Consider the following 72,089-nt stretch of genomic DNA (forward strand, 5'->3'; position numbering starts at 1 on the left):
AATTCGTCCGACTTCTGGCGAATAGTGTACAAGTCATCTGCAGAATGCAAGCAATCGGTCTGGAAAATGTGTTGAGAGACAAACAGTTTCCTCAGTTCCTCAAATGAGTCTACTGTCTCAGGTGGAAGATGGCAATACCAGTTTAAAGCTCCGCCAGAGAGGGTGGAGGGGAAGAGAAGACATTGTTCTTCGTCGGTGTGCATCCGATATGCCATGGTGGACTCAAAGAGGTTAAGGTGTTCAATTGGGTCTTCCCTTCCAATATAGAGTTGTAAACCAAGCTTTTGTTTTGTCTTTTCTTGAAGGGGGTGTTGAGGATCCTCCTTGTGAGAGGGCCAGGCCTGGGTTGGTTCCAGTCAGGTATCTCGGCCTGACGTTCGGCCTTCAACTTGTTTACTTCCTCGATGAGCTGTAGGACAGGGGGGTCCTGAGTGGTGTCATGTACCACTGGTATTTTCTTTCGTAAGTCTCCATCGCCTCTTGGAAGTAGTAAAGTTTGAGCAAAGGTGTGTGATTTTTCCTTGGACTCGCCGTACTGACTCCTAGGGCGAGTCTGTCGGAATACCTCAAAGTCCCTTGTACCTTCATGTTCCTCTAGGACCTGTCGTTCCTTCCCTAGATTGGCATCTAGCCTGGGTCGTGGAAGGGGACCGAGTCTTTCAAGAACCCTTGGGTCATTGATCTTCGAGCATATGTGGAGGGGATTCTCTGGACGTTACTTTAGGAAGACTCGGCAGTCACGATAAACGACTTTCGATCTTTCCAATCCTTCTGCAAGGAGGTGTCTTCCTCCACTTCTCCTGCTTCGGGTCGAAGCAGCTGGGTTGTGAGATGTCTCATGTTGATCAATGTTTTGATGATTAGGTCACTCTTCAACAAGGATACCCATGTCGAAGGAAGGTGACCCTCCATATTGGAGGGCACCCAGATGATGGTTGATGTCCACAAGGGCAACAAGCTCGTGTGTTTGAGTACGCCTTGTTTCATGGAGCGTCTCAAAGAGCTTCTCATACTGCTCTTGGAGGACCTCATTCTTCGTTATCTTGTTGTTCTGAGCTTCTAGCTCACCGACTTTAGCTTGAAGAGCAAACATTTTTCCTTCATTCTTTCGTTGCTTCGCACTAGGTGCAAGAGGGGTGTCATTCTGTGTGTTGTGGCTTCCTTCGCTCCCCATGTTGGAGAGGGATGTCTGGTCGAAAGAAAGTGTACGAATGGTGGAAACCAGCTTGACAAAGCTGAAGAGAGTGGGAATAAGTGTCGTTCCCACAGACGGTGCCAAATATTGATGCACAAAATCAATGAGGACTTTGGTACAACAGAAAGTGTTAAGTTTGTGACCTTCGCTAGATTGCTCCGGTCACTAGTGTGGATAAGTAAGTAAATGGATAGGGACAGGGAAGCAAACACAAGATGTACGTGGTTCACCCAGATTGGCTACGTCCACGGAGTAGAAGAGTTCTCATTAATTGTGAAGGGTTACACAAGTACATAGGTTCAAGCTCTCCTTTAGTGAGTACTAGTGAATGATGTAGTACAAATGACATTAGGAAATATTATGAGAGAATGATCTCTATTTATAGAAAAGAGTTTCTAGTTTCATTCTGACATTGACACGTGTCGTGTTGTGATTGGCTTCTGATGTTGACATGTGTCGCGCTATGATTGGCTTCTGATGTCGACACATGTCACGCTGTGATTGTCCTCCTAGTTGGAGGGAAACTCTTCTGGGTCCTTGACCGTATAACGTTGACCGGTGCTCAGTAGTTTCGGGATTGGTCAAGTATGGTACAAATAGATCCTACAACGATTAAGGAAGCAATATCATTGCCATATCTTCATATCTCTCAGAAATACATGAGTTTGGTTAAAACATGTGGCCATTAAAATTTGGAGGACAAGCAAACCACCTTCAGAAGCAACCACTCAAACTATCATGAATGGTATCAGATTACATCAATATAGTAATCAGTAGATTAAAGAATTCGAAATCAGGGGGAGATACTAATCAAGGGGAGCATCTAAAACATATCCAAGAGGGAGTGTCGTAATATAATATGTAGATGGCTCACATGAATAGTTCTTTACTATTCATCCAAAGAAAAATCAGATGGATTATTATTCATATGAAGAAAAACGGATAGGTTACTATACACAGTATTTCACTATTCATTTGAGGAAAGTTTGTAAAGTGAATAGTGTTGCTAAAAAGTAATCTTTTGCCTATAAGATGAGAGCATACGGAGGAAGGAAGAAGTGAGAGAAGAAGAAAGAGATGAGAGAAAAACATACAGTGGAAAGAATGAGGAGTTATGGAGGAAAAGGTAGAGAAGAGGAAAGAAGAGAGATGCGGAAGAAATTACCAGTGAGCCAAGCTAGAGAGAAAAGAGAAAATAGTGAGAGTTATTTTGTACTCCTATTATTTCAGATAATGAAAAAAATAATGAAAGAAAGTACTACTACTGCCCCGAAGACGTAGGCACACTTGCCGAACCTCGTAAATATTGTGTCTTATTTACTTTATTTCACTGCACACATATCGTCAACTTTACAACAACATTTGTTTTCTAATCTCTGTTGATTTTACAACCACCATAGTTCCCATATCGATTTGCCTCTGCTTATGAGTTATAAGCAAAAGGTCTAAAATTTTGTTCACATGAGTAAAGAGTTCAATAATTAATTACTATAATTTTGCCTACCGTATGACTTTGGCTAATTTTTTTTGTAAATTGTGTATCAAAACAAAAGCCTTTTCTTCTTTGACCAAAAACAATGGGAACGATTTTGTTCACAACCCTTAAGTGATGGTAATGTTCATCGTCCTATTTATCACTATTAGATGAGTTTGAATTTCGAGATTTGTATAATAAATAGAAACAAATCTCAAAATTTAAATTTATCCAATAATACTAAGTAAGGCGGTTATCATTGCCACCACTTGATAGGGTGGTGAGCATATGCACTCAAAAGCATTGCATTTTTTGTCACTTAGTACTACATTATAATGATATTCTTTTTTACTTGTAAGTGAGAGGTCTTAAGTTCGATTCTCGCAAAAAGTGAATTTGAATCACATTATTGCTAATATGTTGTGAGGCTTAAGTTTATTCTCTCTCCCTTTAATATTGATAATATTATTTGTTAAAATAATAACAAATAATAAAAAAATTAAAAAAAAATTGCCTTTTTAGTTTTAGTCTTTTGTACATGGCAACAAAGGTAAAGTGCGCGCTTGTATATATAAAAGGAATTTTAACGAAAAGTTCGTGGTACTATTCGCTTTAACGAAAAATCATATTTTTACTCTAAAAAGTCAAACCTGGTACTTTTCACTTTATCATTTATTTTATCCTTACCGTTAAAACTCAAAGTTTTCAAATCATTTTCATTAGTTTTCTGTATAAAAGGATGTTGGGAACTGTTAGGTGGCAAAAGTTGTAGAGCCTAGAGGGGCTAGTGGGGGCGGTGGAGTTGCCTTCTTGAAAGGTGAAGCCCAAGATCCGATCAGTAATGGCAGCCTCCACTGTCCTATTCACAATTATTCTGCTCTTCCTCGGTCTTTCAGGTTCCTACTCTTTTCCAATTGACCTACTTTCTTCCACCCTCATGTGTTTGGTTTCCCAGAAAGTGCAGGAAAATAAAGAAAACACAGAAAAGAAGATGGAAACTTTGAGCTAGAAGTCTCAGATTTTCTTTCTGGGTCCTCTTAAAAGAAAATTTTCTCAACTGGGTCTTATATATCTCCTTTTTGGCTTTCTTGAAAGAAAAAAGTAACTTCAAATTTGAAAATTTTCTTTTTCTCCCATCTAGTTTGCTCTGTTTTCTCACCAACCAAACATAATCCAATCTTCGGTTATGTGATCAATTTAGATTCACCATTCACTAATCTCCAGTGGGATTTTCTTGAATTCAAGTAAACATTTGACGTTAATTTCATCGAATTTGGGATCTGAATTTAATATCTGTTTTCACTTTTCAGATTCAAGTCTCCAAGTCCAGAGCCTGAGCTTCGGAATCAACTATGGACAAATAGCCAACAACCTCCCATCTCCGTCGCGAGTGGCCGTCCTCCTCCAGTCCCTCAACGTCAGCCGCGTCAAACTTTACGACGCAGATCCGAACGTCCTCCAAGCCTTCGCGAACTCCGAGGTTGATTTCATCATCGGCCTCGGCAACGAGTACTTGCAGAGCATGTCCACCGACCCTCTCAAAGCCCAATCCTGGATTCAGCAGCACGTGCAGCCCCATCTCCCCCAGACCAAAATCACGTGCATCAACGTCGGGAACGAAGTCCTCGGCGGCACCGACACCCAGCTGTGGTCGTACCTCCTCCCGGCAATGCAATCAGTCTACCGTGCCCTCGTCAACCTCGGCCTCTCCAAACAAGTAGCTGTCACGACCGCGCACTCGCTTACTATTTTAGGAAACTCCTACCCGCCGTCGTCGGGGAGTTTCCGACAAGATCTCGCTCAATATATCCAGCCGATCCTCAGCTTCCACTCGCAAGTTAATTCGCCCTTTTTGATAAATGCTTATCCGTACTTTGCTTACAAGGACAATCCAGGTGAAGTTTCGATAGAGTACGTGCTGTTCCAGCCTAATTCTGGTATGGTCGATTCAGTCACAAATCTCCACTACGACAACATGCTGGATGCCCAGATTGATGCCGTTTATTCCGCCATCAAGGTGATGGGCCATTCGGACATCGAGGTCCGAATATCCGAGACCGGCTGGCCTTCCAAGGGGGATGCCAACGAGGCCGGCGCCACGCCGGAGAATGCTGGTATTTACAATGGGAATCTGATGAGGAAAATTGAAGAGAAGAAAGGGACGCCGGCGAAGACTCAAGTTCCGATTGACATTTACGTTTTTGCACTGTTTAATGAGGATTTGAAGCCTGGTCCGGCATCGGAGAGGAACTATGGACTATATTATCCGAATGGTACTCAGGTTTATGATATTGGATCCCAGGGTTATCTTCCTCAGCTAACTTTTTCTGCAGACTCTAATATAAATGCAAGTAAATTTACCCTTTTGTTAATACCTCTTTTTATGATTTTGGGATGAGTTAATTTTCTTCATTTTTTAATACAAAGATATGTTTACTTTAATTTAGTATTGAAATGTCATTTGTGAGGGTCAGAAGTTCAGATAAATGTGAAGGGAAATACTACTAAGCGTTTGAAGTTAATTTTCTTGTTAATGATATCTAATGCCATATTTTTCTTTGTTTTTGCAGGCCATATCCATCTTCAATTTTCTGAGCCTTCTCATTGTGTACATATTATTATGTGCTTATTAGAGCTCATATATTCGGTGAACTTTTTGGGGGGAGTAAGACATGCAGACAGGAGCAACATGAAGAATTCCTGAAGATTTTTAAGAAGCAAAAGGAATTCTAATAGGTTATATTAAGGGAGTTTTAACAAAAACACTCTTGGTACTGTTCACTTTTAACAAAAAATCACATTTATACCATTCCCTGATACTATTCACTATACCTTTAACAATGGCTTTTCATTAAAAGGAAAGTTTTTTGAATTTTTCGTTAGTTTTCCTTTATATTATTAATAGATTTAGTTTTTCTTGTACTGTATATGGACCATCACATTTATTTTCAATCATTTTCTACGCTAGCCAATAATCTACCATAGCATTTCAATTTTACACAATATTGCTGAATAATGGAATAAAAGGGACACATTATTGTCATTGTATTTTTCCTTGAGATTCAGCATCCGACCTCTCGAGTTTGATTTGATTTTCTTTCTCGGCTATCGCTTGTTTGAAAGTAAAAGAATTGAGAATGATCTATCTGTAAATCGCTCTTGATATGCATGGTGGGAAATCAAATGGCATCTGTGACGTTGAGGCTGTCAAGTTCAGTCTAATTCACATATGTGCACCTAGTGGACTTTTGACGCATAAAAATAGTTTATGAAAAAATATCCAACTTTATGAATACAATGTCACCACATGGATAGTTTGTTTTTACTAGCAAGAGCAAATGGTAACGCGTCCCTTTCTTTCCTTATCATTCCCCTTGTAATTATGCATGTGAATCTTTCTGTATATAAAATTATGTGTGGCTTCTGCTTAGCAAAAGTCCAAATTGGCTTCCATCAACCTTTTTTTGACTCTTCCTTTGCCTTATCTATTTTATTTTTTAAATTTTAGTTTGGAGTGTATTGTTATTAAAAATGTGTTTTTATATCGAAGATATAATAAAATAATGTAGTTATTTTTGTTTATTTACGTAGAGACGATTTACTTTTAATATTATCAAAGTATTGTAATAAAGTAAAACTCAACAGCTAATAATAAATGAATCGTATGATGGTGGTGAGAAAAAGTTGAAATGCCTCACCTCCCTTCTATGAGTCTTCTCAACTTCCGAAATGATGGATGTTCATAGTAAAAACATCAGCTGGTCCTCTTTTCCTAGGAAAAACAAAACACAGCTAATAATAAGTGTTTAAGTTGATAGTATTAGTACTAAACCATAATGCGGCTTAGAGTTCGTCAATCTTTTCTAAACCTTATCAACTTTGCCTTTTGGTGTGAACTGTTATCTGAAAAATGGCTATAGTTCTTTGTCTGCAACACGGCTCTGCATTTGTCTTTTCTCTTTTTGCGGCCTTTAGCGACTAGGGAGTTTTGAGTTTACATGCATCAGGGTGACGAAGCTTTTACTTCACATACATTATACTGTCAAACTTTAACCAGATATTTTTTAAGCTTTGGTTTTGGATATTTCACATTATATCGAGTTTCAAACTTCAATCCAACTTCGGATCGACTGGCCAATGTTATTCACGTCTAATGGATTTCATTTTTATTTATAAGTAATAAGCTTGATTTGACTTTTATAAGTGACAAATTTTAACACAAAAAAACTTATAGTGCGAGTTAGGCTAAATTCTCACACTCCAATAGCATCGTATCAAAAACCTTGGATTGACTTGATTATAAATGGTCCAGTATATTTGGGGCTTCAAGTGATTTGCAAGTGTCTACGAAAGAATAAAGACCAATTTGGGCAACTTACAATTTGAGATGAGGAGTGCTAATTTTTTGGAGAAAAATTCTTGTGCAACTAATAAATTGTGTCAACTGTCTCATTGGTGCAATGGATGATTATCACCTGTTTATACAGTGCACAACTCGCTTAATAGATACTTATCACATGGTGTTATAGATTACAAGATATTTTCCTCCGCTCAATTACCCCGTTAATTTCTCCATACCTGACATTTCTTATTATTCTTAACCAAGTGATAACGATGTTAAAAAACAAATGTATTTATAATATAATTTATAACAAAATAGAGGCATTTTCTGTACTACTTTGTGTTCAAAGTTTCGTCAAGAAAGCAGGCGGAGTGAATAATCTTCTAGACGAATTCAACTTAGGAATCATGCTTTATTGTTTAATTGGTGGATTAAAAATAATTAGTATTTAGAATTTTGTTATAAGAAATGGAAACGACATCAAGCAAAGCAATACAAAGTGGGGGTCGTTTTCAACTTGAATTAGGACCATTCTTTTGCCTTCTAGGATTCTCATCAGCATGGCCCCCCCAACCCAACTGCAAGTAGGAGAAGCTTTTGACAGATATAACCCATAACCCACTTGAATATAATATTAATTAGTATTCAGCGGATATTACTCTATGTGTCAATTGTGACTAGTTAATTAGACACTTTTGATAGACAAGTGTATTTAACCACCACAGATTTGATGAAGTGTGGATCAATATATTATTGTAGGTCATGTTGGGTTGCCAGTTGACAACTGGGTTTCAAGACAACTTGATCCAACCATGTCCTTTTATTAATGATGTAAATAAGAGGGTTTCATGTCATTGCTGTTAAGGAAACAGGATTTCATGTCATTGCTGTTAAGGAAACAGGAAGCCAAATTTAGTAGAATTCTTCTAAGGTGTTCCGCAGTGGATCGGAAAAAATGTGAATGATTCCTATTTGTAAGTTTGATAGTTTGAGTGCAATGAGAGTGATTCTTATTTGTGAGTTCAATATATTTAACTCATTAGTGTGATATCTATACATTAGATAACAAGAGAGAGAAAAGATGTGACGAAACAAAGAGGTTTTTCAAGGAAGTAGGATTCCAAATTCCCCTCTCCTCCCCTTCTCTTCTATTTGAACAGTCACAATTAAACCCCGTCAACATCTTGTGTTGACTTCTTTATATAGAGAGAAATACAAAGATGAAAGTGAGAGAGGAGGGGAGGGAAGGGGTGGGGATTTAGAGAGAGAATTCTACTCATTTTTCGAATACCGGGTATTCAAGCGGTACTCCACATGTCATTAATACAAGTGGAGGAAATGATATATTTTTCCATGTCCCTTTACTTATTTAAGACACGTGAAGTACCCGCTTAAATATTGAGCATTTTGAAAAATTTCTCGACCAATCATAAAATAAAGAAAAAAAAGTTGACGAGTACCACATTTAATATATAAAACTCACCCATATCAAACTCACACTGTTGTGACTAGGGGTGGGTTTGTTTCCGTTCCGTTAAATTTTTTGCCAAAATCAAACCAAAATTACTATTCAGTTAGGTACAGTTTCAATTCGGTTCCTTTTTTTTTTATAAAATAACATTTCAAATTTCAATATTAAAAAATTTTCAATGTTAACAATTCCAACATATTCATAATAAAATAAACATTCAAACTAGAATCGAAGACACTAAAAATAAACATTCATGTTCAAGTCTTCCAAAGTCTAAACTTCAAAGAATTATTCCACTTAAAATAAACATTCAAACTATAATCATAATTTCAAATAAACATTCAAAATTCCATGTTTTGCACTCTTCTTCAAGTCCTCAAGCTCAGTATCTAACTATTTCAAGTTTGAATGAGAGTTTGTTGCTAACGCTTAGGTTGCCTAGTAGCACTTTTTCTTAAGTTTCCACTTGCCATTTCTACATACAAATAAAAAAAAAAGAAATAACATCTAATTAAAATATTGTTTTAAAAAAATCTAACAAAAATGACAATAAATAAGATACCCTTCTCAACTTCTTCACAAAACTCAATCTCCTTAATGGTTAGCTCATGATGTAATGCAATATGGATAGACCTAAGCCAATTTTGGGTACATGTCAAATTCTCTACCATTTGTTTACTCAAAGAACTACGATATGGATCAATTATCCATCCACTTGTGCTAAAGGTGGATTCTGAAGCAATGGTTGATACATGAATAGCTAAAATCTCTTTTGCAACATGTTCCAGAATATGATATTTAGGTACTCCATTCACTCCACCAATTCAATATATCAACTTTGCCTCTTCTTCTCCTTCATTAGAATTAGGAAGATACATATCCACATCATTATCTACAACCCGGGCTCTCTTTGCTTTCATCATTTCGCTTTTTTCTTTCAACTTTATTTTGATTTTGGTCATGCTTGATGAAGAACTCCACTTGTCATTGCAGTTTAAGAACTACCACGACTACTTACACTTTGTTGTGTAACGAAAGACATATTTTCATGAATCTTGTAAAGATCAATCAACAATCTTTCACCATATTTGGGACAATTTCAACTTTTTGATCATCCTCACCACCCAGTATCTCAAAATAATCAACAACCTTATCCAATTTATGGTGAGGATCAAGCACAAGTGCAACAAAAATATATTGATTCATATCCACAATTGAACCCAAATAATTGTTATATTTTTCTTGCATCAACATGGAAATCACTACAAGAAAACATGGATTCTGTGATGAATGTGTTTTGTCATATATACACTAAAATTCGTCACATATAAGTATATGTGATGAATTTTCAATGTCACAAGATGCGTCACCTATAGTTTATTTGACGAATCTTTTGTTCGTCACCTAATAGTCTATATGTGACCCTATTTTCCTCACACATTCCTAGCTCAAATTCCATACTTGAAACAATATGTGACGCTCAAAGCGTCACTTATTCTTGAAATGCGTGATGACATGTTTTCTTCACATCCTGTATTGCTTTTTCTCATTTAATTATTTTCATAATTTTGCTTGAAAATGAATCTATAATTTAAACTTTAATTTTAGTGAACCAAGCTAATGAATAATATGAACTAAATCATAATGGAAATTTATATATCAATAGAAGTAATTTTTACATTAGTAACATGTTTAATAAACTAAACATGCACAAAGGGAACAAATATCGTTTCAAAATAATAAACTAATGAAGAAAAAAAAAACGCAAAAATCTAAACCCGGCTAGACCACGAAGACTCTTGTGCTTTTGCTACTGGTTGTTGGAGCTTGCAAGTAACATAGCCGACACAAATTTCTCATAAACCTGCGGAGATACAAGAGAAAAAAAAAAATAAGCATTATCAGACATCCAACAAATAGCAAAGAAAATATGTCAAAATTTAATTAAAAACTGAACTCGAACAAACTATTCCTAAAATAATAAGAGCATAATCCTCAATTTTCAAATAATGACTAGGTAATAAAGCAAAGCAACCAAAGTCATCAAGAAACTCAAAGACTAATTTCAACTAAAACTGAAATCAAGAATCCATTAAAACGAACAGCATACATCATCCAACTAATTTTTCATAGAAGCAAATAATAGAGAGAGAAGTTAGCCAACTAGCTATCGACCAATCACTGAAAATTAGTAGCAAAAAAAATGAAGAAATTCATTCAAGCTCATTGTAACTTTTGGCAACACAAGTTCCTCACTAACTTGCATACAAAAGAAAAAGAAATATCAAATATCAAACCACCAGTGAAAAATAGCATAAAAGCTCCATCCCTTATTTGTGAACCTCAGTTTAATTATATGATTAGATTGCATAATTCTAGTCCATTAGAGCATATCAATTTCGTGCCACATAAAGTAAGGTAAATAACATACAAGCATACCTTCCCTTGTGCGCAATGTAGAAGCTTTTAAAACTAAACACAAAGGATCCTTATACCACTCCTAAAAAACAATGAGACCTAAATTTTCAATTCCCAAATGACTAGGTAATATAGCAAAGCAACCGAACTCAGAAACAAACTCAAATGATGACTAGGTAACGGAAAGAAACTAAAATGATGACTAGGTAATACTAATCAGAAAAAGGGATAACCAACCAAATATCAACCAGTAACTGAAAACTAATAACAAATATGGATCAATCAAACATCCAAAATGCCCCAAATGCAGAAGCCCCAGAAACAGAACAACAAGAGTCGTTCTGTAATTACAACAAGTTAAATGACCATAACAAAATCCAAATTTTAAACTTAAATAAAATGATAGCTTAAGCAGTGTATAAGTTCAATCTCACAAGGAAACAGAATGTTGCAAGAAAAAAAGAAGAAATTCTTGCTAAAGTTATTGATTAATGTTCCTTCCTTCAGTTATTAATTTTGTTTGTAAATTTGTGAATGTAAACCTGCAAGTTCCAAAAACAAATAGAAAAAACCAGGGATATATATATTATTTATTTATATATAAATCTAAAAATTAAAAACCAAATTTTACCCAACTAGAGTCCTTGAAAGATGGATGAAGAGGTCGAGGGTGCTGACGTGCTTAATTTGGTGGCAATTACCTGCAGATCCAAAACCCTAAGTTAAAAAGAATGATAAAAATTGAATTCGTTAACCATTTGGCCGCATAGTAGTCTTGTAGGCGTGGAGAAATTTGGCATAGATTTATGTAGTTGGTGGAAAGGGTTTCTAGGGTTCTTGGGTTTTCAGTGGTGGAGCAAGAAACTAGAAGAAGGATGAGACATGACAGGGTGTGGATTTGGCTTGTTGGTTGAATTGGTCTAGGGTTTTTGGTTGTGGAGTGTGATACACAGCGAATAGATGAGATAGGGTTTGAGCGTTTGGCTTAGAAGATCCCGATAATGTCGCAGTAGATAGAGAAGAAGATTAAGAGATGCGTCGGTGGCTTGGGTCACAGTGATGAGAGACGGGAGAAGTTTGAGAGACAGATAAAGGGAAAGTGAATGAGAGCGGTTTTAGAATTAGATGGGCCTTCTCAAATTTGTTTAATACTTTACTATGTTTCTTTTTTCTTTTTCTTTTTTATTTACTATTGGAAGAGTGATGAATCACTGTCGTCACCGAGAATACACATACGTGACCCTTTTGAAATTCCAAAAATATCATACTTCGTTACGGCGCCATTGTTCCCCGCCATATATTTTAGTAAGGACTTCAAAAAATTTGTGTCACCACTTTTTCAGCTTAAAAGATATAAAATAATTTTAAGTGACGCTTATGATTTTCATCACTCCATTCCAAAATATGTGACGTATTTATCGTCACCTAAGTGCTCTCAAATTTCATACCTAAAAAGTATGCGTGACACTCTGAACAATTCGTCATGTATAGAAAAAATATGTGATGAATTTTTGGGTGCCACATAAAATTTGGTCACCTATTCCATGTTTTCTTGTAGTGAATCATAAACAGAAATTCATTATCTTTGTTTTGATGCAAGAAACTTTTGATCTTAAACAAATCACCAAAAGTAGTATGAATTGTTAGAGCATTGGAACAACATACTTTTAAAGTGACTTCATGAAAAAATCTAAAAAAAATTGCAAATATCGTTGCCTCACTCCAATCACCAGTCGAAGGTGGCCCCTCCTTTATATTACCATGATTGTTTTTAATAAAGAAAGGAAGGTAATAACCATCATCTACTTTTAATCTATAAAAAACCATCTAAACTTCAAAGTCAATTATAACATTAAAAATGTGGAATTTCACCTAGTGGCGGGCATCCAAAATTTCAAGCCCTTTATTATCTATTCTCACTTTCTCAACACACCTTTTAACGCTCTCCAACCTTTGAGGGGAAGATCTTACATACCTAACTGCATTATGAACGCTTTGTATCCGTATTCAACAATTTTTTATCTCATCATTCACAAATAAATTGAGGATATGAGCAAACACTTCATATGAAAATATCTTCCATCATGCAAATGTACATTAAGAAGCCCCCACCCATTTATTCGGTGCGCCAAGTCCCTTAAACAAGAATCATTTGCGAAAACATTGACAACCGTAATAGTTAACACCTTCTCTATACCCTACTTCACCAAACGTTCCTCCAAAAGTTGAGTAATGGATCTCCCTTATGATTTGGAATTCCACAAAAGTTCAAAAAAAAAAAAAAATGTAACATCCAATTATCATGAAAAAAAAAAGTGCGGTGAGAACCATGTAATTTGTTTGTTGAATAGAAGTCTATGTATCCGTTGTTAGATACACCTTGAATGTCTTCAATTTCTCTTTTTTAGAATAAAACAAGCCAAGTACATCATTGGCAATTGTCTTACGACTAGGCACTCTATACATAAGACCTGCTTACACAAAATTGGGGAAAACCTTTTCTCTGGACAAAAGAAAAAGGTAACTCATCTAGAATTATCATTTCAACACAAGCCTTGGTGACTTCATCTTGAGAAAAACCTATAGCTTCCAACTTATCTTTCTTGGTGGTCAAAGTTAAGATATTTTTTCTATAAAAGGGCCTTATTGTGTGGTGGTTGGTGTCGCTTTTATTAAACATAGTGACACTTAAGACATTATGACACCTACTTTACATGGTGTCGGAATTACTATCGCTTATAACCGACATAAACTGTTAATGTCGCTTACAACCGATATAGATTTTAATATTTTTTAATAGTGGTGTCGCATTAAAAAAAAACTGTGTCGCTTTTAACCAACATAATGTCAGCGTTAGTTAAAAGAAGACTGGTGTCTCTTTTTTCCGACACTAATAATAGTTTTTAAATATTTTCAAAGCCAGTGTCGGTTGTAGCTGACATAAGTTTTGATTTTTATTAAATATTTTGAAACCTGGTGTCACTTGTAATTGACATAAAGTTAGCGTCGGTTAAAAGAAGATTGGTGTCGCTTATACCTGAGACTAGAGAAAGTTTTTAAATATTTTCAAAGCCTGTGTTGCTTGTAGCTGACATAGATTTTAAATTTTTTTTTAAATATTTTGAAACCCGGTGCGGTTGTAGGCGACAAATTGGTGGCCTTTATATACCCTCTAGAATAGGCCTGGCAAACAGGTAGTGTCTGTCTTGTTCGTGTCGTTTTCCTGTAGCACCTATTATCTTAATGGGTCGTGTCATGTCACACCCGTTATCTTAACGGGTCACTTTACCCAACGGGTAAAGTGACCCGACCCGTTAAAAAAATATTTTTTTTCTTAAATTTTCACATACCACACACACATTGCCACATAAATATTACTACAAAATATTAAAACACATTTGTTATTTAAGTACTACATCTATACTCAAAAATAAGAGCCTAATAAACAAACATTCATACACTATTAGTCTATTACAAAATCTTAAATGTGCAAGGATATGCCAAATGAAAGAGTTTTTGTTTTCAAGGTTGTGAAGCCTTTCTCAAAAGTTTAAACCTTACCAATGGAACTCAAATCTTGCATGTTATTCCTTTTACAAAATCCTCAATTTTCATCGATCATCATGACATAAGATTTTGTGGTATCTATTTGTGTAAATATTTTAAATTGACGATCAAATTAGTTCATTGTATTCATATAGGATCAAGGAATGTAGCTGTAAAAAATCATCAAAATCGGAGTTAAAATAACCGTTAAATAGTGATTTTTCGTTTATAACCGTCGAAAAGTTTTGTCCCGTTATTTGATCTCTAAATGTTTTTTTTTTTTGCAATTTTTTATGTATGCGATCTTGAAGTATATACAAACATGTTTGATGTTTGCATCGTTGAAACTAGTTTTGTAGAATGCGTATCCCATCAAAACAATAGATTCACTAACACTTAAGAGTTTATTCATACTTTCATCAAGTATAACATAAGATTTTGTGGTATCTACTAGTGTAAATATTTTAAATTGAAGATCGAGTTCATTCATTGTATTCATATAGGGTCAAGAAGTGTAGCTGTAAAAAATCATCAAAATTGGATTTAAAATAACCGTTAAATCGTGATTTTTCGTTGATAACCGTTGAAAAGTTTTGTGCCGTTACTTAATCTCTTAATGTTTTTTTTTGCGAATTTTGTCGTATGCAATCTCGAAGCATATAAAAACAAGTTTGACGGTTGGATCATTGAAATTAGTTTCGTAGAATGTGTATCTCATCAAAACAATAGATTCACTAACACTTAAGAGTTTATTCATACTTTCATTAACTATGACATAAGATTTTGTGGTATCCACTGGTGTAAATATTTTAAATTGACGATCAAATTAGTTCATTGTATTCATATATGATCAAGGAGTGTAGCTGTAAAAAATCATCAAAATTGGAGTTAAAATAATCGTTAAATCATGATTTTTAGTTTATAACCGTCGAAAAGTTTTGTGCTGTTACTTGATCTCTGAATGTTTGTTTTTTTCAATTTTTGGCGTATACGACCTCGAAGTATATACAAACATGTTTGACGGTTGGATCGTTAAAACTAGTTTCGTAGAATGCGTATTCCATCAAAACAATAGATTCACTAACACTTAAGAGTTTATTCATACTTTCATCAAGTATAACATAAGATTTTGTGGTATCTACTAGTGTAAATATTTTAAATTGAAGATCGAGTTCATTCATTGTATTCATATAGGGTCAAGGAGTGTAGCTGTAAAAAATCATCAAAATTGGAGTTAAAATAATCGTTAAATCATGATTTTTAGTTTATAACCGTCGAAAAGTTTTGTGCTGTTACTTGATCTCTGAATGTTTGTTTTTTTCAATTTTTGGCGTATACGACCTCGAAGTATATACAAACATGTTTGACGGTTGGATCGTTAAAACTAGTTCCGTAGAATGCGTATCCCATCAAAACAATAGATTCACTAACACTTAAGAGTTCATTCATACTTTCATTAACTATGACATAAGATTTTTTGGTATCCACTTGTGTAAATATTTTAAATTGACGATCAAATTAGTTCAGTATATTCATATAGGATCATGGAGTGTAGTTGTAAAAAATCATCAAAATCGGAGTTAAAATAATTGTTTGATCGTGATTTTTCGTTTATAACCGTAAAAAAGTTTTGTCCTGTTACTTGATCTCTGAATGTTTGTTTTTTTGCGATTTTTGGCGTATGAGATCTCGAAGCATATACAAAAAAGTTTGACGGTTGGAACGTTGAAATTAGTTTCGTATGATGCGTATCCTATCAAAATGATAGATTCATTAACATTTAGAGTTTATTTATACTTTCATTAAGTATAACATAAGATTTTGTGGCATCCACTAGTGTAAATATTTTAAATTGACGGTCGGATTATTTGAAATACTTAGCCGAGAATTTCCTGCTTGTATCTCTTAATTCGACGTCATGTGAATAGTGTCAGTTGAAAGCGACATAAAGTGACTTGGGAAGAGAAATTCAATCAGTCATTTGGGAAGGGGACCGTCAATCCGCAGTCAAAGTGTCAGATGTGCTGTTTTTTTTAATCGACGTTGAATCCATTTAAACCGACGCTGCGTTGTATTTCAATAAAGTGTGTCAGAATCTAGTGTCGGTTATAACCAACACTAATTTTCATTAAACCGACGCCGCTTGTACTTCAATAAAGTTTGTCAGGCTTCATTTAATTCAACGTGGTTTGTTGGAAGTTGGTGTCGGCTTAATCGACACTAAGTTTTATTTATTTCGATGCTAGTGACTTTTATTTCGACGTCATGCAGTCAATGTCAGTTTTAACCAACGTCAACTCAGTATCCATATTTAAACCCCTTCTTCCCCATTTCATCCGTGCCTTCATTTCTGTCTTTCTCCTTCTCCATCCCCAACCCCTTCTTCCCCATTTTTCTCTGTGCCTTCATTTCTGTCTTTCTCCTTCTCCATCCCCATTTCATCCGTGCTCCATCTTCCCCGTGTGTCTCTTTCTTCCCCTGTTTCAGTTTGTCTCCTTCTCCTTCTAGAAACTTGTGCTATGGATCAACATTTTGAAGATCAACATTCTAAGGAACTCCAATTCGAAGAGGAAGAGTTAGAGGGTGGTTGATTTTTAAATTATTATGATTATTAATTTCTGTTTCTGCTTTGTAGTCTAACTAGTATTATGCTTAAATTGAAAATTTATTTTTTGTTTCTTGGGTTTTAACTGTTTTTTTCTGTATTTGTAAGGATCAACTCAACGAAGACACGGACCCTCAATTCCCAGTTGGAAAGAACAACCTTGTTCATTTGATTCATCTGGAGAATGCATTAGTGATAATTCTAGTGTTTTTTCTAGACATGTAGCGGCAGAGGTTAGAGATTACAAAAATATTCCAATGGTGAGAGATTGACGTTTGATCAAGGAAGAAGACAAGGAAGTGTTTTGGAATAGAATAAAGGTATAAATATTTTGTTTTACTTGAAGATTGTAGAATAAGTCAATGATTATAATAATAATTAATTAGCTTAGATTTTTTTGATGAATTTAGGACAATGTTATTTTTCAAGAAGAAGATATAGTAAAAATGCCGATGATCTGCCATATGACGCTTAAGATTGCAGAGCATGCACATAAAGAGTATAGAAATAAATTATACTGATAAACCAGTCGAGTTTGTTATGGCGGATGAGTTTTTGTATGTTATGTGTGATATAAAATGTTTGTTAGGGTAGATAATTGTTATTAATTTTTATTAATGTTTGCTTTGACCTAAAATATGTTGGGAATTATTTTTTATATGAATTATTATTATTATTATTATTTGGTGTCGCTTATGGACGACAACACAAGAAATATTTTATGTATCGAGATGTTAGGTAATGTCGGTTCGAACCGATAGTAGGTTTGATTAATTTATTATTTTAACTGTTGATGTCGATTAGGATCGACAATAGGTTTGATATTTTAATTCTTTAATTGTTGCTTGATGTCGCTTATAACAACCATCATGTCAAAACTTAACGTTGCTTTAAACCGACGTAATGTTGGATGTCGCCTTTAAGCGCCGTTGTTGTTCTTTTTTATTTTATATTCCTTTGCTTCTTGGTGGCGGATTAAAGGACTAACCGATGTCAATACCCTTTTGGTGATGGTAGCAATGGTGTCGTTTCATCTATCCTACATTGAACGACTTTATGTCGGATTTTTACCAAAAATCCGACTGTAATTGGGTTTTATTGTTGGTTTTTACACCACTAGTGATAGCGTAAAAATCCGACAGTAATTGGGTTTTATTGTCGGTTTTTACACAGCCAGTGATAGCCTCTTTTGTAGTAGTGTTTTGGCAGTGTTGATTCACCAATATGTCCATCTAAAATAAGAAAATCATTACAATTAATAATTATTAAAGAAATTTGAGTCATAAGAACTATCTTTTATGAACTAAAGTATAGAGAAAGTATAGAGATGACAACTTGAGCAACATACATAGATTTTGTAACAGTCACATTATTATCAACACTAAAAATCAAGGACAAAATTGGAGATTGTGTAAGTGCTAATTGAGCAGGATTCACCATGACTACCCTAATCCTCAAGAATCAACAACCAACACTAAATTCAACAATCAACTACTAATTTCAGCAATCAATCACCGGATTCAACTGTTAATCAACAGTTAATCAAGAAACCCCCAAATTCTAGGGTTTGCTGTTAACATGAGCACGAAATCACAGATCTACTAAAAAGCTGAGCACCGAATCAAATATAAGGAAGAGTAACCTTATAGACTTGATCGGAGAAAGAACATGAATAACAACAACCAGAATCAACTAGGAAATATGTCACTAAGATCAGCAATCAAGATTCAGACTGGCTCACAATTCGAAGATCCATCAGCAATGATCAACGAGTAACAAGCAACACAACAGTGAAAAAAAGCAAGCAAAAGTAGAAGGATCGTCAACCACAGGCATCGGCCATGCTCGGTGAAGATACCTTGATAACTCTGTAAATGTTCTATCAATAGGGTCGGTCTTGAGATTTTAGAGATCATGTGCGAAACTTTAATGGAGACCCTTAAATTGTATAGAATTTTCATTGCTATGTTTTCTTTTACATTTTAATTTTTATGATTATGTATGAATTGAGATTAAAAAAAAAAATTTAGGAGTGGTGTACCAGTGGTTAGGTATTTATTTGCATCCTATGTTTTTGAGTTTGAAACTCCTCATTTATAAATACAAAAAAAAAAAGAAATGAATAAAAACCCTTACAAGGTCCAACATTATAGTTGCTATGTCTTCTTATACATTTTTAATCATAAAAAATGATAATGTAAAAGAAAAAAAAAATTCTTGGTGTGGTAGCTAGGTACCTATTTGCCTCCCCTAAGTTTTTGGGTTCAAAACACTATGCTTTTAAATACCAAAAAAAATTAAACTAAAACACAAAACCTTTACATTTTAATTTTTATGATTATGTATGAATTGAGATAAAAAAAAAATTAGGAGTGGTGGACCGGTGGTTAGGTATTTATTTGCATCCTATGTTTTTGAGTTTGAAACTCCTCATTTATAAATACCAAAAAAATGAATAAAAACCCTTACAAGGTCTTGTTATAAAAATGTAAAAGTTATAGAAAGATAACCTTTATTCGGGATAGGAACGAAGGAGTTGCAGAGTATTATACCAATACAAGCTGTTGCAGAGGAAGTAATGTATATTATTATTATTAGATATTTTTCTCTTCCTTTTCTCTCTGCTCAGTTGAACGTTCGTAAAGCTCTATTTATAGAGCATCACCATGGAAACAAACAAAAACACTATTAAGCATATGATATGTCTACTGTATGCATGTGGGCATACATTATTATACTATTTACAACACTCCCCCTTGGATGCCCACATATCAACATCAGTTGCCTCATTAAAACCTTGCTTGGAAAAACCCTGTGGGAAAAAAAACCATAGCGAAGGAAAAAGAGTACAACTTTATCTGGATGGTATTGAGCATGCTTATGTTGCCTCGTTAAAACCTTGATAGGAAAAACCCAGTGGGAAAAATCCTAAGCGAAGGAAAAAGAGTACAACATGCATGTATCATGGATGCTCCCCCTGAATTGGATCTCCCCCTGATTCTGCATTCTTTAAATTTGAAAGCCGACGTAATCTGATTCCCTGCACCAGTTTCTGAAATATGCACTTTGGTAGAGACTTGGTGAACAAGTCTGCTAAATTTTCATTGGAACAGATTTGTCTGACTTCAATAACTTTAGCCTTCTGAAGCTCATGTGCGCTGAAAAATCTTGGAGATATGTGTTTAGTCTTATCACCTTTGATAAATCCTTCCTTCATCTGGGCGACACAGGCTGCATTATCTTCGTGGATGACAGTTGGAGTGTCTGTCTTTGAAGGTAGACCACATGAATTCCGGATGTGATGGATCATTGATCTTAACCAAGAACATTCACGACTTGCTTCATGTAGAGCAATTATTTCCGAATGATTGGAAGATGTTGCAACTAGCGTTTGCTTCGTTGATCGCCATGAAATTGCAGTATCTCCATTAGTGAACACATATCCATTTTGTAAGCGGGCTTTATGCGGATCAGAGAGAAAACCAGCATCGGCGTATCCAACAAGGATTTGTTCATTTGTGGGCTTGTCTGAGTAGAAGAGACCCATATCTGTTGTCCCACGAAGGTATCATAGAACATCTTTGACTCCCTTCCAATGACGAATTGTTGGAGCAGAGCTGTACCTGGCTAACAAGTTAACTGAAAAAGCTATATCTGGTCTAATACATTGTGCTAAATACAATAAAGCACCTATTACGCTCAAATATGGTACTTCTGGACCAAGGACCAGTTCATCATCTTCTTTTGGATGGAATGGATCTTTCTTAACGTCTAAAGAACGAACGATCATTGGGGTGCTAAGTGGATAAGCCTTGTCCATGCCAAATCGCTTCAGTATTTTTTCAATGTAAGCTGATTGATGGACTAAAATTCCACTAATACAATGCTCGATCTGCAGGCCTAGACAATATTTGGTTTTCCCAAGGTCTTTCATTTCAAATTCGCTTTTCAGATATTCAGCAGTTTTATGGAGCTCTTCAGGAGTCCCAACTGAGTTCATATCATCAACATATACTGCCACTATAGCAAATCCAGAGTTGGATTTCTTAATGAACACACAAGGGCAGATGACATTGTTGATATATCATTCTTTAATCAAATACTCACTAAGACGATTATACCACATTCGCCCAGATTGTTTCAGCCCATATAGTGATCGCCTTAATTTGATTGAGAACATACCCCGTGGTTTGTTTTTTGCTTCAGGCAACTTAAGTCCTTCTGGGACTTTCATATATATGTCAGTATCTAAATCTCCATATAGATACGCGGTGATGACATCCATAAGTTGCATGTCAAGTTTTTCTGAAATCACCAAACTTATTAAGTAACGGAACGTAATTATGTCCATTACAGGAGAGTATGTCTCCTCATAATCAATTCCAGGTCTTTGTGAAAAGCCTTATGCAACGAGTCGTGCTTTGTATCTAGCAATCTCGTTTTTCTCATTGCGTTTCCTTGTAAATACCCATTTGTAACCTACGGGGTTTACATCAGTTGGGGTTTGGACTACTGGTCCAAAAACACTTCGTCTTTCTAAGGAATTTAATTCTGCCTGGATTGCATCTTTCCACTTAGGCCAATCTTGTCTCTGTTTGCATTCATCAACAGAGCGGGGCTCAATATCATCACTTAATATGATTTTAGTGGCTACTGCGAATGCAAACATATCGTCAATGATTATTTCATTCCGATCCCACAATTCATTAGTACATGCATAATTTATGGAGATTTCTTTGCTTTCATGTACTTCTGTCTCTTCAGGGCCATTTTCTTCTTCTGGAAGTCCAGAGGCATGAATTGTGGATTTGTCATTGACTCTCTCTTCCTGAATGATTTCATTTGGATTCAGTTGTGCCCTCGTCTTTCTCTTCCGAGGGGCTGAATCTTTTGAACCTGGTGGTCTACCACGCTTCAGGCGTGCACCAAATGAATCATTCGCTGCCACTTTATTTTGTCCAACAGGGATATCAATTCTGGCAGGTGCATTTGCAGCTGGTATATGCGATTTTGTCACTTTCATAGGGTCATTAAATGCATTTGGCATTTGATTGGCAATGCTTTGAAGATGAACGATCCTTTTCACTTCATTTTCACATTGAAAGGTTCGAGGATTAAAATGAGACAAGGTGGGAACAACCCATGTCAGCTCTTTCCGTTCTTCTGGAACGGTCTTTTCTCCCCCTAACGATGGGAAGACTGTCTCATCAAAATGACAATCAGCAAAACGAGCTGTAAACATATCACCTGTCAAGGGTTCCAAATATCTAATAATAGATGGTGAATCAAAACCCACATAAATTCCCAGTCTACGCTGAGGTCCCATTTTAGTGCGTTGCGGGGGTGCAATAGGCACATAAACAGCACAACCAAAAACTCGTAAATGTGAAATGTTTGGCTGATGTCCAAACACGAGTTGTATTGAGGAGTATTGGTGGTTGGCTATAGGTCTCAATCGAACCAATGATGCAGCATGTAGAATGGCATGTCCCCATGCAGAAACTGGCAATTTGGTTTTCATAAGCAGAGTGCGGGCTATTAACTGAAACCGCTTGATCAATGCTTCTGCTAAACCATTTTGAGTATGGACATGAGGAACAGGGTGTTCAACATCAATGCCCAATGTCATGCAGTAATCATCAAAGGTTTGAGACGTAAATTCACCAGCGTTATCAAGTCGGATTGATTTAATGGGATAATCTGGGAATTGTGCTCGTAACTTAGTTATCTGAGCAAGAAGTCTCGCAAAAGCTACATTCCGAGTAGACAAGAGACAAACATGTGACCATCTAGTGGATGCATCAACCAAAACCATAAAATATCGAAATGGTCTACAAGATGGTTGAATAGGTCCACATATATCCCATTGAATTCTTTGTAGAAATGATGGGGATTCAGCATCAACCTTTAGTTGTGATGGTCTAATTACCAACTTCCCTTGAGAACAAGCCTTGCAAGGGTTATCATTTGAGATATCAATGTCTCTGCTCAATAATGGATGTCCATTAGAGTTGGTAATGATCCTACGCATCATGGTGGATCCTGGATGACCCAAACGGTCATGCCAAAGCATGTAAACCTTTGAATCAGTGAACTTCTGGTTCATGATAGTATGTGATTCAACTGTCCTTATGTATGTATAATATAATCCACTCGAAAAACCACGCAACTTCTCCAATATACGCTTCTGGGTATCATTGGAGGTAATGCATAGATACTCCACATTTTTTGCACTTTTCGTTTCAACGTGGTATCCATTTAGACGTATGTCTTTGAAACTCAACAAATTTCGAGTAGATCGAGTAGCATACAATGCATTTTGTATGGATAATATTGTTCCATTTGGTAACATAATCTGGGCTTTCCCTGAGCCTTCAATCACATCTGAAGGTCCTGATATTGTTGTTACCCCGATTTTTGTAAGCATTAAGCTTGAGAAATACTTTCGATCACGAAGTATTGTATGTGTGGTTGCACTGTCTGCAAGACAAATATCTCCGCCATTTCTTATGTTCTGAGAATAACCACAGTTTTTATCCATGCTTTCTGAGTAAATGGAATCACAGTTAACAAACAATTTATAACAGGAAATTTACATGCCATTTTTATTGAATCTGAAAAACTAGTTTTAGACAACAAGTTCAGCATAATAAAAGTACATCAAACATAAACGATTTAGTCGGACCGATATACTTCATTCCCCCTTTCCGTAATGAAGTATGAAACATCTAGGTGAGTTGCGTCAAATTGCCCTGATAAATCAAACACTGGATCAGGTATATCCATTGGTTTAGCCTGGTCGAGAAAATTGGTCTCGACACCCTTCTTCTTGATGGAGGCTTGATACAACTCCACCAGATGTTTTGGGGTACGACAAGTTCGCACCCAATGCCCATTGCCACCACACCTATGGCAAGCTCCTTCAGAGTTCCTGGGAGCATTGGTCATGTTAGCTTTGCCTTTGTGACGATTCACATTTTTGAAGCTCGGGCCAGAATTATGCCTCTGAACCTGGTTGTGAAACTGACCACCATGGTTCTTGCCTTTCTTATTCCATCGACCTCGTTTGTGGCCACGTCCTTGTTTATGATAATTACCACCAGAGGATGTGGCGTTCACTTCGAGGGAAGTATCATTTACTTCTGGGAATGGTGCAGATCCAGTAGGTCAGGAATTATGGTTTTTCATCAGGAGCTCATTGTTCTGTTCAGCTACCAGGAGCACAGATATCAGCTGGTTGTATTCAGTGTAGCCTCGCGCTCTATACTGCTGCTGCAGGAGCACGTTATTGGCATGAAATGTGCTGTAAGTCTTTTCCAGCAATATTTCATCAGTAATGGTATCCCCACAGAGCTTCATCTGAGAGGTAATCCTGAACAACGCAGAATTGTACTCCGCCACTGATTTGAAATCCTGAATTCTCAGGTGAGACCACTCATAGCGAGCTTTTGGAAGAATCACCGTTGTCTGGTGATTATATCTGCTTCGCAAGGCCTCCCAGAGAGCTAACGGATCTTCAACCGTTAAGTACTCACTCTTTAGTGCCTCATCAAGATGGCGGCGAATAAAGATCATAGCCTTCGCTCGATTTTGAGAAGATGAGCTGCTTTCTTCCCTGATGGTATCTCCAAGATTCCCTGCTTCCAGATGGATCTTGGTATCAAGTACCCAAGTAAGGTAATTCTTCCCGGTAATGTCCAGGGCAGCATATTCAAGCTTAGCCAAGTTCGTCATTTTCTTTTCTGAAAGAAAATGAGATGTGTAAGAACTTGCAGTAATATGTATTCCTAGAGGAATGTGATGTTAGAACTTCTGGTTCTTACAAATTTTTCATTTTGATCTTCAGGCCAAAATGATAAGCACTCGAAACTTCTGGCTCGAGATTTTCAGGGTGAATGAGAAGGGCGATTGTACCGCACCATTCTCATTGAAAGAATGTAACATGGAATGGGCGATTATTCCACACCACTCAAGTAGCAAGAAAATTGAAATACGCAGAGCAGGGTGGGCGATTATACTGCACCACCTAAAATTGCAATGAAATTAAACAACAAGTAAATTTAAATTTGGAGAACAAGGAGGGCGATTATACCGCACCACCTAAAATTGCAATGAAATTAAATAACAGGTAAATTTAAATTTGAAGAGCAAGGAGGGCGATTATACCGCTCCACCTGAAATTTGCAGTAAAATTAAATAACAGGTAAATTTAAATTTGAAGAGCAAGGAGGGCGATTATACCGCTCCACCTGAAATTTGCAGTAAAATTAAATAACAGGTAAATTTAAATTTGAAGAGCAAGGAGGGCGATTATACCGCTCCACCTGAAATTTCCAGTAAAAGTAGATCTGCAGTCCAAGATAGGCGATGATACCGCACCATCTTGGATCGCAGTAAGATGAAATTTGCAGTTCAAGATGGGCGATTGTACCGCACCATCTTGGATTGCAGTAAAATCAATATAAATATTATGTTAGTAATCAATATCCAAACCAAACAAGTAATCAAAGATGTATGTAACCGCTAGTTGGAGAACTACGAGCAGGCATGGAGCAAATAGTTCGTCGCGAGGATATACCACGCAGTTGAGGCAGATGAAGAAGATGAACAGGAAAAACCTTAGAGGAAACATTTTTTTTTTTCGTTCGGCGGAGAGAAATGAGAGAATGATTTCCTTTATTGTTTAGTGAATGTAAATGAGACATGGTTATACTTAGAGACTCGTGCTGATAACGTGTTATAAAAATGTAAAAGTTATAGAAAGATAACCTTTATTCGGGATAGGAACGAAGCAGTTGCAGAGTATTATATCAATACAAGCTGTTGCAGAGGAAGTAATGTATATTATTATTATTAGATATTTTTCTCTTCCTTTTCTCTCTGCTTAGTTGAACGTTCGTAAAGCTCTATTTATAGAGCATCACCATGGAAACAAACAAAAACCCTATTAAGCATATGATATGTCTACTGTATGCATGTGGGCATACATTATTATACTATTTACAACAGGTCTAACATTATAGTTGCTATGTCTTCTTTTACATTTTTAATCATAAAAAATGATAATATAAAAGAAAAAAAAAATCTTGGTGTGGTAGCTAGGTGCCTATTTGCCTCCCCTAAGTTTTTGGGTTCAAAACACCATGCTTTTAAATACCAAAAAATTTAAAATAAAACACAAAACCATGCTTTAGATACCAAAATAATTAAAAATAAAACACACAAAAAAATCACCACTGGGCAGACTTGAACCCAGTTCTTGGGTTACACATAATATACTCAAGACAATTGCACTAACAAAACAATTTAGTATATCATTGCACGTTTAAATTTATATATGAAATGTATAGGTAAAGTAAAATCGTAAATCGGGACCTTTCAAATTTGGGGGCCTTGTGTAGGGGCACCACTTGCTCATCGTCAGGGCCGGCACTGGTTCTTGAAGAAGAAGCGAATAAATAAGAAAGCAGCTATTGCAAGAGAGGGAAAGTTTGGTCCAACAAAAACTCAATCCTTTTCAAGTGATGATGTAATAATTATAACAATGAGTATTTATAGATTACAAGATAGGGTAATGTTAGGGAGATTAAATTTGTAAACAAAGTTTTGAAAACTAAAATACATGAAAGTTGATGATTGATTTATTACTTAAATGTTGATAAACATGTTCATTCCTATTGGTGACACATAATTTAGTTTGTAAATTTAGTCTCCAAATAAACCCCTCATCTAACTACCTTAAGACATAACCAATGACATAATGACACTTGTAGTAATCCTAGACACTCATCAACTCTCTCAATGATGACTACCTTTTCTACTACAATTTACAAAGGTGTTGGTGTTACCATACTACCATTCGGCTAAAGGCGCAGCCAGGTGTAATTTGAGTCAGATTTTTCCCTTTACAGCCGTATGGGGCCGTTTACAAATTCGAATCACAAAATGAATGTGGAAAATCATCTGCAACGAAATTTATAATTCAATCAAGAACAATGTGGAGATTGAGTGTCGCTAGAAGAAACGAAACGATAATGTATTGAAATGACAGAAAAAAAAACTTTTGAAAGAAAGAGAAGAAGGTGCAGCAAGGAGTATACAAATTAATCAGGCTAAATCAAGCAAAGGAATAGGCAGGAACAAGAAAGATTAAACAAACTAATCCTTTGTTTAATATTTACTAAGTTGTTTTAGGCTTCCACTAAATTATCGTTCAAATATTTAACCTTAACTCCAAAACGAGTAACCATGATCGTTTGATTTGGCACTATACGACTAATGGAAATTACTCGGTTCGTACGGGGAACAGGGTTGCGATGGACTTGCAGGCAAACGGAGACTTTGGAAGGCAAGGGATGGGAATGAGTAGTGGGGGTGCGGCAGTGGAGGGGTTATGGAAGCAAATTTGGCAGCTGACTGTGCCTAATAAAATGAAGTTCTTCGTTTGGAGGGGGTGTAATAGCTCGCTTGCGGTGAAACCGAACTTGATACGACGTGGCATGAATATTGAGAGAGCTTGCACGCTCTGTGGGTCTGCGGACGAAACAGAGGAACACCTTTTCTTTAGGAGTGAGTTTAGTCGCATGTTTTGGTTTGGTTCACCTCTACATGTTGATTCCCTTGCAATTGTGGGTAGCGACATTCGGGAGTGTTGGAAAAATGTATGTTCAAGGGTTCATGATATGGATGCCTAGGACGATCTTTTGCAAGAATTTGTTTTTGGTATTTGGCGAAGTTGGAAGGTTAGAAATGATGGTTTTTCGTGGGACGACTTAGAATCCAACGGAGGCTTTGGAATTGTGGAGAGGGCAGGTGAGTGAGTTCAGAGATGCTATGGTTAAGATTGATAACCAGGGGCCGTGTTATCCTGGAAGTGTTCCGACGGAAAGGGGCTTGCAGGGAGGTTGGAAGAAGCCGGAATTTGGAACCTTGAAATTTAATTGCGATGGTGCTTGGAACTCAAAGACGAGGTTAGGTGGTTATGGGTGGGTTTTAAGAGACTTTGCTGGGATTTTAAAGCGAGCTGGAAATTGATTTTTAGTTCTACCATTGCTGCTGAGGCTGCTGCCGTGAGGGCAGCATTGATGTTCTGCAGATACAGCAGCTGCAGTGGCAAAGCCAGAAATTCTCGAGGGGAGGGACGAAATTTAAAAAGTTTAGGGTCCCCAAAAAATATGAACATTCATTCAAGGTCTAAGTCTAGGATTTGCAAGAAGATTATTTGCACTACCCGTAATATTCATAGGAGAATTTGCACTAACCAAAATATTCAAATGAGGATTTGGACTACTCAAAATAGTCGAAGTAGGGTTTGAACAACAATATTATTTGAATGATGATTTAGCACCGTTTCTTGTTGTATTGTCCTATTACTTAACTGTATAATTAGCAAAGTTTTAAAAGATACTAAGCTATAGTCAGGTGGTGAACATGACTTTACACTTAGGCGAGGACCTAGGCAAATTTGAATAAATTTATTATATACCGTATAAATAATTGTCTATTTATTATATACCATATAATATCCGAAAAACATTGATTATAAAACATATAATATAAAAATATTGACAAATTTTCTTTATTACTTTGTTGAATTTGATGGTAAGAGAAAAAAAAACAAACAATTACGAGTTCATAATATTTTACAAATCATTTTTTGAAGCTCGTATAAATTTATAGTGAATTTTAAGATAAATAACAGTGTCAAACAAGTGGCTTAAAAAATATTGAAAGAATGGTCAAATTAATTGGACAATAATTAAAAAACAAAACAAATTCTAATATAAATAAGTAATAGCAAGTTAGGTGGCACAAATTGATTGGCCAATAGTTAAAAAAAAATTGTAATTGCATGTGGGTGGGATGGGGAGAGAGAAAGTCTCTCTCTTTTTCCTTTCTCTTCTTCTTCGTCAGATAGAAGCTCTCCATTTGTAGAAGCTATGAATTGCAGATCTTTGTTCCTCCCTTCTTTGGCCTAGGTTTTTTTTTTCTTGGAAAAAAGAGAGCTCGCGATCAGCCCGTGGTGCAATAGAGCAGGGAAATTAAAAACGCCAGAAACCACACGAAATTTCATCACTTTCGACGAGACCGGAGGGGCGGAACCACCGCTTTTGGGCTTGATTTCTGGCGAGGGGAGTGGCGACCGCCACTCCTCACCCTCATGTAGCTTCGCTACTAAGCGGCTATACAAAGGTGGAGGTGGAGTCTGACTCCCAATCTTTAATTCGTATGGTTAATAGACAAATGGAACGGGGTGCAATATTAGAAGGGGTGATTTTTGATGTTTGATTCTTTAGCTATGCATTTTGATTTTGTTAAGTTTGGGTTCGTTCCCCAGAAAAGTAACTTGGCTGCTCATGAGGTTGCTTCGTTTGCTACCAAGCATGGTGGCGGGTTCCTTTGGGATGAGATTGACCCGAATTTTTTATTTATTATTCTTGCAGCTGATGTAAACTTTGCCATTCGGTTTAATAAATTTCTATATTTTCGACAAAAAAAAAAAAAAAAAAAAAAAACACTCAGTTTTTGCATAAAAATGATCAATCAGTAGGATGTTTTCTGTTTCGAACACGTGAAGGCAAACGTACTAAAAAAAAGATTAGGAAGGGAGACCGAAATAGGAATTACAAAAAAGTTCGACAGTAGGATACTATTCTGAATGAATAATCTCAATTGCATATACCTCCACCTTATCTAACTCTTTAAATTTACCTAGAGCGTGTCTTCTTAAATTGGTGAATATATCAGTACACTGTAATATGGGTGTGAATGCCCGCATAAAACAATCATGTGGCTGAGTATGGACGATGGAAGAATAGAAGTAAAAGAATCCGGATCCTCTTTGTGAGGATTTCAGAAATCCGTGAATCGTGTCCGTACATCGTGAGGTTAGTTTTCGTCAGATACTATTTATGTTCGATTATAAGTAATAAAATTTAAAATAATTTCTAACCATATGATGTACGATGAACGGACATGATACACGAATTCTTGAGATCCTCACAAAGAGAATGAGGATCCTTATTCGAAGTAAAAAATGTATGGCTTAATAGTAGAAGTTTGATTTTTTTACCATTTTGGTGTGTAAGTTTTCTACATGCATTGAAAGAGGTGTCCAATGAGAAACTCGATATATATAGAGGTATGCTTGTATCATACCAATACAACAACAGAGATCAAAAGCAGAAAGTAATAATCCAGGTTTCCATCTCCTCTCCTCCTTCCTCATTCATTTACCTAGTCCGACACGAGTAAAGAAAATAAGTAGAGCGCCCGTTCCAATTCAATCTCTAGCAAAAATTCTCTCTCATTTTGCCTGTTTATAACACAACAATCAAATATACAATGGGAACAATTTTTACAATTCAAATGCATAAAGCTTGCCTAATGTACACTACAAATTCCCCACTAGCAAACACAAAACAATGTAATACGAAATTCTTTACAAACTAAATACTTACAAAGAGGAAGGCTAAATCAATTGTACGACACAAGAAATGGGATGACCATAGACATAAATTCGTCGTAACCAAAATTTGCTGAACCAGTATACCGCCGATCTTTCTCTTTGAACCTATCGGTCAAACCCTGAAATCAAAATAAGAACAATATTTATATGTTGTTAGCAAATTCCAGCAAAAAAATTCAGAACAAAAGATAGCTGTTTCTTTGTCAAATCGCACACTGCATTATCTGCTTAGAGAAACGCTTCAACCTAGCAATTTGCTCACCCTCACAATCATCCCGCATCTGCATATCAAACAAAACGCGATGTCAGAAGAAGCATAGCCACGAATTGATTCTCAGGGAGAACGAAACAAGTCATGTGAAATATCTAACGGTAATGTCAAACATTTAGACGTGATTTCACTTTAGCAGTGGTCCTAATTCACAGACTAGCAAAAGAAAGTTTCCACTACATTAGATTAGAAGACTTACTGCGCGAAACTGTCAAAGTTTAGTTCAACCCTGCGGCCACTTCCATCATCATACTTGGAAATCAAAAGTTGAAGAACAGAAGGTGGCATGGCAAGGCCTAGACCGTAGTAGAGTGCATCTCTGAGTTCCATCGAATCAATCTTTCCACTCCCATCTTTGTCATACCTCTCGAATATGGACTGCAATTTCAGGTTCAAACCATAATTCAGAGTGACAGTTTGTAGCAAAGAGAACATGGGATCGATTTTATAAAATCTAAACACATTTTCTTCAGACAAGCAGGAAGTCAGGTAGCATTCTGAGTCTCTGACTCCTAAAAATGGCATTGCAGATTGGCAGTGTATGACAAGACTCAATTGGGTTACCCAAACTTGATTATCAAACAACCATATGAAACATATTTAGTGGTTATTTGAACCAAATGGCATAGAGCTTCACCACTAGACGATTGAAACAGTTCTAGAGTAGGTTACATGAATTAAGAGTTGAACCATTGAACAAGTGCGCCTCAATCCGTGCAATAGTACCCGCTGCATGCTATATATTAACAAAAACCAAAGCATTCTTCAGGCTGCATGAACGGGACCGGAAGCACCCTAAACTCTAAGCCATTAACAAAATTATAAGGTGAGATTCATATGATAAAAGCGAGTAACCGATGATACTTATTCGCCATTGTCCAAGACAAGTCCAGAGCGCAGCAAATTCCTTGGGCCCTATATCGAAAAATTTAGGGCAAATTAATAAAGTGAGAAGAGTTAGATTATTGCTTTGATATAAAAGGGAAAGAAAACAATCTACAAGCTGAAAGGGGCAAACCATTTTTATCAGGTCAAATAAAACAGGATGCTGACCAATGACTAAAGATTTCACAATTGAAACATCAAAATTTCCTAATTTTTGCACTAATTTCTAATCAAATCAATCAAATTCTGAAGAACAGAGAAGCTATTGATTGGAAGACAAAAACTCACCAACTCTGAGAGAATCCGTGGGACTTTTGAAGAGAAAAATGAGCAGAATGGTCCTGAGGCTAAACCTCTGGTACCCAGAAGACAGAGCTTGCTGCAGCTCGTTCTCGTCGATGTATCCACTCCTGTCCCTATCCACCATCTCAAAGCTTCTAATCACAGCCGGGTCTGTCCCCGCTGGAAAACCCGACTGCCCATATGAAGAAAAAGAAGAAGACCACCCCTGTGGCTGCGGCTGCGGCTGTGGCTGCCCGTAACCATGGGAGTACTGGGAGTGCTGGGGACCGTAGGAATCGGGCAGGGATGGCGCAGAGGGCGCGTAAGGGTGAGAGCCGTATTTCCCATTGGAAGCCATTGAAGCAATTTGTTCCTGGGTTGCTGAAATTACAGAGACTTATTAGTTTCCTTTCTTTCGGTTGTGAGGGAGAAAACGTTGTGTTGTATAACCTCACGTAAGTTATTTATCTAGGACCGTCTGCATTGACTCTGAGATATGTACGTAAGAATAAAATGTTGAACCAACGCATGCAAGCGTGTGAGGTTTGTTGCGACGAAATGCGGTCGGGCGGTTTGCGTCGGGTGTTTGGTTTCAAATTTGAAGTGTTGGACTTTCAACCGACCAACCAGGAAAATTCTGGTATTCCATGCAGTTGCTAATTTTGAACTGTTCGGTGTAAAATGAGCTGGGAATTTTAGCAAAATGGTTCGGGCCCTTCTGAATCTTGGCTGCTTTTACCCTAAAGACGGGCTAGATGAATGAGCCGCGTAGGTAGACTATTATCACGTTGAAAAAAGAAATGAAAAATTTAGGATGGTGATTTTCACACTTCTTATTTTACTTCACAAACATAATATTCATTGTTTAATAGTTTTTTATTTTAATTTTTTTATGTAATTGTATACATGGTGGTGATTTTCACACATCTCAATTTATCTTACAAACACTCTAAATATTTATTAAACAGTTGAAAAGGTGTGTGTGTGATGTGAAATAGCGTGTGTGAAATCTACTACCCAATTTGTGACAAGCATAGAGGTAGGAGATGAATTCTTCAAGAATAAACGTTATCCATTGAAGAAAGTTGAGATTCAACTATAAAATTAAATTGCAATATGAAGAGTAGCCTAATTACTTATAAGAACATGCAAAGTTCTTTCTTTCCCCGATGTGGAGCAACACAAATAAGGTGACGTGGAGTATGTGTGACCGTTGGGCTTCAAACCTGGAATAGCTTGCTCTGATACATGAAGAAAGTTGAGATTCTACCATAGACCAATTCGTAATATGATGAGTAGCTCAATTACTAATTGTAAGCACATGCAATGTTCCTCCTTTCCCCAATGTGGGATTGATATACTCTCAACATCGGTTTCAATTTGAAAAGTCATTCTCCTTTATTTCAAAATATCTTGAATTTATAGAGTTATGTGTTCCAATCCAATTCTCTATACCAAACGAGGCCAAAGTTGTAGAATACGGCAACCAATGATCAATGCATCAAACTAATACTATAAACATATCTCATTTGTCTATAAGGTTGGGGGTCTGAATATGTTTTCATTTTGAATTTTCTTTTTCATTTTGGGCTGCTAATAGAGAAACCGCGAAACCACCAACGAAGCAACCAGTTTCTTTCTTGGGGCTCTCTCTCTCTCTCTCAAGGCCAGGTTTTTGTCACACTACAAATAATGACTTGGTTTTACTTGCATGTTAAGGAATTTATCTTTAGTGGCCAAAACATAAATCACAAGTTCCCCTTTTCCTCCCATAAACAAACTTCTTTGATTCGTTCTGATTACATGTTATGACACACCCGTACAAAAAGCTAACAGATTCGAGAAAAGCTTGCGAGAGGGCCATCACCACATATATATTGACTATCTTAGTGAAAATAATAAAAAACCATTTATAACACTGACAGTTTGACAGTAAGCTAAGCCTGTTCAATAAAGTCGAAGAAACTTAAATGTGAAGAAATTAAAAGTACTTAAATAAGTGTTGTTTTATTCACACCATACGTTTTGTTGACTACACCCAACATGCTTAATATACCCCACATATATTTTTAAATCAAAATTTATCTTAATACACCCCCAAATGTTTCCCAATGCTACCCTCACACCCCACATGCTATATATACGCCCCACACGCTCTACTTAAACCCCACATCAATACAAAGAACAAACAGAAGACGATGAACAAGCAAAGGAACATGAGTCAAGTATGAAACAAAAAATTTCCCCTATTCTCTATTTAATTTATAACATTTTCATCCGGTTGGGTTAAATAGCCCATACCTTCCGCTGATCTATTCTTTGATAATTGGATTGCCTATAAGATTGTATTGTTCCTTCTCTGTCCGAATATATATGAATTCACATGCACAACTATTTGGCGTTCTATCATGGTCAAAGCCAAATTTGTGAACACATTCCACTTTATTATATCAGTTTGTTATTCTAGGTTGCACCTGCAAAGTAAAAAAATGTATTGCTGGCCTTAAACTGACCAATTTCCGTTTTCTTTCTCCAATTCCAAAATTTCTCTTATAAGAGAATCAAGCAAATTAAAGATATGCAGAACGAGGATGAAAAATAATCTTTTTCAACGTTTTGTGTGTTTAGTAGTTAGGGTCTTGTTCGACAATGAAGGATGTGAGTGAATTTGAGAGCTTGAAAAAACGCAATCTTAGAATACAAGTCTAAATTAACTTGGGGTGTATTTAGAAAATTATTTCTTTTTTCTTTTTTTAATTTTATTTGGCCTAAATTGTCATTTTATATTAGGTATATAAGTCACTTAACAATAAACTTTTATGTATGGTGTATTCAACAGTAAGTGGGGTGTTAATAAAAAAACCCTTAAATAATTATAGTTCACTTGAAAGCCCACTAGTTCTCCCTATGAATCTTTTCTTCTTCCTTTGGAGCGAAATCGTTCTTGATGTTGAACATCTTGCGAATCTCTTCAGGTGCCTTCCCCTTGATCATGTCCACCACAATTTGACACGTCAGGTCAAGCAGGCCCTTGATGTTGAGATAGTTTGCCGCCATTATTAGGTCATAGAGAGTGTTTTGGTTGATCTTTATGAACTCGGCATCCCACTCCTTGAAATTATTCTCGCTGTCAGTAGCAATAGCCCTGTCCTCTTCACGATGCTTTGTACAGTACTCAATGACTTTCGCAAGGATGGCGCTCGTCACGTTTGGCAAAGGAATGGTATTGCCGGCGCATCCATCCTCCACCATGTGCTTGATGGTCTGCGACTCCATGGCCACTGCCTCTTCCACCTCGAACATCTCGTTGCCGGAGCTATTTAAGGTTATCTTCTTCTTCTTTTTCAAGTCCGTTGGTGCGGCTTGACTTGGGCCAAGCTGATTGGAGCTCAATGAGAGCTAGGTTGGGCTTAGCACGGACTAAGGATGTGAGCAGCTGGCTGGGCTTTGGACCTGGCCTGCTGAGGTGGTGTCAAAGAGGTGTAGGCCTCCTGGTTTGTTAGGCTAGGGCCCATGTGCAGAGAGAAAGTGTGGGAGGTATGAGGGCGCCTACCCCCCCTTCCAGCTGAGTTGGGCCAAGGGAAAAGGGACTAGGCCATAGGGCTTGGCATGTCTGCTGGGCTTCTGCGGTCTTGGGTCTATGGTTAGTTGGTCATTGGGCCATAGGGCCTGGTGCACTTGTTATTGTTTTTTTTTTGTTTTTTGTTTTTGTGCAGCCGTCTAATGATTCTTCCTTGTATCTTTGTAGAATTTCTTTGAGTATGTCTTCTTCAAGTCACAATAGTGACAATGGTGTGCATCCATTGTATTGCCAAGGCGGGTCTTTGGGTAAAGTGGGCTACTTCAAGGTTGCTTACTTCAAAATCAGCTCTGATGACTCGTTCAGAGATTTTCCTGAAGCATATAAGCACACTATTCTATCTGGGGTGTGTGTGAAGCGTGTCAAGGAGGGTAGCAGCCCTGAGCCATGTAGTAGGGCTCGGAAAGCCATCAAGTTTCACCCCTACTACTTTGTGTTAGGATTTACTTTTCCCATGCAGTGTTTCTTCCAAGAAGTGCTTTGCTCTATGAAGTGTGCCCCCGCTCAATGTTCTCCCATTGTGGTCCGTGTGATGGTGGGATTCCTCAATCTAAGCCAATTCTTTGACTGGGATTTACCGTTAACAAATTTTTGTACTTCTTTGACATAGGCCACATTGATGGAGTTAACCAGCTGCGATCCCGCCATAGGCTCTTCGATTATTCGAGCAAGGGAGAACATGATTGGGCCAAGGAAACTTTATAGATAAATGGAGAGTGGGAGTCTGATTCTTCCCCTGAGCTATGCGTTTTGACGATTTTCATCACCGGTAAGTAGATTGCTTAGTCTCTAGGCTGCTTTGTGCTTTTGCTGAGCTGCTATTTGATTTGTTGATTATCCTCTTCTGCTTAGTCTCTAGGTATCCCTGTTGAGTACCTTGAATGACGTTGGCTGCTTAGTCCTCTTTGCTGGGAGAAATGTGGGTTGCCCACGAGAAAGGAGATAAAGATGATCAAGGCAGAGGCATTAGCTCGTCCGATCGATGTCGTGAAACTCGCTATGAATGAAGGTGGATAGAAAAGATCTTCCCCACCTGCTCAAGATATATTGGTTGAGAAAACACCGAAGACTTCCGCCTTTGCTCGTAAGGGTTCACCTACTGCCAATAGGCTTGCGATTGACTTGACTTCTTCCAAGACCAAGAAATGAGACAATTAGATCTAAGCCGGTAACGCTTGCTATGCTGAAGGTAGCTAGTACGATTACTGATAGGATTGTTCAGCGTAGAGGTTCCGTCGTTCCCCGAATGCTGAAATTTGTGTCAAGACGTTCGTTGGGAGCTAAGTCTGGTTCATCTTTGGGGAGGCTTGCTACTATGAAAAACAATAAGGTGGAGTCTGTTGCTAAAGTGGTGCCAAGGCTTATTCCTCTTGTTGCTAAGACTGGTTTGCCTGCTGAGAAAGATGATATTGCTCTCATGGGCAGTTGTGAGAAATCCACCAAGCCTGTTTCTGGAGAGGTTGCTGAGATATGTGCAATTTTGAAGCCAAATCTGCTTGAATACATGGATGCATGTGCCAAGCTTGTTGATGGCCTTTGAGGAATTATTTGCCCAAGTTCCTTTGCGAAGCATACAACCCAATATATAAAAACTACTCCACTTGCTATGATGCAGAAAACGATGATTATAGCAGCCGAGTTTATGCTCATTAACCAAGAGGATACCAAGGCTGCCAAGGAGATGACGAAGACTATGGCAGCTGAAGCTTATTCTTCTGCCAAGAAGATTAAGAGGTTGGAGTATAAGCTCATCGTTTTGAAGGGGTCCAATATTTTTGCCTTCACTTCTCTGTAACTTAAGACCGCTCACCAGGAGATCGTTAACTTGAAGACTAGGCTTAACACAATCCAAGTTAAGTATGAAAGTGTCGAGAATGAGATTGGTTGTTACATACCTTAGATTCAAGATCTTGAGCGTGTCGTTTTTAAGCTTCGTTCTGCTGCTTATGCAAAGGATGAAAAGCTAATTGCTACTTATAATCAAGTGATCCACTTCAAGAAGGTCATTGATAGGTTTAAACCCCAAGTGTTGGAACTCCAAGGTGTACTGAAGATCAACGAAAATCTGAAGAAGGAAGTGGATAAGCTGCAGCGCGTCCATGTTGGTTTATTCAAGAAGAGGGAGCAGTTGAAGGGTGAAAAGGCTAGGATCGAGGCTTCACTTGTTTAGAGTCAGGCCGATTTCTACAAGCTGGGTTATGTAAATCATCTCTTTGGTAGGTTGTCTGACTTTGAGTTTGCTAGGAAAGATTTCGAGACCTTTTCTATTTCTTTTGAAGACTTACTTGCCCTTACTTTTGAGGCTTCCATTGGTGAAGTAAGTAGAGAAGTTGGTGCCCAAGTAGGGACAGCCAGGGGTGAAGCGCTGGATGATGTCGCTGTCGAGAACATCGCAGTTGCTGAAGGTATGGCAATTGAGTAATCGTCGGATGTCCAAACTGCTAAAGAGTAGTCTTCTAGGTACCCTTTAGGATTTTCTTTATTTTTCTTGTTGCTTTCTGCTTTGCTTGAACTCCTTCGGCCTTTGCTATTTGTTATCAATTTTGCTAGAAAATTTAATAAACCTATTTCCTTCACTTTTCTTCATTTTCGCTTCTTTTGTTTACGCTTGACCTTTAGACCAACAGCAGACGTGCTGCTTGTCTATAAGCAGATAGGCCCACGTAGCCTATACAGCCGTATGTGTTGGTGTAGAAATTTTGCAAAGTTGTTAGCCAAAAGGTCGGCAGCCGGACAAGTTACTTATAGAAGCAGATGAGTCCGCGTGACCACTTCGCTGTTAACCTTGGCTTTCTTCAATCCTTTGAGCTATGTGGCCTACATCACAACATACTAAAGATTTTTTGGGTCTTGAAATTCGCTAACTTTTTGTATCAAAAGTACGCGGTTGTATGGAATTTTGTAAGTAAATGTCCGAGAGAACTCTTTGCTTTTTATGTAACCAATTCCATGGGTTGCGTGGCAAGTATCACAACACTTTAGAAATTAGTGTAGATCTAGATAATCATTCCATGCTTGGCATAGGTGAAGCTTATCGAATGCGTAGCATGTCAGCAGTGGATAGAGCTTTGTATATGCACGCTAGTTGTTTAACCTTTCATAAAAAATGTGCGGTTGTATAAGTTTAATGATGTTTACTGCTTGAAGAGCAAGCCATATGCGGTCTTCTGGAAACCTTAGGCTACTTTAGTGAACTTGATAACAACTTTAGGGTTCTAGGGCAACCGTCTATAGGGCGTACTATGTAATGCGCCTCATCCATCTTTGAGGCCTAGTTCCCCACAGATTAGGCCAGTTAGCTAAGCCTTAAAAAAGATCATTGTGGCTACTTTTAGGAATCACGACGCAAGCCATCGTGCACCTGGTTATACCAGGGTAGCCTAACTCATCCGTGTCTGGATATTTGAAGTGTATAGTTTATCCTCCCGCATCAAAGAGCAAATCCATGTGGGTGTCGAGGAATTGGTTTACCCTCTCGTACTAGAAAGCATGGTTGGTCCCTAGAGGGGTGCAATTCCTATAATAAGTTCCTACGAATGGTGCGGTCTTCTTTTAAAGTACAAGATTGATCAATTGTTGTAAGCATGTAGTCGAGCCAAGTTGTAAATTAGTTTTGAATTCCTCATTGAAAAATGAGTGAAACGAACGAAAGCTTAGTTGTAAGCTAGGAACTGCTTAACAACTAGATAATCCTCGGCTTGCGAGGTGGTGCCTGTCGAGCTGCTTGAGTCTTTGGGCTTTGATGTAGTGGGAGGTCACGCATGGTACTTCCTCAGATTGTAGGCATTCCACTATTTTTTGATCTCTTTGTCGTTCATGGTGGCGAGGGTGTAACTACCCTTGTCGCCTACTCTGCTGATCTTATACGGACCTTCCCAAATAAGATCAATCTTTTTGGAGCCTTCTCTACGAACAATGATAAAGGCTTTTCTTAGGACTAGATCTCCAGGCTGGAATTGTCGGATCTTGGCCTTTTTGTTGTAGCTAGAGATAAGCTAATGTTGGTAGGCTGTGATGCAGGTGATAACTTTCTCACATTTCTCCTCCGCCAGATCGAAGTTTGTGGTCATCTCTTTTCTGTTATGCTCAATGCTTGGCAATAGAGTGTTAATACTTGGCATGGTGACATTGGGATGAATGATTACTTTTGAACAAAATGCCAAAGAGAAAAAAGTTTCACCGATTGCTTGTTGTTTGGTTGTGCGATATGCCCATAAACATTCGAGAAGTTCGTTTGGCCATTTTCCCTTCTTATTAGAGAGGGATTTCTTGAGGCGGTCGAGAATCATCTTGTTGGATGCTTTAGCTTGCCCATTGCTTTGGGGATACATCAGCGTGGACATGTGTTACTTGATGCCATATTTCTAGAAGAACTTCGCCAAATCTTTGCCTACGAATTGCGGGCCGTTATCTGTGATGATGGATTGAGGGATGCCAAATTGGCAAATGATATTCCTCCATATGAAGTGCTCCATGTCTGTCTGAGTTGTGGTTGTCATGGCTCTACTTTCACCCATTTGATGAAGTAGTCAATTGCCACGATCATCATGCCTCTGCCATCAGTAACATGTGACATTGGCCTTACCAAGTCGATTACCCATTGCATGAACGGCCAAGGACTCATATGTGGGTGTAATTCACTGGCAGACAATGCTAGTAACATTTTATAGCGTTGGCAGCAGTTGCACTTTTGCACTAACTTCTTAGCGTCTTGATGCATAGTAGGCCAGTAATAGCCTGCATTAAGAGCCTTTTATGCTAAGGATTGGCCTTCGGAGTGATTTCCATAAATGCCTTCGTGGATTGAGCTTAGAACCTTTAGGTCGTCGGGAGCCTTTAGGCAGCGGAGATGTGGTCTAGTGTAGAATGTTCGGACAAGAATGTCATTCCACATGTAGTAGCGTGCTGCCTTTGTATGGAGCTTTCTAGACTTCAATTTTTCCATGGAGAGTGTGTCATTGACTAAGTAGTCTATAATGGGATCTTGCCAGTTTGAAGTTGTACTAACATGTGATACCTTGGCTGCTGGCTCTGCCTCTATGCTTGGCTTGTCTAGATATTCCACCAGAACATAGTGTTTGAGTTGATGATCGAGGGTGGAGCCTGGGCCGGCTAGCACATTTGCGTAGGTTTTGTCTGCTCACGGAACTTGAGTGAAAGCATAAGTCCGAAATGCCTCAAGTTGCTTTTGTACTTTCTTTAGGTATTGCGCCATCTTTAGATGTTTTTTCATGTACTCCCTAGTAGTCTGGCTGGTGATTAGTTGGGAATCAGAATGAATTGCAAGCTTTTCACCGCTAAGTCTTTTACCATTAGGAGGCCTGCTAGTAGGGCTTCGTACTCTACTTTGTTGTTGGATGCTTTGAAGCCAAGAGTGATTGATTGCTCGAGCACGAACCGTCTGGGGTGACAAGGACCACGCCTACTCCCGAGCCCTTATAGTTAGATACATCGTCAACGGGCAATTGCCAGAAGTCTTCATCGGGTGAAGCAGATGTGGCTAGGGCATGCTCGGTTGCCTCCGGGACATCGTTGGGTCACTCTGTTACGTCACCTAGGCTAGGCGTAAATTCTATTATGAAGTCTGCTAAAGCTTAAGCCTTTATTGCAGTGCGGGGTTGGAAAACTGAGCCGTATTGGCAAAGTTCTAACTCCCATTTCATTACTCGTTGAGAAGCATCTGGACCATGTAGGATTGATTGTAGAGGATACTGATTCACGACGATGACTGTATGAGCTTGAAAATATGGTCTGAGCTTTCGAGCCGCAACAACTAGCTCCAAAATTAATTTCTTAATCTTCAGATATCTGGCTTACGCATCAAGAAGAGCTTTAGAAGTGTAGAATATAGGTAGTTAGACCCCTAACTCTTCTCATATGAAGGCAGAGCTCACTGTTATTTCTGAAACTGCCAAGTAGATGTTCGAGCTCAGACGTGAGCTGATTCTAGTAGTCTTCTCCAGCTACTGGAGATTAAGAATGATGTGTTCGGCGTCCTCTTCGAATTTCCATCTCGTCTTGTCTGCTGGAGTGTTGATTTGGACACCATCTTCTTGATCTGGTTGCTGTAGTTGCTATTTGGTAGCTTCGTTGTCCCTTTGGACCTCGATAGCCTCTACGGGGGTAAAAGTCTTCTTTTTTTACTCCTTCAGTAGTTGCACAATGCATCATAAAGATGTGGCCAGATCACCCTTGATTTCTTTGATTCCTTGTCCTGGGATGCGAAATCAAATTTTTTGATACTTGACAGAGGTTACGGTGTTCTCACATTATTATCGTGAACATCTGCTTTGAGACAACTAGCGGTGTTCTCACGTTAAATGTAATGTTGCTGATGGTAGTTGAGGTGTGTCCATTGAATTAGGTGAGTACCTTCACTAGGCGTATGATTGTGCTTTCTAGGCCCATCTTCTGAATTACTGAAAGCTAATGTAGGTTGACCGCACTTCCGTTGTCAACCATCATTTTGTCAACTATAGCATGGGCTAGTTAGACAGATACCACTAGTGGGTCGTCGTGTGGGAAGTTAACACCTTCGACATCCTGCTCGGTGAAGCCAATGATGAGTCTAGGTTGGGTGTTGACTGCCTGGACCTGAGAGATTAATATAGCCTGTTGGATTTTCCTCTTCTTGGAGTTGTTGGTGGCTTCTAAGTGCTCAGATTCAGCGAAGATGCCATTGAACCAGATTGTTTTGGTCGGCAGCTCTTCATCAGCGTCTGCATTTCTTCTAGGATGTGCAGCTGGCTTGTCAAGTTTTTGTCTACCTTGCCTTATTTCACCAACTTCTTTGGGTAGTTCCTCCAAGTGTAGCAATTGTTAGTGTGTGACCAAGACTTCGATGGAATGCGTAGTACTTGGTATGGTCCAACTTGGAGGTATCTCCCATTTATTATTTCGGTAACTTGAACCAAGGTTCGCTTTTGATGTCGCGAAGGATTTGGTAGATCGAGATCAAGAACTTAGAGTAGTTCTTAAGTGTTGGGCCTCCTTTAGTCTGCTCGCTGAGCCTTATCACAAAGTGCATGCTTCTCTACCAGAGCGAAAAAGTCTGCTAGAGTTAATTTTTTTTTCATGATCAACTCTCCAAATAACGGGTGGTTTATTAGGAGTCCTTTTTGGAAGGCTGCACTAGCTATCGAGTCATTGCATCCAACTATCTTTGCCTTCTTTGTTTTGAACCTCTTCATATAGTCGCATAGCGACTCTTTTGGGTTCTACTTACGTTGAACAAGTGATCAGACTTCTTCTTGATTGAGCGATAAGATGAATACTCCTTGGTGAAAACCAAAGAAAGCTTATCGAAACTCCAGATAGATTATGGCAACAAGGTGTGGAACCAATCTTGCGCCTCGCCTTGTAGAGTGATGGCGAATATCTTGCACATGAGAGCATCGTTGTTCCCATAGAGGATCATTGCGCTTCGGTAGTGCTTTATGTATTTTTCCAGTCTCTATCCCCTTTGAAGGATATGAAATATGGCATGCTAAACTTGCGTGAAGGCTTTGCCTGCTCAATCTCGTCCTTGATGGGTGACCTGCTTATGTTGGTCATGTTCCGTCGTAGTGCCTCGTTAGTGACCTCATTACGTTGGAAATTGCACAATCGTTTGGTCATGAGCTTTTCTACTTCTTTCTGAACTTGCCTTTGTTAGGTAGCAAAGATCTAGATACCCCCAGTTGTGATCTACTGGTCCAGGCTGCTCTTCTATGTCTTCAGCTCGTCTATGTCGTGGCTGCGATGCATGTGGTATGTTCTTAACAGGTGATCGAGTAGGCTGCTGGTTGAACTTGAGCCTGATTGAGTGACTACTTCTCTCCGTCCATCGTGCTGCCTACTCTCATGTGAGGTGGAGGATACTCTTTGCGGGCTTAGCTACGAATGAACATTTCGCCTGGAAGGTTTCTCATGTTGATTATTGGAGTGTAGCCCCAACCGTGAATGTATGCTCATTCGTGGGCGTAACCGAGAGTCCACGCTCATTCGTGCTCTAAGACGAGAGTTTACGCTATCTTGAGGGCCTAGTCAGGAGTGTACACTGCTTGAACGCTCGGTTCGTGACTAGTCGAGTGGCTGCTTTCTAGGACGCTACTGGAAAGGTTCGTCGTTTGCCCTTGTCTTACTTCGGGAAACCTCATCTAGGCACATTACATCTCGGTACGCTACAAAAGCTAATTCACCAAGGTCGTTTGTTGCACTAGGGCGCTTGTCAACTCTATGACTTGTAGAGATAAGTGTTGTTCACTATTTGGGTTGGAAGAACTTGGATGGTATACATCTCCTTAAGTAGTAGAAATGTAATGGACTTCAGGTGTGAGATTTGAGTTAGGATATGTCAAATTTATGGAGGAAGGGGAAGAAAATACTCTTGGTTCAATTATCGATCCGGAAATATAAAGTTGGGACGGTTGAACCAGTCTTAGGCCGATTGGGATTTCTTGGAAGACCATGGAAGTAGGCTGGATCTCATATTGGACTACAGAAGAGGGTTAGATCACCAAGGCAGGTCGGACCACTAGCGTGGATTGCCCCACGTACGGTACATGTAGGCTCTGGGCATAGGCTTAGCTCGGGAGCGCATTGGGCTCATGCTGGCCTTAGGCTTGCAAGCGCTGGGCTGTTTCTCCTACCCTAAAACCTAAACCTTGCAGCATGGCTTGCAGATTGAGTCATGCGCCAAGTGGATGAGGCTTGGGCTTGTGCTGCTGAGGCAGCAGCTTGGGCTGCTTCTAGCGCTTGGGTTTGCTACTGAAAAGTTGCGTGGGCCTGGGCTTATGGCTGCCTCGCTGCTCCCTGCTCCCTGCTCACCATAGGCTTGCTGCCATGAAGCTAGCCCACTCCCCACTGCCACAGTGGTCCCTGTGGCAACCATGGTGGTAGTGCTCCTTAATGGCAAAGTTGCTCTTCTTGCCATCATATTGAGCCCCATGGATCGTTGTGGTGAAGCTACGTCTCGTCCTCCATCATTTGATCTGGATCTTTGAACTTTGAACTTAGAAAGTTCTATTCGTCATGGTTTCCAAATTTCCTGTCATTGTATTTTTTTTTCCTCACCTTTATTCAAAGAATTAAAAAATTCTAAGAAGAAGAAAGTACACAAATTTAAGAAAGAACAAGAAACGAGAAACTTTGAATGTGAGAGTCTTATTTGACGTGTGTCAAACTCTCAAAGAAAGCACCAATTTATGGGTGCAAATTTCCGTCGCCTTCTCCTTTGATGAAAATGTACTTGCAAAATAATAACACCTAAGATTAAGGCCAAAAGCATCACGCCCCCACGATGAATGGACCGAAGGGGGGGAAGCTTTGTCCGAAGAATCTCTGATGTCAAAGTTAGAATTCTGAAAAGAATGTGTTTAGGAGTTTGAAGCAAAATGGCTTAGTTTTTTAGTAGAAGAATATGGCTATTTATAGGGGAGTGGCCGGTCCTATTTGGAGAATAGTGGCCGGCCATATATGGTGAATTTGTGTGAATAATTGTAAGATATTATGTGAAATAATATCTTGCAATTAATATTGCAATTAATCCTAATTTAAATAGGAAAATTGGGAGCTACCTTTTGAATAAGGTTTTGATGAGGAGTGATGAGAGGGATTTTAATAAATACCACTTTGTTCACCTTTGACTCTTCCTTGATTGAGCTGTTATTATCCGTTGCATGCGCATGGAAATTCTAATGTGCCTCAAGGGTAATTTTGTCCTTTTAACCCAAAAGTCTACATGTCACCTCCATAATTTTCTTGATTACTTTTTGTTCCACATCATCTCTTCCTGCTTTTAAGGCAATATATATATATATATATATATATATATATATATATATATATATATATATATGTATACATGAGGAAGTTTAAAACAATGAAAATCCATTTAAACTCCTCCATTCTTTTTCTTTCCTTATGCACATCTGGAATCTACAACAACCCAAACCCAATTTTTCCATTCCTAAATTGATTCAATGTATATAATAAGTTGAGGAAATTTGTTGTGATTAAATACAAATTAGTATCAATGGTTTTATTGGCTTGTGAAACTTGTGGGGCATAGGCAAGGCAATGCAGGCATCGTTTTGTCCAGGAATTTGGTTGATGCAAATGTAGAGACTGTAGATTGAGCGGGCTATGTGTGAACATAGCAACTGCACGCCTACACCCTTCTGTAGTCAACTTCTTTTCTTCTTTTTATTTTTCCTTTTCCTTTTATTGTTATATACTAGTCTTGATTATCCACACGGGCAAATGCACTATAAGGCCAGTATAGGTCAAGGCTCATCCTCACTCATTTAGCCTTTCTAAATATTTATATTTTTATTGTTATATATTAGTCTTGATTATCCACAGGGACGGAGGCACTATAAGGCCAATATATGGATGACAATTCAAACCATTAAACCTGATAACCGTGGATAACTACCCAAATGGAACGGATTTGGGAATAAAAATTCGATTATATTTTGGAAATGGGGAAAAACTAGATAAATTATTCGGTTATGATTTCGGATATGGTTATAGGGGTCTCCAATCCGTATCTTTCCCCGAGACCAACTGGAATAATACATATTATATACATAGTATATAAATTATATATAATAAATATAGTATTGTATATATTTACCGAACCCATTACCTTGAGAATTACAAAAGTTGCATTTTGTGAGAAAGTTCAAAAGTTTTGAATCAAAACCAATGAGAATTCAATGGTGCTATTAGAATAGATTAAACACAATGACTAAATTAGTATCTATTATATTATAATGTGTCAATTAGATGAATATATTTTTAGTATTGAAGATGGGTATAACCATTAACCGATTGGAAATCTGTTACTCGGTGGGTTATGGTTATGAATAATCTCCGATGGTTAATTTGCAGTTATGGATATGGTTAATTTTCATGGTTATGAGGGTGGATATACATTTCCATCCCCAAACCGAATCATTGCCATCCCTAGGCCAGTATAGTCCAATGCCTATCTTCACTCTTTCAACCTTTCTAAATATTTATATTTAATTTTTTTTTCAAACTTAGTATTATATTCCTTTTACATTACACAAAACTCTTAAATGCTATTCACCAATAATTAAAACAAGAGACCTTCTTTCGAAACTCCCAATAACACTCATCCTAAAACTAAATTGAACATTTTATTTTATAAACAAATCAATAACTCTTAAAATTAAAATCTAAAGTCTAATTTAATTTTATCAAAATCAAACAGAATAATTTTAGTCTAATTCCAAGGTATATTGAAGGTGAAACTGAAAATAAATAAATAAATAAATCATTTTGTAGGGGATTAGAGGAGGATTCTTTATGAAGAAAATTTATCCCTTTTAATCCTACCATTTAAAAAATGGAATTTTAACGAAAAACTCCCGTTACTATTTAGTTTAATGAAAAACCAAATTTTTACACTAAGAAGTCAATCCTGATACTATTCACTTTATCCTTTATTTTGTCCTTATTATTAAAACTCAAAGTTTTCAAACCCTTTTCATTAGTTTTCCTTTTTAAAAATGATTGAAATAGATTCATGAGTAATCCATTTTTCATCCCTTAGGTGGTCATAATTTTAGAATTTCTTCATCTAAAAGCATTTCTAACGGAGGTGTCAAATTTAAAGTTTTTTTTTTTTTTGATTAGCAACCCACAATATGTTAAATACAACCCTCATTAAAATTTAATATTAAATGACATACATATCTAATATGTAATGATAATTTCGACCTTATAAGGTTTTACAAAAAATGAAAATCCAAATTAATTTTCACATTTATATCCCAAGTTTATTTATCTTCTTCAACTCATCCTCCATTGTAGAATTAATGAAACTACAAACACGTTAATTGGAAAAAATTATTCTTGATGAATGAAACATGAAATCAACGTTTCGAAAACTTTACATGAGGTAAGGCTTTGTATTTTCATTGTTTTAGTGATTTCAGTCGCCAAAATATTGACAGAGATATCACAGTATTGATTCTTTTACAATCATTCAGTTTAATTGCAGTGAGACTAATGAGACGCTCCATTGATGATATGGGCAATACTTCTATTGATGTCCAAGTCAAATCTAATACACTTATATTCTTGGAAAGCTCAAAAAACTCGTCAAGAGATGAGCAGTAGTCTAGACTAAAATAACCAGAGACCTTCAACTTACAACTACTATTTGAAAGTTTCTTAAGGTCTTTGCAATCTCCATTATCCAAAGAAGAAATTTTTTGGTGAGACCAAACTGATGGAGGCAACTCCTTTATACCACTGCCACGTAAACTTAAGAATTCAATATTGCCTAGCATATTCGGAAGATACTTGAGACTCGTGCACCCTTCAAGTTTAAGAAAAGTAAGCTTGTGAAGATATTGAAAATATGAAGAAACTTCAACCAGACTTTTACAGTAAAAAAAATTTATATGCCCAAGTTTTTTACTCCGAGAAAGATTTGGAACTTCAGTTAGGTTTTTTGGAGGAACGCATATTGAACACTTTTAATTTCATAAGATTCTATAAAAATTTGAAAAGAAACAGCAAAAGTCAATACCTTAGCATGATTAATTTTCTGCATGATTGCATATTATAAAAGCAGTAAAAAAAATGCTGATAGATAATATAAGGTATTGTGGGGTGTGAGGGTATTATAAGAAAGTAAATCGGGTGTATTAAGATAGGTTTTAATTAAAAAAGAAAATGTGGGGTGTATTAATTATGTGGGGTGTATTCAACAATATGTGGGGTTTCAATATAATAAGCCAATATAAAACCTCAAAATCATATTTGACGGCTTATGTGGCAATTTGACTTTTTATACTTTTTTTTTCTTTTCATCTCTTTGTGGAGAAAATTTTCAATGTGACCAGAACACGGGGTGATACACTACGTGTCACTATACAAAATGGTTGGATATGTGTGTTAAAAAGTTAATAACTTAAAAAATAAAATTTTCAACCATAAAAACACGTGATGTATCACCCGTGTTCCGGTCACAATGAAAAATTGCATCTCTTTGTGGGATCCAATTATTAAAACAACCAATCAAATACTCACATTGTAACATCCCACATCGCCTAGGGGAGTGGATCCTCTAAGCCTTATATGTAAATTTGTGGAAATTTTAAGTTTGTTTTATTGTATTTTTCATAGATTGATTAAATGTACAAGTGGGGGATATATAATGAGGTAGAAGGTTACACGCAACCCTACCTTGGCAAATCCTATTAACTCGGTAAACCCTAAAGTTGTCTCTCCTTAAATTAAGGGAGTTCAGCGAGTAGCTAGCACACAACTATCAACAAGTCATCTAGATGTGAATCTTCCTCAAATTAAAGGATTAGACTAAATAGAGAATCCCATGGAAAGAGGAAACATAAAATTTGGCAGCATCAGTCACCCCATATCGTCTAATATCTATATGCAGCATCAGTTATGCAGCATCAGTCACCCAGTATGCAAAATCAGTTATGCAACATCAATCACCCCATATCGTCCAATAAAATTCTCAAAAAAAAAAAATGTTAATTAATTTGAGTTTGATTGAATTGATTAAATTTTGGTGTTTGTTAGTTCAGGTACAAGTACAATTTTAGTATTGTGTACGATTCTAAAATCCAGAGGACCCTTCGCGTTCTTTAGAGGGTTTCCTATTCTATTTCTCACTGAAGCACTTTTTGTCATGGTACTCTTCCACTTTCCCACACATTTATTTACCTATCTATTAAGTGCAATGCTTTTAGCACTTCAAACTAAGTATTTGACAATTTTTATACACGTAATATATGTAGCGCCAAAAGTTAAACATGAGAGTGCCAATGGCGCTCTGCCGTTGCCCTTCTGTAATTGGTTTATTATGTGATTTGGTGCATTGTATTGCAGGCTACATGGGGTGTTTTTGAAAATCTCAAGAAACTAGAACAATGAGGGCTGAATTTGGCTTTGCCACTTTCTTGAACGCATTTCATTTTTAGGGCATTGGACATGCATTATGCAAGCTTAAATTTGGATTTCATGTTCCCCATCTTTTTAACTTGCCAAGTTTGGGATCGGATTGGATTTTACATCCTAGTCACTTGTTGGAGCAAAATGTAGTTTGACATTGGCATGCTAAGAGATTCGGATATTCTACCCAAAGTACCTTCAAGTGCTTTACAATGGAGGAAGAGAACAGAAGATTTGAATTAATTTGTAATTGATGGGATATAGAAAGCCAAAATCATTTGTTGGGAGGATAGGAAACTAGAACCAGTAAATTGATTGAACATCTACAATTGGTTAGTCAACTTTTAAAATTTCTATATTATGCTCTCATCTAATTATGCTCTGATGCAGATTTACTTTTGTATATACATATATGAAATTCTTGTACGCTCTTGATTTTCAGGATTAAAGGTGCTCAAGCTTGAGATTAGTTAAGTACAAGACCAAAGTTTCAAGTTCGTATGTTGTATTTAATACTTGCAATTTAAAATGACATAATATTCATGCTACCTCTAGTCAAAAGTATTATTGCATCTGAATAGTAATGATGAATATGAAGTATTGTGCATGTATATGCTAAAAGCATGCTAGTTTTTCCTGTCATATTATATGTTTGTCTAAACAATTTTACATATATTTTATTATGGCAACCTATTGAAATGTGTCAGAATGTGCAGCTCAATAATAGGACTAAAAGTGATTAGACTTCGATTCATGGATAGTCAATGAATTTATAGTTTGGTGAGCTTACGACGATGATGATAAAGTTATTATGATTGATGACTGTGGTTAGATATGTGCATTATAAATTAATTCATATCCTACAATAGTAATCTATTGGCCTATAATTTTACAAATAGTCATTATGCGTATAATGGTTTGTATATATTAACATTTTAGTCGTGTTAGTTACTTTTCCCTTTCATATTTTAGATGGCAGCTTCTACATAGTGAGGAAAGAGGGTGAAATAGGTGAGGGATCCCTTACCTCCTCCTCAAATTGATGCACTTGCACCTCCTTCGCCACCACCTCCTCCACAAAGACCAGAACGGTCAGTGGATCAATGATGTTGCTCTAGACAAATAGATAAGTCATTTAGTCATTCATAGGCTTATCATTTTTTTTCATTTCAAGAGAGTTGGAGAGTAAAAATTCACATTTGACAAGATACAACTTAGAAAGCACAAATAAAGTGAACATGCAAGATTGACTTTAAGAAAAAAACTTGATATAAGTACATAGAAGCTGAAAGGGCCCCTTATGAATTAAATTACATTTGTGTTCCTAATAAGTTTATGTTTCTCTTCGTTTTGTTTGCCCCACCAATATATCCTTATGATATTGATTGATGCTTATTACAGTATATTCTTATGCTATTAATGCTTATTACTTTTTGAGCAAAACCTTGTATGTGCCTAGTTCAATTTAACCTACATTCAAACAGAAACTACAAAATCATATGTAAAGACAGGTTATACCTGGTGGTCTCATACAATAGTCAAGTTGTATTTTCTTAATTAAGGATACTGTAGCTGATCTTTAAAAAAGAAACTGATCTGTTTCTATTTTATTATGAAAGGATAACATGAAGAAAAAGAATGATCAAGCAAATCCAAGAAACACCTAAGGGTACTCCTTTAAATCAAGTTTTTTTTCGGATGATTTCCTCAGATGAACAATTGAGAGCTCAATTGGATTTCCAAAATGAAGATGAAATTTTGGTATTAAAAGTTAAAGGCTTTTTTGCTGCAAGTGTCGTAGACTTTTCTATTGTTAGAACCTCAATGTTGATGAAAGTCTGGTATAGAAAGTTAAAGGCTTTTTTGGCTGCAAGTGTCTTAGACTTATCTTTTGTTAGCACCTCAATGTTGATTAGACTTTCCTTTTGTTAGGACCTCAAGTTGTCTATGTATAAATGTTGGTGCCCTTCATGACGAATTACTACCATTGAGATAGGTCACCCTGATTTAGATTGATATTGGGATATTTATGTTATTTTGTGGGATGTACACTTGATGAATGTATTCGACTTATGTGCTTTAATTGTTGATTAATGAAAAATGTGAAGTATATTACCTTATAGTTATGAATTGCAATTCTAGATTACGAAACAGGAACAAATAATTAATTCATCATATATTATTCCTAAATAGGTATTTGATTTGCCATATGTGACATAAGTTGTGTCACATGTCAAAAGAATTTGTAACGATTTCAATGTCATTTAGTGTTAATCATATCATTCTGGGATTATATTGGGTGACGATAAAATCATCACTTATAAGTTTGATATGAGACGAAAAACATTGGTCACTGACTTTTTTATTTTGTGATGCTTATTCCGTCACTTACAAACATAATATGTGATGAAATTAGCACCACGTAAAAGAAAAATATGTGGCGACTCTAACATTCGTCATGTAAACTATCAGTATGCTGTATAGGTGACGATAATTGTGACGCTGGAATTTTGTCACATGTAGTCAAATGTGACGAATTTTCATATTTATGTGACGAATGTCTGTCGCCACAAAAGCCCTGTTTTCTTGTAGTGGTATCAGAGCCAATCCCTGGCCGGAAGTGTGCCGAAGAGGACATCGGGCCCCTAAAGGGGTGGATTGTAACATCCCACATCGCCCAGGGGAGTGGATCATCTAAGCCTTATATGTATATTCCCATCTCTACCTAGCACAAGGCCTTTTGGGAGCTCACTGGTTTCGGGTTCCGTAGGAACTCCGAAGTTAAGCAAGATCACAGCGAGAGAAATCCCAGGATGGGTGACTCACTGGGAAGTTCTCGTGTGAGTTCCCAGAAACAAAACTGTGAAGGCGTGTTCGGGACCCAAAACGGACAATATCGTACTACGGTGGAGTCGAGCCAGGGATGTGGTGGGGGCTTGTGCCAGGATGTGACACACACAACAACATTTATTATATATTGCATCACATCTATTAAAAATTATTAAATAAATTTGACAGCAGCTGTCAAATTTATCAGTAGAAGGTTTTGCCTTCAATGGACTCAGCACCAGTTGATTGGAGAGATTTCATTGCCATTTTTTTACTAACATTTTCTTTGGAGATGGTCTAACATACTTTTAATTTAGTAGATTATCTAGTCTAATCTAATTAAACATGTGTACAAAATCAAAGTAATGACATTTTTAATAAATAACCATTATATATTAGATCAACAAAACTTGATGTCATTCGATCTTCCGAAACATACCAGAACTCTTTGACAATTTTAAGCTTAAAATCACATCTGGTCAAGTGCCATGCGTATAGACAATTCCAGAAGCACTCAACTCTCGATTTGTGTCTTTAGCTTTCATGGCTTTTCATAACTTCTTGTTTATTTGGGTTTTCAATGGTGTGATGTCCTGTAAAAGTGACTGAATTCTTAAAATCAATATAGGATTTTGGGCATTCCCTTGTGCTTACCTTTTTCCTTTTCTTTTTTTTTTTTTTTTTGTTTTTTTGTTTTTTTGTTGTTTTTTTTTTTTTTTTGTTTTTTGTTTTTTTGAGAAAGTTCAATATTCATTTATTCAAACACTTACATATTTAGAGGATATGATGCACTGCCTCGATAAAAATCTAGCCATAGATTTCAACCTAATTTGAGGAAAAAAGAGCATCCCGCACCAATAAATCTCACCAGCCAATGAGCCACCATGTTGCCTTCTTTGCCAAGTCGTTGTCCTATATTGAATTTCCATAGGTGGTGTGATCTTCCCATTCCATAGGAACGCATTTCCTTCCCTCCAAATACTCCAGACAATCATTAGCAATAAGTCAAAACTTTCTAGTGCCAAAGCAGATTTCCTGTTTGCCAACCAATCATTCCAACCGTCCTGTGGTCGATCTCTCGCACTGAGTCCCAACTGACTCGCAAACCACACTGCAGTAGCCATGGGACAGTCTCTCATGATGTGTTTAATGGTTTCTTACTCTTCATTACAGAATAAATATGTTGCATTTAGCATGATATGTCTCTTGCAACGATTAACTCTTGTAGGTAAAGCATTCGAACAACTTCGCCAAACACAAATCTTAACTTTACTCGGCACGCACGCCCTCCAAATTGCCTCCCCAAGAAATTTTGTCTCCGGTACCATAGATGATCCGCTAGACTCATCCTCAACTTCACTCCCACTTAGTCGCGCCAAACGATAGGCACTCTTGGTAGTGAACTTTCCATTTCTCTCCTCAGACCATATAATACTATCAGGAGGTTTAAGAATACTTAGAGGGATGCTAAGAATTCAATTCAACTCCTCCTTGTTGGTATTTCAAAGTTTACTAACTCAATACCAAAAATATGTGGGTGATAAGTTTTCTAACTTTATCACACCTCTCACTATCACTCTCAATTCAATTGGACAAGGAAAAAAAGAAGTAAATGAAGAAGCAAACTTTTTGTGTTGGACAAACTGCACGGTAAACAAGCAAACACTTTGATATATTTAATAGGAGTTTACAAACTCAATTGCTTACAGGCTAAAATGGAAATGGGATTCTGATGGAATGAGAATTCGGATATGTTTTTCTAAAGCCTTACAAGAGGCTTAATTATACATGCAAAAGTTATAAACCACTCAAGTGCTTTTTAATAAAAAAAATACACACACATGCAATCAGTGATGGTGTTTACCATCTTTACACCCTTTCACACATGCACCACCTTTTGATGCACATACACATGCAACTTTTCTAAAAATAGTTTCACCACTTTTTGAAAAATGTTCCAACAATTTCTGAAAAGTGTTCCACTACTTTCGGCTACTGTATTTGATTTGAACTTCCAACACGCCCCTTTAAATCAAAACACCTTCATCCCTAGCATTTCACGTAGCAACCGAAATGATTCAACTGGCAGTGGCTTTGTGAAGATGTCAGCTACTTGTTCCTTCGTGTGACAATAGACAAGTTCAATTGTCTTTTGCTTCACGTGGTCCCTTAGAAAATGGAACCTAGTACCAATATGCTTGCTCCTTCCATGTTGGACTGGATTCCTAGCAAGCTTGATAGCTGAGATGTTATCCACATGAATCACAGTCGATTCCACTTGTGGAAGACACACTGACTTCAACAGATTTCTTAACCAAATTGCCTCACACACAATTGAGGCTACAACAACGTATTCGGCTTCACACGATGACAAAGCAATAATTGATTGCTTCTTTGAAGTTCATGAGAAAGTTGTTGATCCTAGAAAAAACACATAGCCAGTTGTGCTTTTCCTTTCATCTTGGTCACCTCCCTAATCACTATCTGAATAACCAAATAATTTTGCATTTTCACCAAAATTATAAAACAGACCATAGTTTAGAGTACCTCTTATGTACCTCAAAATTCTCTTGGCGGCCAGCCAATAAGACTCCCTTGGTGTTTCCATGTACTGACTCACGAGTCCAACGCCATAAACTATATCAGGTCTTGTGATTGTAAGGTACCTTAGGCTTCCAACCAAGCTTTTGTACACAGTTGAGTTTACAAACTTACCTTCTCCTTGCTAGGACAGCTTCAATCCAGTTACAACTGGAGTGTTGACAATATTGCACTTGTCCATATTGAATTTCTCCAATATATCTCTCACGTACTTTTGTTGAGAGATGTAGATACCATCACCTTCTTGCTTCACCTCTATGCCAAGAAAGTATGACATTAATCCATTGTCAGTCATCTCAAATTCACTGAACATGAATTGCTTGAACTCACGAAACATTGCTTCATTGTTTCCTGTAAAAACAAGTCATCTACATAGAGACAAATAATTAAGAACTCCCCTTTTGTACCATTCTTCATGTAAACTGAATGCTCGTATGGACATTTCTAAAATCCGTTTTGGTGAAGGTAGCTATCAATCCTTGAGTTCCAAGCTCGTGGTGCTTGCTTGAGGCCATACAAAGCCTTCTTCAAACGATACACATTTTCTTCTTCTCCTTGTACTTGGAAGCCTTCTGGTTGTTCCACGTACATTTCTTCCTCAAGTACTCCATTAAGGAAGGCTGACTTGACATCTAGTTGATAAATTTTCCATTTACGATGAGCGGCAAGAGAGATTAGCAATCTTACTGTGTCAAGTCTTGCAACTGGAGCATAGACTTCATCATAGTCCACTTTATACTTCTGTTTGTAGCCCTTTGCTACAAGCCTTGATTTGTATTGATCCACACTTCTATCTGCAGTGCGTTTGATCTTGTACACCCACTTGACACCAATAGCCTTCTGATTTGGTGGGAGCTTTGTCAACTCCCAAGTGTCATTCTTCTCGATGGCATGGATTTCTTCCTCCATGGCTATTCTCCAACGATTTTCTTCCATGGCTTCATTGAATGAGAGAGGCTCGTGGAATGCATGCAAGCAGAAAATGTTGGTTTCTTCTTCTTCTTCTTCTTGTCCATATATCTCGGTGAGACTTCTTAGCCTTACCGGAGTTGATGAGCTACTTTCTTCACTGGATGCAGGGCCACTCCTTGCATGTCTGTGTAATGGAGTTGTTGTGATTGTTTGAGCAGTCTGTTGCTCGACAAGTGGTACAACTTCTGGTTCTTCAAAATCAGTGGAGACGATATTCTCTTTACTGACTTCTTTGTTGTTCCACTTCCATGCCTCTTCCTCACTGAAGATGACATCTCTACTAACCACTAGTTTTCCAGTTAGTGGGTTGCAGAGTTTGTATGCCTTGGACTCTTCACTATAGCCCACAAACACACATTTTTCACCTCGATCATCAAGTTTCCTCCTCTTGGCTTCTAGAACTTGAGCATATGCAACACACCTAAAAACTCTTGGGTGTGCAACATTCGGCTTGTATCCACTCCAAGCCTCTTGTGGTGTCATCCTCTTGACACTCTTTGTTGGACATCGATTCAATAAATAAATCGAACAAGCTACAGGTTCTGCCCACAATTCTTTTGGCAAATTCTTCTCTTTAGGCATAGACCTTGTCGTGTTAAGGATGGTTCAATTCTTTCTTTCGGCTATCCCATTTTGTTGTAGGGTATAGGCAGTAGTCAGTTAATGCCTAATTCCTTGCTCCTTGTAATATGCTTGGAAAGCATTAGAGGTGTACTCTTCACCTCTATCTGAACTCACAACCATAAGCTTGGGTTGCTTTTAGCTTATGTGAGTGCCTTAAACTCCTTGAAGACTCTTAGGGCAGCTGACTTCTCCTTGAGAAAATAAACCCAAGTCTTCCTGCTAAAATCATCAATGAAGGTAATAAAATACCTATTACCTCCATAAGACATGGGATCCAATGGACCACATATATCCATGTGTACCAACTGTAGTGGTGCCTTTGCTCTCCATGTATCACTAACAGGCAAGGAACAAAATGCCGATAATATCGGCGATATATCGCCGATATTATCGCTTTTTAAGGGTACCGATATTTTTTTAACTATCCAAATGGTTTTCGTGATAATATTGCGATAATTTCAGAAATTATCGCAATAGATTTGGAACTGGGCACTCGAAGAAGAATGCCGGAGCTTCTACAACTCCGGCCGACTGTAAAACAGGACCCTAGACTCTGATCTAGGTATGAAAATGAAATAGAAGATGAGATGAACGTTTTTATATATTCCGTTTGCCGTGAAACAGTCGGAGGTTTTCGGAAACTTCGTCGACTCCCACGGCCTTGCCGGAGATGGGTGTGCCTATTCCCGAGCCGATTTCATCCCAAAAACCTTGCAAAAACACGATTTTGAACTTAAATTTCACATATAAGGAGAGGGAGAGGGAGAAAGACGAGGTTGTTGATGATGATGATGGGTGTACGTGTGTGTATGTGGGTCTCGGACCCTCAGTGCAGAGACGAGAAAGAGAGGGAGAAAGACGAGGTTGCTGATGATGATGATGGGTGTGCGTGTGTGTATGTGGGTCTCGGACACTCGGTGCAGAGAGAAAGGAGAGAGACGGTGCCGACGAGGGAGAAGCAGAAGGCGATGTGGGTCTCTGTGCGTGTGTGTGGGAGAAGGATCGAAAGACCTTGGGTCTCTGTGCGTGTGTGTGGGAGATCTGTGTGTGTGGGAGAATGGAGAAGGGGGAGAAGGGAGCTCAGAGAAGACTCAGAAGAGAGAAGGTTCGAGAGAGAGAGACTGTATGCGTGTGAGGTGAGTGTGCGTGTGTGGTGGCATGTCTGTGTGTGTGTGTGGTTGGGTCATCTCATCTGACTCACCTGACTGATTTTACAATAACTTTTTGCAATTTCAAACCATGGACAACAAATAATAATGCTTTCATAATGAAACCGTGTGCCACTGTGAGTATGTGATATTCTTTCACATGCAAAACAGTGTGCCATTGTCTATTATATTCTTTCACCTTATCAGAGGTGGAGTATCAGAGGCATTTAGAGCATTTTCGTTTCTTCTTCTTCCCTTACCATTTTCAAAGCCATTCCAGATCCATTCCAAAGCTTGAACACAAAGGGTTCCATATTTAAGGTAAGTTTACAAACTTATATTTATATTATTGTAATTTATACAACAACAAATAAATTTGTGTGGACTCATATGTTAATTTTTTTTAAGTAATTAATACTTGCATATTAATTTTTGTAAGTAATTAAGTAATGTTAACAATTACATGTTAATTTTTTTAAGTAATTAAGTAATGTTGTATAATTATTCTATTCTTTCACATTCTCAGAGGTGGAGTATCAGAGCCATTCAGAGGATTTTCGTTTCTTCTTCTTCCCTTACCCCTTTCAAAGCCATTCCAAATCCATTCCAAAGCTTGAACACAAAGGGTTCCATATTTAAGGTAAGTTTACAAACTTATATTTATATTATTGTAATTTATACAACAACAAATAAATTTGTGTGGACTCGTATGTTAATTTTTTTAAGTAATTAATACTTGCATGTTAATTTTTGTAAGTAATTAAGTAATGTTAACAATTACATGTTAATTTTTTTAAGTAATTAAGTAATGTTGTATAATTATTCCCTAGGATAATTTTAATATGTTTAATGTTATTTATTATTTTATTAATATTAGGTTTTATTATCAAATTGAATTATTATTCATTAATATTAGGTTTTTTTTATTATCAAATTGGATTATTATTCATTAAATTGGATTATTATCAAATTGGATTATTCATTAAATTGGATTATTATTAAATTGGATTATTATTCATTATTATTTAGGTTCTCTTATATAACCGTCATCACTACTATATTTTTTGGCCAAAAAATAATTGTCTAATTTTCATGAAAAATAAATATAGGTACGTTTAAGATGTCCAGTGGAGTTACTAAACGTGATCCAGCTTGGGAACATGGAGACCCAATAGACGGAAACAAACATGACACAATTTGCAAATACTGTGGTCGGGTAATGAAGAGTGGCGGAGTGACACGACTTAAGTACCATCTTAGTGGATTAGATCCAGCAAAAAATGTCCAACGATGCGATAATGTCCCCCCAGAAGTGAAGGCATTCATCAGCACATTATTAAAAAATAAAAAACAGCAGAAGGAAAAGATAACACATGGAATGGAAAATATTCGAGCTGGGTTACGAGGAGAAGTCATTGGCCAAGCGGTTGACAGTGATGATGATGACGATGAGGACGAATGTGATGATGACATAGGACCTGAAGAACGACGCAGTTTGAAACAAGCATTACGTGTCTCCAAACAGTCAGCATGGGAAAGAGAACACCTTCATAAAATTCCTAATAGAGCACAAGGTTCCGGGACAAGTGGTGGTGCACAAATGAGACGGGGAGGCAGTCTTAGAGAATCACAACCAACACCACCAATAGCCCCAAGTTTATATAAGTCATCCAAAGCACGTCAAAAGAGTGTTTGGAGTTATTTCACTGGAGGTAATGTGAAGGAGGGAATGGGGCGTCTAATTAGCAAGTTCTTTATCTATGAAAATGTCCTTGCTGAGAAAGCATCATCACATCATTTCAAAAATATGGTAGTGGGATGTCAACAGGCCGGTGTTGTAGTACAACCTCCCACTCCCTATGAGATAAGAAACAAATTTTTGGATAGGGAGTATAAAGACATTGGCGAGTATGTTAACAAGTTGAGGTCAAAGTGGGAAACTAATGGTTGCACAATCATGTGTGATGAATAGACTGGCCCGACCAGATTGTCTATCATAAACTTCATGGTATACTCCAAGGGAAAGACAATTTTTTTTAAGTCTGTTGATGCTTCAGACCATATAAAGAACTAGAAGTATATTTACAAATTATTGAGGGATGTAATCATGGAGGTGGGAGAGCATAATGTTGTCCAAGTCGTGACCGACAACGGTTCTGCATTTGTCAAAGCTGGAAAAAAGTTAATGAAGCATCATAATGTGTTTTGGACATCATGTGCAGCACATTGTATTGATCTCATGTTTAAGGCAATGGGGAAGAGAGAAAATGTTGCTACTGTGGTAAAAAGAGCTAGAACGATCACAAATTATATTTACAATCACGGTTGGTTGTTGGTAAAGATGCATGAATTTTGCAAAGGAGAAATTATTCGTCCAGCTACCACTCGATTCGCCACCAACTATATTGCATTAGACAGCCTACTTAAGAAGAAAGCAGGGTTGAAGCAACTATTCACTAGTGACGATTGGGCCAACCACAATTTGAGCCGCTCAAATGCAGGTCGTATGGTGGAAAGTATAGTGCTTGATCATGCTTTTTGGACTCAATCAGAACATATGTGCCAAGTGTTTGAAACTCTTTACAAAGTTTTACAGATCGTTGACACAGAAGTGTATCCTACTATGGGGGCAGTATATGAGTTGATGCGTGTAGTGAAGGATGAATTGGAAAGAAAACATGGTGCAAGGTGGGTCATAAAGATAATTGAAGACCGATGGTATAAAACATTATACCACGATTTGCATGCAGCAGGTATAAATTATGTCATAATTTGCAATTCATTTCTTTAGTTGCATAAGTATTATTTCTCTTATTAGAGTATGTGTTTCTTTGAACAGCATATTATTTGAATCCTCGATACCAATATAGACCCGGTGTTGGAGATGATGGTACCTTTATACGTGCTATACATAATGTATACTCTAAATTAGACCCTGCATCACCAGCAGTTGGCCAATTTGGAAATGAGGTACACAATTACTTAAATTATAATAATTACTTTGTTGGATTAAACTAACAAGATTTATTGAATTCAGCTAACATGGTTTAAAGATGCAAGAAGAACTTTTGGAGAACCAACATCAATTGCTGCTCGAACAACAATGTCTCCTAGTGAGTGTAAACATATTTCACTATAAGTTTATAATAGAATTTGTTGGAGTTATTAGGCTTATCAACATTGTTTTTCATTGTAGCTGAATGGTGGATCATGTATGGAACCGATGCACCAACTGTGAGAAAGTTAGCAATCAAAGTATTATCACAAACAGCTTCCTCATCTGCTTGTGAAAGAAATTGGAGCACATTTGCACTCATACACACAAAGCAAAGAAATAGGTTGGCTCATAGTAGGTTGGAAAAATTAGTTTATTGCTACTACAACATGAAGCTTCAAATTCAAGATAAGGAAGCAGAAATAGATTATGTCGACCATGGTGACCCACTAGATGTGTTTGATATTGTTGGTGAAGATGATGATACAGAGGGTAACCAACTTTATCAATGGATTAGACCTCTTCATTTAGATGATGATGAAGGCAACTCAGCTCCCAGAGTTGCTGAATAAGCACGTAATAAAGGGATAAATGTAGAAAGAGTATTAGAGGAGGAGGTGGGATCTAGCAGCGTTGACTCTTTGGAAGAACTTTTGCCCCCAAGACCAAGAAACACTGGAATTCCACCTTCTTCCAATCCTACACAACCACAACATTGTGCTGATACTAATGATAGCTCTAGTACAAGATCAGAAGATTCACCTACCACCGGAGGTGGGAATGATGAAGGATATAGTGGAGCTGGAGGTAGTGGTGGTGGATATGGAAACTATGTTGGACCACCTCCCGGATTTATGAGCCCCTTCACTGGTGAAGCAAACTTCACGCATGCAACACAGGATGATGACCATGGCAGTAGGCGGGCAAGACCAGGAATTTGTGCCATAGGGAAGGACTATACTCGTAGAGAAAGAGGCAAGGGGATTTTGTCAAGTCAAGAAAATGACTCGTTATCTAGAACTTCGGACTCTGTTGGAGTGGGAAGTAGTAATTATGGTAATACTCATAACCAACCATTTCCCTACCCTTCATATCCCATTCCTGTTGGGATGGAATCGAGCGACTCATGGAAACAATCCGAGACTCAATCTTCAAATGATTTTGCTTATGGACAACGTCAACCAATCTCGGATCCATATGGGTGGCATGTTAACAATTACATGCAAAACTATTTTGGGGATTTATCATTTGATAACTACTCTTCACAATACACTCATTCTACACATAGAGATGATGAAGATAGTGGAAAATTTGAACCTCATAGGAACTCTATATGGTACTAAGTCACTCATGTATCTTACCATGCAATGTATAAAGTGTAAAATATTGTACTAATTCATTATATATAAATGATTATGGTGTGTTTAGACTTCTTTCATTAATTACTACATATTTTCTACACTCACAATGTTTGTCAGCTCGCTATATAATCAACTTGATAATGTTAAATCCATCATGCAATACATTTCCTTCCAATTTTTTGTGATAAACTAATAGATAATTGACTAAATAAACATCCTGCAAAGTTTCAATAAAAATTTCCAAGTTTTTCTTACAATTTCCGTGGTTTCCATGTAATTTTTATTGATATCGATATTATCCCGATATTTCCATCGATATTTCTGTGTTTTCGGACTACCGATATTTCCGATATTACCGATATTTAATACCTTGCTAACAGGGAACGATAGTCGTGCTTGTTTGCCAAGCATACAACCTTCACATACTTGGTGTGTGGCTTCAATCTGGGGTAGACCATGAACTATTTCTCCACTTGACAATAACTTTAGGCCATTGAAATGAAGATGGCCAAACCGAAGATGCCATTTCCATGACTCATCTTCCATCACACCAATGTTGCAACTTCCAATCTTTGTGTTCAACTTCAACGGGAACATTCGGTTCTTTGACTTTTAAACACGTGCAATAAGCTTTTACCTTGCATTCCTGAGAGTGAGAAGCATATTCTCCATATGTATGACATACCCTTTCTAGAGCAGTTGATCAATGCTCAGAATGTTGCTCTTCATACCTGGTATGTAGTAGGTATCGGAGATGTATTATTCTCTACCATCCTTCTGGATGGTTCTGATCTTTCCTTTGCCTTTAAGTGGCAACTTTGAGGAGTCACTAAGACTCACAGATCCATAAGGCCCATCTTTGAGTTCGGCAAAAAACTCTTTCTTTCCACACATGTGGTTGCTTGCACCAGAGTCCAAATACCAAACATCTTGTTGGTGACTGATATCATGGTATGCTAGTAAGACTGTAAATTCCTCACCAGCATTTCCACTTGATTCTGCCATGTTGACATGCTCACCATTTTTATATGAACATTCATTGGCATAATGTCCATATTGCTTGCAACTGTGACACTGGATATGCACCTTTCCTCGAGTAGATCTCCACTCTTGAGATTGACCTCGGTTTTGTGCATAGCCTCGACCTCTTCCTTGGCCTCGTCCTCAGCTACGGTTAGATGAGCTTCCACGACATGAATTCCATTGTCCACAACCTTCATTTGGTTTGTCAATATTCAACTTTGACTCCAAAGCTTGCTCTAGCGTTGTGGGGCTTGCATTCTTCTAAATGCGTTGTTCATGAACTAGGAAGGATCCTAGCAGTTCCTCTGCACTCATCGTCTCCAAATTCTTGGATTCTTCTATGACAGTCACCACATGCTCAAAGTTGGATGTGAATGACCGAAGGATTTTCTCCATGACACGAACATTGTCAAGCCTCTCACCATTCCTTTTCATTTGATTCACAATTACAAGTAGTCGAGAGTAGTAGTGTGAAATGTTTTCTCCTTCTTTCATATGAGCAGCCTCAAAATCTGCTCTTAATGATTGAAGCCGAACTCGTTTTACTCGATCTACTCCATGGTAAATTGTGCTTAAAGTGTCCCAACCTTTCTTGTTGGTTGTTGCTTCTACAATCTTCTCAAACGTTGAATCTTCTAATCCTTGATATAGAAGATACAGTGCCTTCTTGTCCTTCTTTCGTAAGTCCTTGAGAGTATTCCTTTGATTTGTAGTGTAGTCAGCTTCTTGCTCAGTAGTGGGTTCATCATACCCATTACTGACAACTTCCCATAGGTCCTGTGATCCAAACAATGCTTTGAACTGGATGCACCATCTTTCATAATTTTCTTTCTTCAATGTGGGAACTTGGAGCTACACTAAATTAGATGCCATAGCTACTACACTTGCCAGAAAGGTAATCTGGCTTTGATACCAATTGTTGGTATTTCAAAGTTTACTAACTCAATTCCAAAAATATGTGGGTGATAAGTTTTCTAACTTTATCACACCTCTCACTATTACTCTCAATACAATTGGACAAGGAAAAAAAGAAGTAAATGAAGAAGCAAACTTTTTGTGTTGGACAAACTGCACGGTAAACAAGCAAACACTTTGATATATTTAATAAGAGTTTACAAACTCAATTGCTTACAAGCTGAAATGGAAATGGGATTCTGATGGAATGGGAATTCGGATAGGTTTTTCTAAAGCCTTACAAGAGGCTTAATTATATACATGCAAAAGTTACAAACCACTCAAGTGCTTTTTAATAAAAAAATACACACACACATGCAATCAATGATGGTGTTTACCATCTTTACACCCTTTCACACATGCACCACCTTTTGATGCACACACACATGTATCTTTTCTAAAAATAGTTTCACCACTTTCTGAAAAGTTTTCCAACAATTTCTGAAAGTGTTCCACTACTTTCGGCTTCTGTATTTGATTTGAACTTCCAACACTCCTCAAAGAAGATAATTCTCAAAACTTCCCAATTCCATTTTCCACCTCCTTGCAGCATTAACATACCCATCGTGTAGGTGGTGTCCCAAACTTGGGGTATTGGGCTCAACACCACGGGAAAATGGGGCCTTGGCAGCCAACCATCTCTCCCCAAATCCTAATTTGTGATCCGTCCCCCACCCACCACCTAGCACTTGACGGGCAGTTGCGATACTCCTTCAGCGATATGTAGCGTTCGACTTAATTGTAGCATGATTAAAGTCCGTTGTAGGATAATACTCTGTTTTGAGTATTTGCGACACAAAAGAATTAGGATTTTATAATAACCTCCATCCTTGCTTTGCTAGTAATGCTAGATTAAACATAAAGGTCTTTAAAACCCAAACCCCCCCCCCCCTCCCCCCCTCACCCTTTGGCTTGAAAGTTTACTCCATTTCATCCAATGTATCTTCCTCTTGCCATGTTAAGGCCCTACAAATTTTGAGCCACCATTTGATTGAGTTCATCACAAAACGTCTTAGGCAAAAGGGAAGTCTGCATATTATAAATCGGTATTGATTGTGATACAGTTTTAATTAGAATCTCCTTGCTCGCAGTACTCAACATGGAACCTTTCCACCCATTTAATTTTTTAAATAACCCGTCCTTAATATACGAGAACTTTGGCTTCTTAGCCCATCCCACAAACACCTGTAAACCCAAGTAATGGTCATGGTAATCCACTCTAGACATCCCAAGATAGTTAGCCAGAAGTTACTTATCGTACTCTGTCAAGTTCGCACTAAATGCGACATAGCTCTTCGTGTAATTTATAGCTTGTCCCGAGGCCTCTTCATATGTTTTCAACAACCATTTTACCTGGATGCACTCTTGTAAAACATATTATTCACACCAAATAACTATTAATATGAAGAATATAATATTAAGTATCTTGATAATATATACACTAACGATATGTGACAATTTGCATACAAACTCCAACAAAAACAAATATCCAAAGCTTTGAATTTTCCAGCGTTACATGGAAGTCTCTTTTTTTCGGTTTAACATCATAAATAGCTTTCCAAAGTGCTATATAAGTTAACCTCATAAATACATACATACACCTTCGTAGATATACACATCCTCGTAAAAGGAAATCGAATTAAGATTGTCCATGGCTATGTTATATATATATATGGAACTGCATCATGGCTGGTGGAATAAAACAGTCAAAAGCAATTTCCTAGGTTTGAAAGATGACCATGTGAAGGGTGTTGTTGGTTTTCCTTGTTGTCTCATCTTTCTCTTATGCACAGGTCTATTGAATTCATATAAGCTTAACATTGGTACTATGATTACAAAATTTGAATTTTGGGTACTATGACTAGAATTTTCTTGTATTAATGTGTTGGCCTCAAAATCGGTCCTGGCCACGCGGCGATAGGCGAATCTAGGTCCAAACATTTATCGATTTTTCTTATGGAATACGTTATTAACAATGCTCATTTGATGTTTTGATCAGCTTTCGAAGACGTAGCTGCTAAAGATAGTGGTCGATGTTGTGGCCCTCATTATATTGGACAATGCAATCCAGGTACAGAAGATGACCAAGTCTGCAATCGATCGTGCCAAGAACATTGCACTCTAAATGGTCATTGTAAGCCATACATGATCAGTCCATATTATACTATATATTTTATCCTATTCTTAGTTATAGTTGAATGGTTATTTTGGTAGAACTTTGATAGTTTATTATGTATTTTTAATGTAGAACATTCGAATTCTTCTAGAGCAAAGAGTGTTCAAACGGATGAATTTTTGAGTAATTTCAATTGGAGGATGTTCATGAGTCTTTCAAGATGTTTGTAACAATATTCCTGATTTTTCTACCAAGCTGTTTGACCGTGGCAATGAAATAAAGGTCCAGCGCACAGCTTTCTCAGACCTTTCTTAATGTTTTAGGTATTTTGAAGTTCAAGATGGCATATTTTGAGGATAAATTCTTCTGAGGATTTGTTGGGGATGACTTAAGCTTGCAAAAGAGACTTTTTGTGACCAAATCAGAGTTGATTTGGTCGGCCAAAAGTCTGATTTTCTGAGAAATTCGAATTTTAGTTCAAATATGAAACCTTTTATTTCCTAGTTATCTATCCTATTATGTTTCCCAGTTTTTAGAAGAAATTTTCTAGTAAGGATTTTATTTTGTAGTAGTATAAATAAGGCTTATTAGCTATTAGGGTTTAGAAGGGACACACTATTTTTGAGAATTTCAGACTTTTTACCAACAAGGTGTTTTCTATCCATGTTCTTAATAATTTTTTGTTTTATGGTTGTTCGTAACTATTTTCCGTTTACTAGATCTTTTTTCATTATTAATGATATGCTGGGAGTCTTTTTGAAAGGCTGCACTAGATATTAAGCCATTGCATTTGACTATCTTTGCCTTCTCTGCTTTGAACCTCTTCACATAGTCGCGGAGCGACTCCCTTGGGCTCTTATTCATGTTGAACAAGTGGTCGAACTTCTCCTTGATCGAGCGATATGATGAATACTTCGTGGTGAAAACCAAAGAAAGCTCATTAAAACTCCGGATGGATTATGGCGGCAATGTGTAGAACTAATCTTGCTACTCACCTTGTAGAGTTGTGGCGAATATCTTGCACATGGGAGGATCATTGCACTTCGGTAATACTTTAGATGTCTCTTCGGGTCCCCATCCTTTTTGAAGGATGTGAAATGCGACATGTTGAACTTGCGTGGAGGCTTTGCCTGCTCGATCTCATCCGTGAAGGGTGACCTACTTATATTGGTCATGTCTCGTTGTAGTGCTTCGTCAATGACCTCATTGCGTTGGAAATCATGCAATCACTCAGTTATGAGCCTCTCTACTTCTTCCTTAGTTTGCCTTTGCTAGGGTAACAAAGCTCTCAGCTGCCCCTGGTAGTGACTTACTGGTCTAGGCTGCTCTTCCATATATTCAGCTCATCTATGTCGCAGCTACGATGCATGTGGTATGTTCCAAGTAGGTGAGCGAGTTTCTCGCAAGCTGCCAGTTGAACTTGAGGCGGATGAAGTGACTGCTTCTCTCCATCTATTATGCTGCCTACTTCGATGTGAGGTGGAAGATGCTCCTTGTGGTCCTAATTGTGAATGAACACTTTGCCTGAAAGGTTGCTCATGTTGATTATCAAAGTGTGGCCCCAACTATGCATGCATGTTCGTCCGTGGGCTTAACCAAGAATGCACACTCATTCTCGCGCTAACATGAGAGTATACACTATCTCGGGGGCCTAGTCGGGAATGTACAATGCCAGAACGCTATGTTCGTGACTAGTTAAGTGGCTGCTTGTTGGGACATTGATAGAAAGGTTAATTGTCTACCCTTGTCCTACTTCAGGACACTTCGTCTGGGACACACTGCATCTTAAGACACTTCGTCGAGACAAGTGTTGTTTTCCATTTGGGTTGGAAGAGCTTAGATGGTATACATCCCCTTAAGTAGTGGAAGTGTAATGGACTCTGGGCGCGAGATTTGAGTTGGGATATGTCAAATCTGTGGAGAAGTAGGGTGAAAATACCCCCGGTTCAATCGTCGGTCCAGAAATATGAAGCTGGGACAGTTGAACTGGTGTTGATCGGTTTGGGCTATTATGAAAGCCAAGGGAGTAGGCTAGACCACAGGTTTAATCACGAAAGTGGGTCGGGTCGCCGGAGAGGGTTGGACTGCTGGTATGGGCTGGGTCGCAGGAGCGCATGTACGCTGGGCTCCCTTTGGTGCACCTCAGGCCTGCATTGCGCCTTGGGCTTGCTGGTCTTGGGCTCGGCTTTAGAGTACGCTAGGCTCACGCTAACTTTGGGCCCGCGAGTGGTAGGTTGCTCTACTCGCTGCAGCTGTTTAGGCCTCAACTGCCATTGCAGCATTGTGGGCCCACTAGATGTGGGCTGCTTCGCACTAGGCTAGCTGCCTTGTGGTACGAGCCTGAGTCTACTCCTGTAAGGTGGCCTGCTCACCATGGGCAGTAGGCTGGCCAAAGGCTGCTACGGTGGTCGTTGCCATGGTGGCTGCCACGGTGGTGCCTCATGGAGATGGTGCCGTTCCAGTAGCCGTCGTGTTAAGCCTTGTGGATCGTCACGATAACACTAGGCATTGCTCTCCTTTGTTTGATCCAAATCCTTGAACATAGGAAGTTATGTTCATTGTGGTTTCCGAATTTCTAGTCATTGTACTTTTCTTTTACATTTATTCAAAGAACTTTATAAAAAAATTCTAGGAATAAGAATGTACAAAAAATCTACAAATGAACAAGAAATGAGAAACTTTGAATGCGAGAGTCTTCTTCGAGTGTGTGAATCAAGACTTTCAACGAAAATAGCAATTTGTGGATGCAAATTTCCTTCGTCTTCTCCTTTAATGAAAATGCACCCGCAAAATAATAACACTTAAGACTAAGGCCAAAATCCTTACACGCCCACGACGAATTGGGGGGGGGGGCTTTGGCCAAAGAATCTCTAATGCCAAAGTTAGAATTCTGAAAAGAATGTATTTAGGAGTTTGTGGGTAGCAAATGACCTAGCTTTTTAGTGGGGGAATAAGGCTATTATAGGAAAGTGGCTGGCCCTCTTTGGTGAATAGTGGCAGCCCTATTTTGTGAATAGTGGTCAGCCATATATGGTGAAATTGTATGAATAATTACAAGATATTATGTGAAATAATATCTTGCAATTAATATGACAATTAATTCTAATTTAAATACGAAAATTGAGAGTTACCTTTTGAATAAGGATTTGATGAGGAGTGATGAGAGGGATTTGAATAAATACCATTTTGGTCACCTTTGCCTCTTCTTTGATTGAGTCGTTACTGTCTGTTGCATGCGCATGGGAATTCCGGTATGCCTCGAGGGTAATTTTGTCCTTTTCACCCAAAAGTCCATGTGTCACCTCCATAATTTTCTTAATTATTTTTGGCTCCACAAGTGTCTCGAATGGAATATGCAAATTTGAGATGTAAAAGTCACATTTATATTTCATTTTATATTTACGGTAGGTGTATATATTTAATCCTACTCTAATGGGAGGTATGTAAATTTGGAATCTCATTTATTTTCTCCTTTTGAATAGCAAGGTCTACCTCCAAAACATATTAAATAAGAGACATAAATATGCATTTTTATTTACATCTTCCGGCAAAGATGAATGTTTTACACTTGAGAGCTTTCTGGCTAATAAAAAATGTAAAATGCCAATTCCAAGACATTTTGCACCCCCATTAGAAATGCTCCAAGGATGTTATTATAGATACTTTAAAATTAATCTATGCTCCTCCCATAAGAAATCCTGAATAACACTAGGGAGGACTGCATAATGACTTTTTTTTAAAAATGCCAATAACAACTCTTTTTCATAAAAAATGCTCGGAGCTTACGGTTGATGAAAACATTGTTCGGAGTTTATAAAGTTTTTAAAAATTATATACCATTGACTTATATATTGGTTAAATGTAAACATCGAAACAAGATATTAACGATCTCGATTGTTCATTTTTTTGCATCCGCTAAAAGATCATATTTTCAAAAAATAAAATCTGAAAAACGAAATCCGGTGAGAATAATAGAACGTAAACGACAATCGACAGTTAAATATAAATCTAGGGTACATAGATTATGGTGTCGAATTTCGGAGTTGACCCCTTTACCAAAGTTGCAAAACTTGTCATTGCGAGTGATTTTTTTATTTTTCACACTTCTATATTAATTATTAGTAATTTTTAATAATTTTTCACTCAAACAAAAAAGCTACAATTCATGAGGGTTTGTAAGGTTTTAAAAATTTAAATGAGGGTGTAACTATCAAAAAGCATAGAGGTGCAATCACAAGCATTTGTATATTTTTCACACTTGTACATTACTCATTATGATTTTATTTATTTATTTTGAACTCTCCTAAAAATACTATTCACGAGGGTTTGTACGGTTTCAAAAATCCAAACAACCATATACCAATTGTCAAAGTATAGAAGATGCGATCATGAGTGTTTACGTATTGTTTTTTCACATTTGTAAATTAATTATTATGAATTTTTTAATGTGCTTTGGAACTTTTTGATTTGACTTATGTAAGATTAAATACTATGGCTAAGGTTCTTATGTAGTTTAAAATTGTCAAACTAACTTTTTTTTTCTTAATGGGTTAAAACAAGCTACCCACAGGTAAATCTATTAAGCACCCGTTATTAACCGAATCTTAACGAGTGACCCAATAACAACTCCATTAGTTAACGTGTTCACCTAAAACCTGTTATTTTCGTGTCATTTAGGTTCAGATTAACAGGTCCTGTAAGAAATTGTCAGGCTAATGATGAAACATGAGAAGGTTGAAATGAGAAGGTTCAGGTTAACAGATCGTGTAAGAAATTGTCAAGTTTAATGAGTAAACATGAGAAGGTTGAAATGAGAAGGTTGCTTGCATTTCTCTCATTAGTATGTGTGGCTATATATATATATATATATATATATATATATATATATATATATATATATATATATATATATATATATATATCTCACGTAATTTATTCTTATGTTCAAGACCATAGTTAGAAATTAGCGAAATAGCGTTGGACTAGTGCAATAGCCTAACAGTGACTTTTATTTGGATTTGAATAGCATTTGATTACTCAGAGATGAATAGAGTTCCTACATAAAATTCTTTGTGCTTGATTTATAAGATTTCGTATTTATGAATATAAATCATTTTGTAAATTTCATTTTTGCCAAAAATCAATTAAAATTAACATTATGTTTGGATGAATAAATTTAAGATTATTAAGGAATTTTAAAATGACGGAAATTGAAATGACGAGATTTTATTTTATAGAATTTGTGAATTTTCTTGTTTGGTTAACAAAAAAAAAAAAAACAATGGAATTGTAGACGGAATTTGTTATTTTTAAACTCTTAATCATAGAAATTGGGAAATGACACCTATTTACATGAAATTTAAACTTGGAAATTAAAAGCCCTAAATTCCAAGTTATTTTCAAATTTATTTCCCTTATCAAAACATAGTGTAAAATCATTTAATCTATCAACAGAAACGAATAAATATGTAGTTCGGTTTGTAGACGACAAAGTTTTATATAAAACAAAACAAAACAAAAGCAAAAATGGAGGGAGGAATGGCGGGAATGAACAAGGAAATTACAATCATAACCTCGTCCCTTTTTGATACCTCTGTTGACGACTCGAGAGACAAAAGTCTGTAACAGATCGAAGGGAGAAAGAAGGAATGAAAAGAAAAAGATGGAGAAAGTGGTAGCGGAAGGCTATGCCGAAGGCTAGCGTGATCCGTGTGCTGAAGGACAAATTTCCCAGTGCCACAGGGGCGACGGCGACCTAATCGTTCACAAAGAAGCGCTCCTCGCATTCTCCGTAAGCGCCCGAATCTTCATCCACTACCTTTTCTGAGTTTTATCAAGACTCTCGAAGACTAATCACTTTTCAATTTTCATTAAAATTTGTGCTCGTGAGGTGTTTGATGAAATGCCTGACTCTTTCCTTTGACAACTTAGAGCAGTTGCTTGGATCTGAAGTGTGGATATGATTGATGTTTTCTTTGGTTTTGTGAAAGC

General features: G+C 37.5%; 4 protein-coding genes and 1 long non-coding RNA gene across 9 annotated transcripts in view; 2 read left to right on the forward strand and 3 right to left on the reverse strand.

Moving 5' to 3' along the window:
* Positions 1-3,430: 3,430 nt before the first annotated feature.
* On the forward strand, positions 3,431-5,636 carry LOC126615152 (glucan endo-1,3-beta-glucosidase 14-like). 2 transcript variants are annotated; one of them, XM_050282907.1, is made up of 3 exons: positions 3,431-3,565; positions 3,980-5,016; positions 5,240-5,636. In XM_050282907.1, exons 1-3 carry the CDS (start codon positions 3,511-3,513, stop codon positions 5,300-5,302), a joined length of 1,155 nt encoding a protein of 384 aa, XP_050138864.1. In that variant the 5' UTR covers positions 3,431-3,510; the 3' UTR covers positions 5,303-5,636. The 2 variants fall into 2 exon arrangements, with proteins under 2 accessions (XP_050138864.1, XP_050138866.1); XM_050282909.1 differs by having other exon boundaries at positions 3,438-3,565; positions 3,980-4,942.
* An 18,272-nt stretch (positions 5,637-23,908) lies between these two features.
* LOC126616473 (uncharacterized) lies at positions 23,909-25,825 on the reverse strand. Its single transcript, XM_050284534.1, has 2 exons — positions 25,821-25,825; positions 23,909-24,793 (listed from the first exon to the last, which is right to left on the reverse strand). Exon 2 carries the CDS (start codon positions 24,783-24,785, stop codon positions 24,219-24,221), a length of 567 nt encoding a protein of 188 aa, XP_050140491.1. The 5' UTR covers positions 24,786-24,793; positions 25,821-25,825; the 3' UTR covers positions 23,909-24,218.
* A 4,256-nt stretch (positions 25,826-30,081) lies between these two features.
* On the reverse strand, positions 30,082-32,651 carry LOC126614589 (probable calcium-binding protein CML48). Of its 4 annotated transcripts, none has more exons than XR_007620449.1 (6): positions 31,964-32,650; positions 31,659-31,705; positions 30,990-31,168; positions 30,734-30,800; positions 30,512-30,638; positions 30,082-30,366 (listed from the first exon to the last, which is right to left on the reverse strand). XR_007620449.1 is itself a non-coding variant. In XM_050282236.1 (6 exons), the coding sequence occupies exons 1-5, from the start codon at positions 32,313-32,315 to the stop codon at positions 30,528-30,530; spliced, it is 708 nt and encodes a 235-aa protein (XP_050138193.1). In that variant the 5' UTR covers positions 32,316-32,651; the 3' UTR covers positions 30,082-30,287; positions 30,512-30,527. The 4 variants fall into 4 exon arrangements, 3 of the variants coding, with proteins under 3 accessions (XP_050138193.1, XP_050138192.1, XP_050138195.1); XM_050282236.1 differs by having other exon boundaries at positions 30,082-30,287; positions 30,782-30,800; positions 31,964-32,651; XM_050282235.1 differs by having other exon boundaries at positions 30,782-30,800; positions 31,964-32,649.
* A 2,201-nt stretch (positions 32,652-34,852) lies between these two features.
* LOC126616538 (SKP1-like protein 1B) lies at positions 34,853-35,260 on the reverse strand. The gene has a single exon (XM_050284604.1). It carries the CDS (start codon positions 35,258-35,260, stop codon positions 34,853-34,855), a length of 408 nt encoding a protein of 135 aa, XP_050140561.1.
* A 36,352-nt stretch (positions 35,261-71,612) lies between these two features.
* LOC126617293 (uncharacterized) overlaps positions 71,613-72,089 on the forward strand; it is a 984-nt gene continuing 507 nt past the window's right edge. The window contains exon 1 of the long non-coding RNA XR_007621320.1: positions 71,613-71,889. This is a non-coding gene — a long non-coding RNA (uncharacterized LOC126617293). The remainder of the gene's footprint in view (positions 71,890-72,089) is intronic.

This window comes from Malus sylvestris, chromosome 3, assembly GCF_916048215.2.
Source record: "Malus sylvestris chromosome 3, drMalSylv7.2, whole genome shotgun sequence".
Lineage (NCBI taxonomy): Eukaryota > Viridiplantae > Streptophyta > Magnoliopsida > Rosales > Rosaceae > Malus > Malus sylvestris.

What these genes read in the sequence shown, in the direction of transcription:
- LOC126616538 (XM_050284604.1), bottom strand. Translation starts at nt 35,260, where the DNA reads ATGTTCGAGGTGGAAGAGGCAGTGGCCATGGAGTCGCAGACCATCAAG.
- LOC126614589 (XM_050282236.1), bottom strand. Translation starts at nt 32,315, where the DNA reads ATGGCTTCCAATGGGAAATACGGCTCTCACCCTTACGCGCCCTCTGCG. An exon ending in CACGGATTCTCTCAGAGTTG is followed by an intron (nt 31,706 to 31,963) that starts GTGAGTTTTTGT and finishes TTTTCGATATAG; the next exon opens with GGCCCAAGGAATTTGCTGCG. An exon ending in CTTGTCTTGGACAATGGCGA is followed by an intron (nt 31,169 to 31,658) that starts ATAAGTATCATC and finishes CTGAAATTGCAG; the next exon opens with TCCATATTCGAGAGGTATGA.
- LOC126615152 (XM_050282907.1), top strand. Translation starts at nt 3,511, where the DNA reads ATGGCAGCCTCCACTGTCCTATTCACAATTATTCTGCTCTTCCTCGGT. An exon ending in GCTCTTCCTCGGTCTTTCAG is followed by an intron (nt 3,566 to 3,979) that starts GTTCCTACTCTT and finishes TTCACTTTTCAG; the next exon opens with ATTCAAGTCTCCAAGTCCAG. An exon ending in CTGCAGACTCTAATATAAAT is followed by an intron (nt 5,017 to 5,239) that starts GCAAGTAAATTT and finishes TTGTTTTTGCAG; the next exon opens with GCCATATCCATCTTCAATTT.
- LOC126616473 (XM_050284534.1), bottom strand. Translation starts at nt 24,785, where the DNA reads ATGACGAACTTGGCTAAGCTTGAATATGCTGCCCTGGACATTACCGGG.